The 50,842-nt window shown below is 37.4% G+C and overlaps 1 long non-coding RNA gene across 2 annotated transcripts; it reads right to left on the bottom strand.

The window, feature by feature from the left end:
- Nucleotides 1–12,474: 12,474 nt before the first annotated feature.
- Nucleotides 12,475–33,762, bottom strand: LOC130420043 (uncharacterized). Of its 2 annotated transcripts, none has more exons than XR_008906571.1 (3): nt 33,587–33,762; nt 33,087–33,365; nt 12,475–25,492 (listed from the first exon to the last, which is right to left on the bottom strand). It is a non-coding gene; the product is annotated as an uncharacterized LOC130420043 (long non-coding RNA). The 2 variants fall into 2 exon arrangements; XR_008906572.1 differs by having other exon boundaries at nt 33,235–33,365.
- Nucleotides 33,763–50,842: the final 17,080 nt, after the last annotated feature.

Genomic DNA, 50,842 nt, shown 5'->3' with positions numbered 1-50,842 from the left:
TATTGACATTTAGTTTAATTAAATAAAATTTCTGCATTACTTTTTCTTCCGATCAATTTTCTGGATACCTTTGCTTTTTCCACATGCTGCTTCCATTTTCATTTTTTTTTTTTTTAAAGGGGAAACAAAGAATGTTTTTGAGGCCCCATGGTTCTTCAGCTCCGGACTCAGTTAAAATGGGGGAAGGAAGGGACTTCCTACTTTCTGTGGCCCTAGCCTGTAGAACCTATTATTGGATAAACCAGGATAGACAAGCAGTGCATGAATAAAGGTGTGTTAGCTCTTTACCATTTAAACATGTTAACATAAACTAGAAACTTTATGAAAAGCAGTTTGTTTTAAAAGAAAAATTCACCTTCAAAATGAAAATTCTGTCATCAGTTAAGCCCTCTTGTCATTTCAAACCTACATGACTTTCTTCTGCAGAACATAAAATAAATATTTAGAAAAATGTTGGAAACAGAACAGCGTAGGCCCCCGTTCACTTATATTGTAACAAATGCAAGTAAATGGGGAGCTGTTACCAACATTCTCAAAAATATTTTCTTTTGTGTTGTGCAGAAGACAAAAAGTCATACAGGTTTGAAATGACAAGAAGGTGAGTAAATGATTTTCATTTTGAAGGTGAACTATTCCTTTAATAAAACAGACATCTTACTGGCAGATCACACTCTGAAATAATACAGTATGCGATGGTAGAAAACTTTCAATATGAAAACATGGTTGCCACAGTCCCCGAAAAAACCCAAGGGCTAGTTAGTTTCTCTTTTTATATAAAAAACGCAGAATTCTGGAAAATCCAACTGTATTCAAGGCTCTCTGTCTTTTTGGCCTATGATGACCCTTGACCTTTCTCAAAAGACAAACACAAGGTTTCTTTCTGTCCGCTTGCATCAGTGACACAGGACTCACAATGCTCTTCTGTATCTCCACTGAAAGCGAGTCACTGGCTTCTTTAGATACAAGTTTATTGAATCTCTCTTTTTCTCTCCTACATAAAACACATAGCACATATGCAACACATATTAATATGTATCTCTCTTTATGCCCCATTAAATACTAAAAACTTATTTTGAAGATGGTTTAGTTGGAATAAATGACTGAAACTATTACAGCATTTTGGGCTTTGTTAACACTTTCAACCCAACATAGAGTATAGAGAAATTGGAGGCGGCCACCTCCGTCAAATGTCGTGCCGCCTCCGACTCGCCAAAATTCTGTCGGGTGTCTTCACAAGAAATGCTGAGTGCATTTAACAGACTGCCATTTGTAACTGCAGTTGCGGCATTACGCCAGAGTGGTGGCGCTGTATCTTTATCAGCACATTAAGACGCTAAAAAGAGTTGCAGAACAAGACCTAGCTATGTTTCAAGGCTGTTTGTTTTGGATTCAAGTACGTTTAATTACTTGACATTTCTTAAATTAACATGACGTACATGATTGTAATGTCTTTAGCTGTGCAGTTCGATCGTTGAATCAGCTCATACTATACACAGCGAGTTCGCCAGTATGAAAGCACATTGCATTCAGAATGACTCGCACACGAATTACACATTTCAACCGATTAATTTAAACTATTGAACTTTTCATTCTCTGGTGAAGATAAGAGATCATTGAGTCATTTAAAGTGAACCACAGAGAATGCAAGATGTGAATGATTTTTGCTCATTTAGTAAGACTGGTTAATTCAGTTGACTATTGGGGGCTGCCTGAAAAGTTAGTTGAAAATTATAAAAAAGTTTTATTTTATAAAAAAAACATTTCTGTTTGGTTGAATAAAATAAATTTTTTATATAACGTAATAATTGTCATTTTCATCCAATTTTAAATAAGAACTTTTAATATGTCAAAGTCTTGTTAGTTAAGCCATTTAAACTATGGTAGGCCTTCGTGTGTGTGTACAAGATCAGGATGGGACCACCTTCGCATCATTTTGAGCCAGGAAAGACCCTGACAATATGCTGAAGATGTTCTTTTTGATACAGCTTATTATTATTTTCAAGACTTTTCATCTTTTAGTAGTTAGTTGAACGATCCAACCAACCAATCAATCAGAGAAGCCTGTTACGATGGCAAGCGCCAACATTCAAATATAGCTTAAATATTTAGCAATAAATCCTGTATTAGAATAGGATAAGTTGGTTGTTGTTATTTGTGAAGATGTAACACAATCCTGTGTGCTCAACAATCCAGTGACTGATTTTCTCACCCCTGGGATGATAGTCAATAACACTATACCACTATACTATATTAAACCTCCATTTTATTTTTTTGAGAAGGTTTTAAAATGTAAAAGCCTTTGATGGTTCAGTGAAACCCATGGAGAGAAATAAGGTGTTAGAATCCATTCAACACTGCACTTATGTGCCATGACACTAATATGCAAGCTGGAGGCAACAGTCTCGTTCCAAAGATTTCAAGGTAATATAGAAATGTTAAAGTTTAGGGAATAGCACCAACAGTGTTCAGTGTAGTGAAATTGTATCCCCCTAATTCTATCCAGCCTACAGCTTTAAGAAATCTTCTTTATGTGTACATGAACTGATACGAGTCCTAATATAATTGAGCTAAACCTTCGTAAATAAGCTATTATTTAAACTTATTTGCAGATCAATGCCGATATCTCACTATTTTATTGATTAAGATATTGTGAGCCCTATTTTACAGTTTGTAATGGAAAGACATCTTTCACATAGTCTGCAATGTTTTCTACAAATCAATACTATTCACTTACGTGCTAAGTCATCCTAATCACATGTGTGATTTTAAGTGATGAAGAATGATAAATTATAAAGGTGAATTTATCATGGCATTTAAGAATATCGAAATTATGCAATACTATGACATTGCTATCTGATACCATCACAGTATCATGGTATAAAACATGATTATTTTTGCTTAGGGTAGCTGAAAGAAAAAAACAAAGTCAGATTCTTCACATTGTACTTCCTTTGACCTCAGCTGCTGTGCTCTTGGGCTATGCACAACCCCATCTGCCAGCATTGAGATGCCCGTGTTTGTTCTTATGTTCTGGACCCCGCTGCCTATGTCAGATAAGGAGAATTTGCCAGTTAAACAAACCTTATATGCTAATTTGGAGTGACTGGTAATGTAAGAACTGAAACATTTATAATGTGTTAATACATTTGGACACATTTACATACTAAAAATGTATGAATGTTGCTGGATTAGATATAATTTTAGTGTGTTACATTGGTGCGCAAAGTTAACCTTTTTAATATAAATATTAAAATCTTGCAAAGAAAAACAAACATAGTGAGTTGCAGCTGGAGTGTCCAAATACTTTTTGGGATGCCGGTATAGTATTATTGCACACCATTTTTCAAACTTTGTCCCAAACTAGAATAAACTGTAAATTATATGTGAGTGACACTAACCGATACAGCTACAGAACGATATCTCAATATAGAAACTGTACACACACACACGCACATAGTCCCAATGTGTTTGGAAGTGAGGAGAGGAAACAGGAGACCACAGCTGAAGGAGCTCTAGTTTCAAATCCTGTGGCAGGAAACTCTGCCGGAGACTCAGCCCTCCCTCTCACCCTGTGTGTATGTGTGTGTTTTTGAGTATAGGCTATATAAAAATATAAAGCATCCTGTTTAACCAATATCTTCAATTTTTTAACTGCTCACATACAATCAGTACATGTTATGTTTTACTATTAGTTTCTACGTGCATCAGTGTTTGTGTGTAAAATTAAGTTTGGAAATGAAGAGTTTGGTTCCAAAATGAGACAATTCTCTGTATTTAATATTTTTTTGAAAATCATGTTTTTTTATTATGCATTCCAATTAATGTCAATCAAACTGCAGTTGGTTTGTTTTGATTGAAGCTGTACTCAAACACAGCTAACTAACAAGTTTTATATACTTAATATACTCTTTCTTTAATATGTGTGTGTGTGTGTTTATGGTCACGTCTGAATATTTTCTGTTTATAAGCCTTCGTGTTCTTCTGTTTCTGACTATTGCTGAGACTATTTTTACAGTGTTTACATAGTTAGTCACACTGCGTTTGCGTCAGTCTTCCTCAATGCCCGACTCAGTGTAGTGCTGGAAATACACGCACACGTACACAACACACAAATGAGTTGAGGACAAGTTGAGTTTCATCCTCTGTTTTGTCTACAGTTGCTTTTGCTCAATATTCTTCTGCACTCGGACAAAAGAAACTGCTACTCTATCTGCTATATCTAACCTGAGAACTTACAAAAAAGTTATAACACTTTCAAAGAGTGTACAATGGTACATTTACTTGGTTTTCCAACATTTACATAGTACATTTGCAAAACCCATGATAGTAGCATAATATTCCTTGAAGAATTATATTAGAGTAAAAAATACATGAATTTCATGGTATTTATCAAAGTGCCAGAGTATTACCATCTTCTACCATCACTGGACCATAGTCCTGTCTACATAAATACAAAATGTTCAGCGAAAATACATGCAACCATGCATAATAATAATAATAATACACAGGGGCGTTGCAAGACCTGAAGCTCTACTTGGGCACAGACCCCCGTTACTTTTTCTATCACTTGCAACACAACAGACTATACAGTCTTCTCTTGCTTAAACCATTAGTCCTACAGTATAACAATACTAGGGAAGGTAAACATTTATGTATTTAAAAATATGTAAGTATCTTCAACATACTTAACATAAACTTAATTAACATGGTTGCATCCACTGTATGGAAATAATGAAAGCAGAGAGATTTTTTTCCTGCACATCTGCATCCATTACACATTGAATAATTAATTATTTAAAAAATATAAATATTTCAAGAATTTACAATTACAATAACAATAACTAATATAAAGAACATACTGTTTATTATCTTTATAAAACAAATTTTCTGGTTTAACAACCAAGTCCAAACAAAGCTGGTTAATTTTTTGAACCAACAACTGCATTAAACTTTACTGCCTATAACAGCACCAGGGACAATGGGGGGGCACAGGGGGGACCAAGAACCAGTCAGGGGTGCCGTGGGAAAAGTCATGTGCCTCAACACAAGTAGTATGACATAAAATTGACACTGCACAAGTCCCTGGACAAGACATCTTTCTTTTCATAAATAAAAAAACATTAAGCAGACAATAATTTTTCTCACTTTCTTTTCAATTCTCATTTGTAAATAGTTAATGTATGATTATAAAGTGAGTAGTTGGGTTCTACTTCAATCCGCGCTGCAGATCTACATCAGTACAGCGGGTGAGCTTTTAAATGCACCCGAATTGCTCGTGCAGATGTTATGCTCTCATCAGTCTGTGCTGTTGGCACAAGGGGGACAAAGTATATTTTGTGGGGGGCTGGTGTTACTCTGTGCCACCTTTTTAGGTACGACCCTGAACAGCACAATGTCGGGGACCTGACTGGCTCGGGATGTACAGTAGCCTAGTTCGTTCATCAAGTCTTACCTTCCTCAAACTCATCATCACTCCTTTTTGTTGGAAACTTACTTTAGTTTTGTCATGTTTTCATAGCCTACCTTAGTCATGTGTCGTAACCTTTGTGTGCCTGCAATCGCACTGCGCAGCTGCAGATGTGCGCTGACACTGATTTTTCTGCGTTATTGTCACTTTTACAATCGTAAATTAGGATTAGGTTAATCGAATTAGGTTACTACAATGTATATAGATCCCTTTTTTCCCACAATTATCAATGTAAACGATTACACTGACAAATAAACAAAATCGTTAAAACTTATGAAAAATTGAAAACATCTTATCTAAACAAACAAGTTTAAAAGTGGTCAAACAGTCACTTTCCTACATAGATCTCGTTGTGGAGGAGGAGAGGCCCAGATAAATGCTCTAGACCCCATGGTGACTAAAAGTACATAAGGTGTGGTAAGAATTAGATGAAGACGATCTAAGAGTACGTTGTGAGGTGTAATATGTAGTAAATCAGAAAGATATGAGATATGACCAATTGAAGTTTATGAAGAAGTTTGTGCGGCAACCCAAACAGAAGAGAGTTACAATAATCAATATGTGAAGTAATTAAGGCATGTACGAGAGTAGCTCTGGAGCATTATACACAAATGCTTACACATGCGCACAGGCACGCACACACGCTCTCTGAGGTTAGGCTGGAATGCGTGTGATGTGTGAGCGTGGAGGTTGGAGGTGCTGGTGCAAGTTCAGTTTGACAGAGTGGAGCAGGGCCTCTCTTATTACAATCTAAACCAGCTCCCACTGCATTTTTCTTTCCTCTTTTCTCCCTTCCAGTCCCTCTCTGCTCTCTCTGCCTGCAGTTCTCTTATGCTTGCTATTTCGAACCTTATTTTTTATACTTCTTTCTCACTACTTGCTCTATCGGTCCCATATTCTCCCTCCCTTGCTATTTCTCCCAGCTCTCTCTTTAAATATCACTCACTCTCTCTCTTTCACCAGCTCTCTCTCTCTCATTCTGCCACTTTCCTTACTCTATCTTTGTCTCTCCCACATTCTGTCTCGCCCTTGCCTCTCTCTCTTTCTCTCTCTCGCTGTCTTCTCTTGGGCTGCAGAGTGCATTGCAGCGACAGCTGCTGTTATAGCGATCAACTGCAGCCTCCACGGCAACCGTTTCTGTGGAGGAGAGAACACAGCGACAGCGCTTCATACTGCAGACTCTACATTTGTTGCACCATTTAATAAAATTACAAAGTCTATATTACTTTAGATTACTTTAAAGCCATTATGCCAAAGGTTTATAGTCAAATCCAACTTTTATAGACTTTTGAGTAAGATTCTTGCCTAAACATTTTAATAATTTAGTCATGCAATATTTCCGTTGGAACCAAAAACACCCATGTTCTTGAGAATGAATGTACACTTGTTGTTATAGTGTTCGACTTATTTCAGTCTTTACATGTAAGAACTACATACTACATATACATATTCTTTTTTAGTTGATATCTTTTAAATGGTAACTGTGTATTGATACTTTGATAATGTATTGATAATGATACTTTTTTCAAATTATATACATGTTACAAATATTACATACGAGAGTAAAACGACATCTTTCTTTTGGAGGATCTTTGCCACCTTTTACATCCCAGGACAGTTGCTATTGAAGGAGGTGCGCATTCTTGAAGTGATGTCAGCTTATTTTGCTTCAGCCGAACAACCTTCATAGTGATGAATGAGAATTTTAACAGGCTGCATTGTCCTGTTATTACTGACCACCTTTGAGCCTGCTAATATCCCTATTATTATAATTTAAGGGCTTTATTGCTTATTTCATTCTCGCCCCCAAAAAAACTGTGAGTTTTCCATCATGCTGCTTTTTATTAAAAGTCCACCAACTGAAAGCTGTTGTTAAAATAAAAATGATGAAATTAAAAGCAACTTAATGTTTAATTTGCTCCCATTTAATATTTTGAGAACTAATTTTGAGAAGTTCTGTTTGATTTTGAATTCTGCTTCATGGTCACATCTCTGTCCCCTAGCAGCCAAGCTAGGTAAGTGGCCTGAGACTTGACCCCAAATCCTTTCCACCAGTGAGACACTTACTTTTGCCTCAAGCCCAAATGTCTATGTTCTTCATTACATCACTGCATTGTTATTCCCTCTCAGAACAGAAATAACAGCATAACCATGGTGCAGCATCTTACATTCACTACCGCACTGGCCTGAGAGCATGCCTTTCAGTATATGCTGTGGTCATCAGTGATGTTTATTTTGTGAAGATTCTGCTTATCTTTCACAGTGCTATCTTTAAAAGTGCCATTATTCTACCAGACCTTACTTACTGCCCAGGCTGAGAGGACCAGCAAGCTTGCCATTAAAGAGATGCAGATTTATGCGCAAGCAAAGGCGGGGCCCTGTGTGTTTTGATGAAAGAGATCTATGAGAAAGGCTCACTCATATGCTGCTAGTCATTCCCTTTCTCTCTCTCCCTCTCTCTCGCTTCACCCCCCCCCAACCCGTTTCAATCTTTTGCCTTCTCCCTCTTTTCTCTTCTATAACGGTCTCACTTTAATATGTATGCAAATACACCCGTCCTCCATCCCTTTAATTGTCTGGCTTCCAGCAGTCAGTGTGTGTGTGTGTGTGTGTGTGTGTGTGTGTGTGTGTGCTGTTTATGTTTTACAGTGCTTTAGCTCTCCTCACTAGCCTCTGCTGGCAGAATCACCATCCCTGCACCTGAACCTTAAAAGCAGTGGCAGTGTTATGCCATTCTGTCACTTTGATAAGCGTACACAGTTAAAGCTGAAAATGGCATTTAAAGTGCATTTACTGCGATATAGCACATATATCGGCCAGTATCAAAGCTCTTTAGTAATATGTTTTGAATAAATTGCATAGCACTCCAGAAATGAGATTTGCGATAAAATTCTGGTTGTGAACGTGAGTAATTTGTATTCAGTTAGACCAGTTGACCATTTTGTGTGAGTGTGTGTGTATATACCACACAAATCAGCTGTAGCCTATCCCTTTTCAACAACTGGTGGGCTTGCTGTTTTTTTCTATGGTCCACCTCGAAACAAAACACCACCATGTGAACTGTTGATCTCACGTGATTCACTGCTGCAACATTGCAAGCCCTTGAAACACACAACCTTGAGAGCATGTTTAAGGCACTTTTCTAGAAAATGAGGTTCTTGACACCTGCTTGATAATCCAGCGCTGATTCCACCAGCTACATATGTCTATCGCTAACCATTTCCCTTGAAAGAGGTGAGAGAAAATGTTCTAAATTAAACTACATCTTTGAAAATAAAATACTTTTTTATCAATAAAATTTTCTCAGAAGCTGGGGGAAGTAATTTCCTAAACTATCATCCGTACATAACATAGTTGCAAATGTACACTCACCTAAAGGATTATTAGGAACACCTGTTCAATTTTTTCATTAATGCAATTATGGTGGTGGTGTAATGGTGTGGGGGATGTTTTCTTGGCACACTTTAGGCCCCTTAGTGCCAATTGGACATCTTTTAATGCCACGGCCTACCTGAGCATTGTTTCTGACCATGTCCATCCCTTTATGACCACCATGTACCCATCCTCTGATGGCTACTTCCAGCAGGATAATGCACCATGTCACAAAGCTCGAATCATTTCAAATTGGTTTCTTGAACATGACAATGAGTTCACTGTACTAAAATGTATGTCATAATATAGAAAAACCCCACTGCAACTTTCGTTTCATACTTTAAATGGAAATGACGAGGCTTTATGTTTTGATTCTCATGTTCTATTGTGGACAGAAAGCAAGACATATTCTGAGTGTTGTGGCAATGGTAATGCAGAATAATACTTCTTCACACAAAACCAAAGTCTACAACCTGAGCTTACTTAAAACTTTTCCTGTGATGCTGCCTTGCAAGCAGTATTTCCTTCATTACGTTATATTTCCCATTATCACATGAACCTCACAACACAGATAAGACAATGCAAGTTGAAGTTTGTCAATAGAAATGATGTCTCTGCTTCACAGACAACTAACAACATCAAACTTCAACATAACAGAATAGCACTGAAGAAGACTTGCTACCTCACTCTATCAGACATGCAATAAATCACTCTGATATAAATATTTTTTGTTAAATTGGAAAGAGTCTTCACTGGGGCTGAAGTTTTCTCTCTTTAAAAAAATCTCTCAACAAACTCTTTTCCACAGGACAAACTCTCTGAAATTGATGCTCTCAGCCTATAATACAGATGACTGTATGTTCATGCTTGTCATTATCTATATAATAAGAACCAGATTAAATGTCCAAAGTGTTCTAGCTTGTCTCTTGGTAAGCTGTTAAGGAGCTAAATATTTTGTTTTATTTACTTTGTTTTCGGGTCACCTTAATATGTTTTTGTACTGGCAGATACATCCAATTACAAGGCTGTTAAACAACAACTGCTCACGAAGGGTTAACTTGAAATTTCTGCTATTCCATTTTAAGCGGCACCTTTTAAGCAGCCCATTTACTAAGATAATTTAAGAACATCCGGACTTATGTTAAAAACCAGCATTCGGTTCTGCCTTCACTCTACCAAACTGCTGTATTCCGGGAATGAGAGGGAACATCAAGAAAGAGAGAAATCTATGAAAAGCCTCCCAAGGGTAGAGGTTGTTTCCTAGGCAACGTTTCATTGATTGGTTGCGCTGGAAAAGAGGCTCTAGGTTCTATGTGTGTGCGTGGTTATGAACAACATTGATGTGCTCTAAGAAATATGTTGTTGAGCATGTACTGCCATTGCAACGTCTTGGTTATCATTTCTCACTCCATTAGGAGCTGCCTATAGATTTTAAAATCAAAGTGTTAGTTTAGCTGTTAAGTGCCAAATGTACCCTTTGAATTGAACACTAAAAGTACCTTTGAATTTTTAAGGTAGCAACTAATGTAGCAAATTTTTTAAAGTAGCAACCTATGCTAAAAAATTTGTTTTCATCATATCAGTACTTGCTGACAGAAGCTGATTTTATGTAATGCATGTATGAAATTAACATTTCTTACTTTTTCTTACCCTTACTTTTAATACTTTTATTTCTATTATAGGGAAAAAATGAAAGTTTTGTCATCATTTACCTGTATACATTTATGTTTTCTGTTTGGAAGAATGTTAGAAATTTTCAGTTTGGGGAAATCATTGACTACCACAGTAGGAGAAATTAAATGGTAGTTAAAGGTCCTCCAGAACTGTTTGTTTTACTAAATTCTTCAAAATATCGAATTTTGTGTTTAACAGAACCAAAAAATACATAATTATTTCCTACTATGGTACTGGATGAAAATCTTTCCCTGTTTTCATCAGAACAAAGTAATCTATACAGGTATGAAATAACACGAGGGTGAGTAAATGACGACATCATTTTCTGTTTTGGGTGACCTGTCCCTTGAAGTGTTATATTAAAGGGATACTTTATTAGCAAATAAAAATGACCCCATGTTTTACTCACCCTCAAGGCATCCTAACTGAATATGGTTTTATTCTCATGAATGTGCAGGAGCGTTCGACACCATCATCTGCCCGTAAAACAAGCCTCTGGTTCGAGAGATGACGGAAGCTAGATATCAACATTAATAGCGATATCAATATGGATATTTCTCTCAAACAAACGCATCGATTTGATGCAGAAGACCTTTGTTATGATCAGGGACTCGTGTCGAGACGTTAGTTCATCGATGGATGTACTTTCTGGAGCTTTAAAAAGTTGAATATCCGAATCTACCGCTTGGAAGTAAAATGATACGTGGTATTATTAGTCCAATTATTCTTGTTAGTTTTAAGAATGGGTACAGAAATATTACAACCAATGTTCTCTTTGAGCTGTGCACATGCGTGACCGCGTGGGCTCATTAAAGTTCCCGCACATTGCAATTTTAACCTCTAACCACATTTATAAAAGGTAGATACGTCTTTACAATTGTTTCCAAAAACATAAGGCGTGTGTGGGGGGGGGAGGGGTAGGCTGAACCAAAGCACATGCGCACCTAGTGTCAACAAAACACAGACATCAGTTCATCATCTCCAGCACCTTTTAGCACTGGGACGGCTCCATATATCAGTTTCAAACGATCTCCAAATCCAGCATTATATCCAGAGTTTATGTAACATTCATCAACCAAATGCAGTAAAGAAACAAACACCTGAACTTTGCGAGCGTATGCTCTCTCTCTCTCTCTGTCTCCTGCCTACAAGTGAGAGTGACGTCTGCATATGCTCCTTCTCCTGCTCTCCTGTGGCCGTGCCGCGCGCTTTTCCGGGAGAATTGTCCAATAAGGGACTAAGAAAGTTGTTAGGAAACAGTTTTATATGAGAAAAAAAAATCCGAAACCTGTGCCATTGCTGGGGGAGTGTATCGAGCACAGAAATACTACGTAAAACGCCCAACTCGTTTTTTGACAAGTTGACCATGTTAAGCATGAGAAAACAGCACTTTAACCTTGTAAAGAAGTCAGAATGCATGACACATCGTTGCAGGGCCGCTTTAAAGCTGTAAAGCGCTTATCTCACAGGCAAATGCCACCACATCCCTTCTGCCTTGTAAACTCTGACAAAACTATTGTACGTGCTTAAAATTCAATTAATCAAATAAGTTGCCGCAAAAATAACGCTAACTCGTTGCATGTTGCTCTACATATGATGCTCTGCAGACACAACTTGTGATATTTCCTGCACCAGACGTCACAATGCTGATCCGCGAGAAAGACAACATAACTTAGAATAAAAAAAATTGTGGTGTGTTCTGCAACAGGAATTAAACTTAATAAAACGGTCTACTTTTACAACTGAAAGCAGACCATCTGCACTGATTTCTTTCGCATCCACAGACAACCTCCACTAGAATCTTCTTTGTGCCACTAACCAGGGTCAGTTATTTCATAAAAGCCTTAATTAAAAAAAGGTTCAGGATAAGTAAATTAACGTTAACGGTCCATCTCACAGTTAAATGAAAATGTATGTGTAATAAGATTCATTAAAAGGAAGAAAGGAGGCGGGAACCGGCAAACATTTAAACATTTAATAAAGTAATATAACAGCCGGCGGCCCCTCACGGATGACCGCCGGCGAACAAAACATAAATACAAAACACAACAACATAAATATAAACTTAACATAAGTTCGGGCCCGGTCCTCTCTCTTCGACGGTCCGGTCGCTCGTTCCTTTTATATGCTCCCAATCTCCTACGTGATTCGAGCCCGGTGTGCGCACAGCTGGCGCTAATTCACAATTACTCACCGGACTCGAACCACGGTCTCGCCCCGCCTACTCTACTACAGTATGATGCTGCAAATCCCTTAAAATAATCAAACAATCTATATTAACAACAAAAATAATACACAGAAAAGCATGTATGTGCAGCAATAACATCCACAATAGGGCTAATGTGATGTCTTGACATAATATTGCCGTAACAATTGTTGTTATTTTTATTTAAATAGCTCTGTTTACACATTTAGTATAAGGGGGTCCTTGCTCCATGCATCTCTCATCTAAGGGGTCCTTGTCCCGATAAAATGTTGAAGACCCCTGCTTTAAAGGCATAATGACGATGGCTCATGGATCCCTGGCAAAATTTGTAACCACAATTCCACACCGGTTGTCAGGTCTGTCTTCTGTCTTAGTCAATGAATTTGTTTCAATTATCTGATGTCAGACCCATTATAATCCTCTCTTGACTGCAGTTAAAATACTGCATAAAACACATAGCTTTTAGCATGTGCTATGCATGTAATGCTGCTGGTCTTCAAAGCTTAGTTTCAACTATGGTGTTTAGCCTGTTCATTCTAAAGTAAGAATACTCAAATGTTTTTCAAAAACTTTTTGAAGTTTCCATCACTCAATTTCTCTTTCTTTTTGTACTGTTGCTCATATCGGTTAAAGGGTAGTTGTTCTAAATCCTCTCATCAGAGAAGACAGTATTAAGATATATAATCCCTCCAAATTTAAAAATGTCACTTCCACATTTCTGGCTGAATGCATGATGCATATAGTACACAAAACTGGAATCACTTAACAGTTTCGAAGTGGTCATCTGTTTTTTTTTACAAATAAACCAATTTCTTTTTAACATCATTTAACAAATAAAGCAAAGCCATCTGATGGAAGAAGAAAGCTTAAATCAAGATCAGCTAATCAGCGGATTTTCTTAAGTATGCAAGATTCATAGCAGGTCTAGTGTTATGTGCCATTGTAAACACTGTAAACAAGCGGTGTGGCACAGCGGTCTGTTCTTGTATATATATTGATATATCAATATGTTAACGCCTCTTAACATGACGGCAAATCCCTTTATTACTAGAATAATTATTTTAATGCACTTCAGTTTTTATATTATTATTTCCTGTTTGATATATTTGCAAATATATACGTGTTTTGCTTGGAAATAGACTAAAATGAAATATTAGAAATGTCACAGTCTAAGAAAGGCTATACATTGCCAACAGAAGACATCTCCCTGATTAGCTTTACCACCGATCCTTCAGTGCTTTCATTGCATTCAAATGAGTTCCTCTGCACATTTAAAGCCCAAGCATCCCCACAAGCTTTACAGATCTCTGCTCATCTGTTCTCCTGAAGCCAAAGCCACTGGCTCCACCAAGTGCCATGTGTAGACTTCTCTGTCTCTCTGGAATCACTAATTGGAAAACACTGCATGTCAAGTCCAATCGGCGAACTGTCATTGCACAAACAGAGGAAAAAATTAGAGTTTCACTGATAAACAAAAAACAGCAGAATACTTTGTAGCTTTTACATTTGTCCCTGTCTTCTTGTTAGTTAGGCGTGGTGGAAAATTACAAAATGTGTCAATCCACCGATTTGAATCTCCTAGAAGACAAAGAACTGGTGCTGCCAGAGGGATTGATATGGTAAAGGAGAATCAAGTCAAGAATCTTTTGTGAACTGGTTTGGTGATGTCTGGCAGGCATCCTTTGTAAGGCAACCCAGTATCTGCGTGTCTGTGCATGTGTATATATAACGGAGTGTGAAAGGAGAAAAGGCAGACATCAATTTGTGTCCACTTGACTGCAGATCCCTGCCATCATAAAAAACGGTTATGGAGCACCACCTGCACACATTAAAACAGCAAAACCAATAGCAGCACTTTGCAGCTTATAGTGGAATGAAACATTGTAATAACAGAGCCATTTTGGGGATCATCGTTTGTAGTGTAGAGACCTTCAATTCCGGAAGTTTGGTTTGATTCTAAGAGGGAAGTGAGGTGAAATTGTTCATATTCTCTTTTCTTTTCACAAACATGCACGGTTATTTAACGTGTGCATACTGTTAAGAATAGGTGGTTTGACTGCAGATGCAGGCAGGGTTGTATAAAGCTTCAACACTATTGAAACACCATTACAGAGAGTAGGATTCCATAATGTTGCATGCTCATAATATCAATTTAGACATCTTCTGAAACCATTAAATTCAATACTAAACACTATATAAAAGAACATCATATTTAAATGGAACTGTGCTACTCAAAATGCTCTGATGGTGAGCATGTAATCAAAAATACAATCTGTAAAATGTAAAGGTGTTAGCACTCATGTTCCTGATCATACATGGATGTATGTGTTTTAAAGTATGTTGCATTACAGCTTTCCATGGCAACACCACACTCCTCTCCCATTAGATGCAGTGGGAAGATACAGGTTGTGTGGCAAACCCATTTACCTCCACGGCATGAGAACCCTTTCACCCTGACGATGACTCTCCTCTGTGACACCATTGCTCTCAGCCTGGCCTCGGATCAGTGAAGTGTCAGCAGGCAGCACCATAAACTATTACAAACTATGGCTAACATTCGCTTTGAGTGAGAATTTCCTTTTTGTGAGACGTAATCTACATCCTTTCAGAAACTTGAAAATCTTATTAAATATAAAAAAAGGAATCTAATTTTCACAGGAATCTAATACTAAGACCCTTACAATACATGCATTAAGTCAACATTTAGGAAAAATAAACAGACACAAAAATATTTTGAACATGCTCATACTTTATATGTCATCAACAATGCTAATTGACAACAGTTGGTAATTAAAAGGTTACTCAGCCGTGTAATCTCTCTGAGAAAATCAACCGACTATGATTTATGGTAATTCAATGTCTACTTGTGATAAATTTAGTCCTGTGAAAAAAATGGAGATGAAGCATTTTTTATGATCCACTTTTGTTGTATGAAGATTTGAATGGCAACTTTGAAAGTGCTGAGCAAGAAAAAACAAATTGGTTGTTCTTCATCTAGTCGAGTTCTCGCATATTTGTCAACGTATAATGAGATGTTTCTCCTAAAATTCTTAAAGAGGAAATTAAAGAGAAACAAATAAAAGATCTGTAAAAGAAAGTTATATAAAATTGACCAGATAATTTGGTCGCTGTGAAAAGTAAAACCCAAAATGACTAATAAAATCTGCTATTTGCTGTACTTAAATAACACTTAAAATCACCACTAATGGCACACTACATAGCACACTACATAATGACTAAACGTAGGCTATATGTGTACAGTAAAAATAATAGTTTCAGATGGCACAACCATAGATTGCTCATAACCTGTTGAGTAATCATTACATATTTTACACAGATCTAAAAAATTTGATGAAAAGTGTGATGAGATGCTATTGATTGCTTTGCATGTCTGACGATGCTACTTGTAGAAGTTGCTCCATTTGACCTTGACAAAAAGCAGTTTTCATTTTGGTATTTAAAAAAAATCCTTTTGCCTAGAATGGAGTGGTGCAGAGATGACGTATTTTTGTAGTCCATCATGGAAGTTAGCCTCACTGGATCTCAGAACTGAAAGCCTTTGCATTTTCCCATAGACTTTTGGAAGATTACAAAAAATAGGATCTGTGATTAACAAAGGTTTATAATGTTTACATTAAGATGATCAAGATAATCTTAACAAATTTACACAACATTTGTCACTTTTGAGGCCTAAATACAATTGCCAGAAGAAAAAAACATGAGGCTATAAACAGACTACACTTCAGTCGCTCGATATATACAGTAAACGTCACCACCACCAAGCCTCTGACAGCTTTTCAAACGTTACTAAAAAGTGTTTCTTGGTCAGTAATTACTGCATGAATGAATCCCTAGCCATGTTTTTTTTATTTGTGCCCATGTTGCATTATTTGTGAGATTTACTATATATGAGCGATTACATCTAACATTCCCCCCAAAGGATGTAGTCACTTTTAGCAGCTTGTTAGCAACCGCCATTTTTAAGACAAAATTAAGTTTAATTATCAGTGGGGAATAACTGGTGTGTTCTATGTCAAAGATTAAAACGTGAAAATATTAAGATGTGCTGTTAGCTACAGATTTTATTTCAGGGGATTTACCCAAAACCCATTGTTTTTAAACATACACTCTTCAGAAAAAGGGTTCTAAATAGTGGCAATAGCAGAACCCTTTTTGGTGCTATACAGAACAATTTTAATAAGGTTCCTCAAAAGAAACGCCTTGAAAAGGGCTATATCATGATTCTGCTTTTTCTGGTCATCGTTTCTGAGTAGTGTGGCAGAATCATGACAGATCCACAGTTTAGAGTGAGAGAGACCTGGTATTACTTGATATGGCATACTGCGCGCTCTCTTGAGTCTCGTCTATGTCCCCGCCCTCTCGTTTCCTTATTATTGATTTTTAATTAGTTTATGCCCCAAACCTGTTCTCTTGATTTGGTCCCTATATAATGCCCTTGTGTTTTCCGTACTGTGGTGGTTCGTTTTGCCTGTTCTTGGGTAAAATAATTTGTCTAGAGTCATTGTCTTAGTTTATCTGAATTTGCCGTGTTTGTGCATTGGATTACCATCGTTTTGTCATAAATTTAGCCAGTCTAGTTTTAAAAACCATTTCTTTATCAGAAGAACGGAGTGGTTTTAATTGAGGATTTTTTATTAATTAATTAATTTTATATATATTTATCATTTTCTATTTCCTTTTAAAAACAATAAGCAAGTAATACTTTTATTTCCTAGTGGTAGCATCCTTAAATGTCAAGCAACATTAAATATATTTTGTATATATTAATACCTTTCACAATTTTGCATTGTTGCAAAGCAGCTCTACAGAAAAGAAACATATGAGCCCTATACAGGGACAATGGAAAAAGTAAAGAAATAAGTTTTAGCACAAAAGTTTTTGGTCACTCTCATGTGTAAAAATATATGTCATTACAGAAGTTTGGATGAGCTGACTCCTGCGATATGAAAATTTAATAAATATAATGTTTTGCTAAAGACTATTCAACAATTTTGATTACTTACCTTTGAATGGGTCACTGAATTGGGCTCAAGCATTTAGTCAAAGTCAGACCTGCAGTGGTTTAGAGCTTTGCTTACACATGTCTCTGTGAATCATAAGTACTATAAGAACACATACTACTTCCATTTCCAACATGATTTTAACTGTACATTAAATTGCAATAATTTTACTGTGGAAAATATCAACTTTAAAAAGAAACATGAATATATAACCTTTAAAATATTAATTAGGACTCGGTTGTGTGACTTTCTCAGCTCAACTGATGCTTGTTTAACACCACAAGAAATACCTGTCTCTTCCAGGGAAGACTTTGAGAACCCTTGAAGACTTGGAGTACTCAGGAAAATACACAATATTATTGATAAGTGCTGACCAATCCTTATTATATTTTTAAACAAATTATCTTGTATCTACAGGTGTTGAAGTCCACATCCTACTACCATCTCGCAGCTGACCACCGTCGCGATCATTTATTTGCCGTTTTTACCTTTATTGGACAGACAGTTATTTCAGAGAGGACAGGAAGGGAAGTGGATGACAGAGAGGGGTTGGGGTCTGGGAAAGGACCACGAGCCAGGACTCGAACTCGGGTCGCCAGGGACCCACCGGCGCCATATATCGGAGCACAAACCACTCGTCCATTGGATCCGACCCTACGTGACTTTAACGAGTTTGCTCATCTGTCCCTGTAACAGTCAAACAAGATTCAAGTTACTTCTGTGATTTGTGCTCAATACTGCATTTAAGTATGGAGGTAGTTGCACATATGTGTACCCGCTGTTTGTTCAACTCAAATTTCCTGAATTCATCAACAGCACTAATGAACAATTGTAATAAATAATAAATTGTTTATTTAATTTACGTATATGTATCTATGCAAGCAGTGAATAATGCTCTGTACCACATATTCACAGACGTAAGCTACGTTACTGTGATGTGTATTTCATGTTGTGTATTTCAGGTTATCGACAAAATGACAGGTCACATGTTACACAGACATTAAAAGCGTCTTTAACATGCGTATGGTTTTAATACATGTAACGTTATGTCTACTTCGAATACACGTGTGTGCGTGGAACGCTCCTTTAAGCTAGACATATTAAATGCCGCATTTTCACAGCAAAATCCCAAATATACTTAACTACGTAGGATCTTACATGTTAACTTTACGCTATAGCACTTTAACCAATTCGACTGCAACGCAAAGAAACACGTTGTTGGATAGTAATACTCACATTTGAAAACACCTGCCTCGCAGTTCTGCGCCATGCTCCTGTATGAACTTATCCTGTCCCGTGGGCTCATGGGATAGACAAGTATCCCAAGTATCTGTTGCTGGGTACTTCAGAATGTGGGAGTAACCAGTAAGCCATCCGGGAATTTCTCACCTACTCTTTTATGAATACTGAGGATTCGGACATACTGCTCTGTTTTCTCATACTAAATAGTAGGTAAGTAGGCGAATTCGGACGAAACCGTAGTATACTCATATCCAAATCTTGTGAGAAAAAGTGCACCAGCCAGGAAATTCTCGCCTACTGTTTTATGTAGACCGAGGTTTCGTACGTACTATTCGTTCGCCTACTGCTTTTTGCCTACTATACAGTATGGCAGTATGCAATTTCGGAATCATTTACATAAACATTTACACACCAACCGAGCCGCCTTTAAAAACACGTCTCCGCCGGCGCGAAGCTGTAGAGGGGCTACTGCTGGAGTTTGCTTCAGTACAAGGCAGCAAGTAATTTCAGTGTCCAAAACAAGGTAAGAAAAGAAAAGAAAACCTCGACATTGAACATACACTGACCTCATAAGTAATGAGCCGCTTGTTGTCATAAGCAACCGTAAAGAATACCGTTCTGAAACGAAAAACTAACAACTGACACTGATTAGCTTTTCTGTTGAACGCGTTTGAAAATGATAGACAGGGAGAAAGCGCCCTGCAAGAGTGTGAGGGAAATGTAACGCCTCTATACTACTATATTCGGATAATCATGTTCCTAAACAATTGTACTAACATGTGATAAAATGTCATCGGAATTTCCTTATATCAATTCGAGCCCAAATCTGATGTGGAAAATGAAGATGATCAAGTCGATACATAATCTTTGCCAGCGCGACTATAAACACACAACCATATACATCATACAGAGTTTGTGTGAGATAGAAACAAGCTCACATAACAGCAGGGAATGGTAACATAATAAATAAGGCGAGCTCTTTAATTGGCCCTGGTGGAACAGTGTTACGCCACGTCTCGTCGCTACACAACAAAGACAATATAACCAAAATAAGACTAAATAAAAATATATTATAAACACGACATTTGTTGACTCTAGTTGGAACATTATTAATGATTATTATGACTTATGTTGTCCTTTTTCACGTTGCGCACGTGTCCACATTTGCAGATCACAAACACACGACAAACTCAACTCACCACCTCACATACATCAGATTTGAGCGGTCTTAGTCAAATGATGTTACGAAGTGACGTACATTCTAGTGATGGGAAGTTCGACTCATTTTTGCGATTCGGATATTTGAATCTCATTCAGCAAAATGAACGAATCTTTTTCCGACTCATTTCATTCATCTGAGCAGAGTTAAATGAATGTTGCATGTTAAAAGCCAAATTACCACATGACGTTTATATATGCTAGTTTTGATCAGATATATAATAATAAATAACTTACATTGTAGTTAGGGACAAGTTATGAGAAACTGTAGCCTAATTTAATTATTTCCTGATATTCATATAAACTCTGAAACCTGTTCAAGAAACAAAACGGATTACAGCTCAACTCTAGAGACGTCATGCACGAGTCATTCGTTATTTTGCCCATAAAGCATGGAGAATTAAAACATACAGGCTGCATTTACAGAAAACATAAATTATTAGTTCACCTACCGAGTCTTCGGGTTTGAGTCGTTCGTTCTTTTGATTAGATTCAACTTTATTTTCATTACACATATACAAGTACAGTGTAACGAAATGTAGTTTAGGCCTAACCAGACGTGCAATTAGCAAGTGCAGGATATACAGTGTGAATAAATACAGAATACAATATTAGGAAAAATACTATACAATAGGCATGTACTATGAAATTAATTTACAGAAGGAATGTTCTATGAAAATATGACAGTCGGTATAGAACAATATATAAAGAAGGCTATATACTGTGAACATTAATGTACAGCTGGTTATGAACAGATAACAATTTAGACTATACAATAGTGCAAGTGACTTAAGTGTGCATTAATTATAGACATAATTTTGTCACGTGATTTGACGCGTGTTTAATGTATTACATACAAAAATAACTTATATCCTGACTTCCCTTATAAATATTCATGCAGTTTTAACTCCTGTTTTTGGTGCATTTCTGTAAAGTAATGTATTTATAATTCATTAACAATTTTGAGTCACTCATGCAATAATATGCTCTTTTTACTAAAAAGTCTCATGCAGTTAGCAAAGTATATATTAATAGGCAACTTAAATGTGCAATTATTTAATAAGAGATCACTTGTGTGATATATGCATTAGACATAAACACTTACTTTACTAGTGTTACTTAAGTTTAAAAGAATATGTTTATTGCACATATCTTTGATCATTTTATAATATTTCTTCCTATAATACAACATATTAGCACATACTGATGATCCGGGAAGCGGTCACGTCGTTAAAGACTCGGACTCGAAGTCTCCGGTACAGGCTGCATGTTTGCCTGCGGAGCTATTTGACAAAAGAACGGAAGGGCTCGAACCCGATGACTCGAGAGACGAAATTACCATTACTGTTTCTGGTACAAAGTTGCACATCCGCGGTCAACACAAAATGAATAAATCACTATCTAAGACACTCGTTACTACCGAGTCATGTTAAAGATTCGTTCAAAAAGAATCACTAGTACATTCGCCGGGGTGTGGTTACATGAGGCGTTTTTTTCAGGCAGGTCTGGGTTCGCATTCTCTTTTAGAAAGAATGCATCTTTTGTTGCATTTTAGCAATTTTAAGTGTGTAATACATGCATGGGCAACACACCAAAGACAAAGAAAAAACATTTATTCGCGCCATATGACCCCAATATGTAATGTAACAGGGGTATACATAAGTCCACTTCGGAAACCGTAAACAACAACGTAGGTAGAACTTCCTATTTCCTTTTTTTAACTCTGCACAAACGTTTGAACTGAATACAACCAACATTTGTCAAAATGTAAAAAAAAGTATCTTTAAGATTTAATTATGTATTTTAGATTAAAACAATTTTACATTTTTCAAAGTGGACGATAGAAACCATGTTTTTTGGTTTTAAAAACCCCAGTAAACAAATTAAACATGTTTTTGCTGGTTTTGCAAAAAACATTGTTAACCACTGCAGTTTGTAGTACAACAAGGTTAGTTCACTTTTACTATAATAAACTAGAACTGAAAAGGGTTTTTCTTTGGGCCATTCTATGAAATCACTTAAAGCGCTGTCTAGCAAAGGTCCAGATGTTAGCCATTTAATCTTGTTATTAGGAGAAATGCTTAAAATAAGTAGCTTTTTACTTATGCCGGTAGGTTAAGTTTTCATAATTTTGGTTTTACACTTAACATTAAATATTATTCAGCATCATAAACATGTTTGTAGAACAGTGGTTTGATGTTTGTGATACATGAATTGTGGGGTCAAGATAAAATTACAGTGATCCACGGTTTGTTTCAGCTAGTGATTCACGATAAATTATCGCCCATGTCAGTAAATGGTCAATTTCAATGTAAACGGTATCTGCCGATAATAAAATTCAGGCCAGTATATTATATCCAATAAATTATTGAATAATTTCCTTTGGTAGGACACACAGTCAGAGTTAAAATCCAGCACAGTACTTTCTTACTGTCATCATTCATTTTCAGCTATTAGCAAATCTTGAGTAAGATGTCAAAGATAGAAACATTTTCAGTCTCTGTAGTGCTCCACATTAGACAGAAAAACATGAGTTAAGAAAAAAGAGCAGATGAAGGTGGAGCAAGTGTGTGTGCGTACGTGCATGATGTGGGAAGCATTTTTTGTGGCATCTGCTTTTGTCCAGTTCTCTCACTAGATGCTGCTAGCTTGCCCCTTTTCCTCTGCTTGGTGAGCTGAATTCTTTCAAACCATAAATGCAGAATGTGAACAGTATTGCATCGTCAGAAACACTTTGCTTGTCTTCTATATTATCAATATAAACCTCTTAACGTATTCTGTCTAAAGCTCTTACTTTCAAACTATGTTGTACATTGTTCTTCAGTGTCATGTTGCAATGAGCATGGAGAAATAAAACAGCTCACCTGTAAAGGCGTAAAATAAAACTCACATATGTTATACATTTATGCTGGTTTTGTGACAAAAGATTTACACTCATTCGATGTACAGCAGCTCAATTGTCTACACATGTAGATAAAAAGGTCCTCCTCATTCTTAGGTTATTTAAGAACTTCCTCAGTACTTTTCCACGTTTCACCATGAAGGCTGTTCTAAGTATTTTGCTCATTCTTTTCTACCGGTCATTAATACGATGGAAACACCTCCCTCTGTTTAAAGGCATAACATGTGACAGTACACATATTGTAAAGAACATGGTAAATAACATTGCAGCTAAATAACACGTAAGATTGTATTTTATGTTGAGATCTATAGTTTTTACCTTTTAATTTATTTGTCCTAAATGCCCTTAAGGGATTTTTTATAGGTCTTGCAATAGTATTTTGAATTCATAGTCCCAGTTTGAAGATAATATAAAATAGGCTATTTAGGCAGTTTACTGCAATTAACTACACTGGGGCACAGATATTTAAAGAACGGGTAAAGTGAATTTTGAGAATTGTTTCTAAACACATTATTAATGTTAGAGATGTTTTGCTGATACACATTACAAAGACTCAAAATCATGTAGTACTGAATTATGGAGTTAAACCGTTAAACAGTTGTTCACCGATTCTCTGTTCAAGAGTTTTTGGCGGGGCTAAAACGGTGGATCGATGACGCAATGGAGTGTTCGAGCATGCATGGCCCCTCCCCTTTCACTAGAGAGCCTAGCTTCAGGTGTCTGCTCAATCACAAGTTCAGGGTTGTAAGCTTTTCGCAAACGCTTTTAGGCTCTCACTCTGCCCAACTAAACAATTCTCACGCCAAATAACAAGCAAATGTTAATGCAGACAAGAATGGACGGAGGATAGTAACGCAAACGAAGATGGATCACTGCACGTTATCGTGACATGCTTTAGTGAATGAATTATAATGAACAAATTTCGAGACGAGCACGAGTAGATAATCCACCTGGCTGGTTCGCAATCTCAGCATCTACTTTATCCACTCAAGAGAGAACCACTACAAATAGACAAAGCTGTCTGTGTTCACACCTGACTTCTTTTTTTGAAGCTGCTAGCGTACACATGCGCAGTACAAATTAGTATGTCTGCTGTACCAGACCGTCAGAGGGCAGCGGTGAGTTGCAACATTCACAGACCCACTGCAAATTAATGATAAGGAAGTCATTCGCCATTGCAAACAGCAAGGCAAAAAAGAACAACAACGAAACAGTATGGAGAAGGATTTGCTTCCTAGTTTATTGTTCTTGATTTGAGCGGCACACTGCACACATTCTATGTGTGTATGGACCCCAGTGGACTAGTAAACTTTTTCACGCACGTGCGGTTGGGCTGTACGCAGACGGAGTGTGCGGACAACCGCGGACCCTTCTAATGACAAAAAATTGCATCATGCGGAAAGCGCGCAAAGCTGACGTACGGACCATACTTCGGCCTTAAAGCAACAACGAGCCGTTTTGGTGGATGGTTCCCCCATGAAGCACAATTGTCTGTTATCAATTTTGTAAATACTTTCGCTGTATAAGCTTCCACTTGGGCAGCGCAATATACGTATATACGCCGAACAGAAACTGTGCATGTACTAAAGCAGGGGCAGAATACAGGGTTAGGCTAGGGTCACTGCGCTACCGGAATCGAGTACAGCATGTACGGCCTTCCCCTTGATGTGTACTACCATGTCTGGTGCTCCCGCAGGGGTCTCAAGATGGACTATACACCCCGCCATCCACGCATGCCGTAGAGATGTGGGAGTCTCCGTGGGCATGGGTTCGTCTTGATGTGAGATGGCCACCGGGCGGCTAACTGATCATGAGGTGCCCTCCGGAGGTCGCCATGGTGGTGCCATCCTTCGGGGTGGTGCCGCGGCTCTCTCTCCTGTATCCCACGTCCAGGATGCCTCGGCCAGCTCAACGGCCTTGACGAGATCGCTAAGGGTGTCCAGGCCGCTCATCCCCACGGGTCCCCTGAGTTGATTAGGCAGGGAGCGGAGCAGCCGGTCCACGACGACTCGTTCCGCCACCAGCGTGGCTGTTGGATTCCCCGCCATCAGCCACAACTGATCCAGGCGTGACATTTTTGCGGCCTGAATTCGGATAGGGGCATTCTCTTCGTATCGCCACTGCTGGAACCGCTGGGCAGCACAAACTGGGGAAATTCCTACGCGGGCCAGAATTTCGTGCTTCATATGGTCATAGTCGCTGCCGTCTAACGAGGACAGGGAGTAGTACGCCTGCTGCGCTTCACCCGTCAGGTAGGAAAATAGAAGAATGGATAAGTGAAAAGTGCAGTTTCGTGTCTCTGGTATTCACCTTAAGAGGGTGCAGTCGTCATGGATTTCGGTGCGGGGTATCCGGTCTTCCCCTCGGAGCTGAAAGGCTTAGGCGCTGGTCTTTGCGAGGGACAGAAAGAACATACATTAGTTCCTACAATTCAGAGGTATGACTCCTCAAGTTTTCTCCGTGAGACGCTTTAAAGGGTATCGCTGTATGGTTTCCATGGCGACGTTCTCCTGTACAAATATAATATATTATCGTATAAAACTGTTTCGTAACAATTTTTCTTAGCCCCTTATTCGACAATTCTCCCAGAAAAAACATGCGGCACACCCACGCGGCATCAAGGAGGGCAGGAGAAGGAGCATGCGCAGACCTCACTCAGGTGTTTGTTTCTGATATGTGGAGTTGTCCCAAGACTAAAAGGTGCTGGACATGAACCGCATGCAGTGAGTGAAACTGATGTCTGTTTTGTTGGCAATAGGTGCACACGTGCTTTAGTTCAGCCTACCCCTCCACCCGCAGTGGCCGTATGGTTTCAGAAACAATCGTACAGCTGTATCTATCTTTTATAAATGTGATCAAACTAAATACTCTTCAAAGATACGAAGTATGCAATATTACTCTATGGGTACTCAAGATTAATTTGAGATTGGCAGAAACCGCATGTTTTGCCTGCTTTAAAAAAATCCCATTAAGATATGATTGTGGCTCTTCAGGTGAATATTCTTTTGCATTAAGATTCACTCCAGTTCCTTTAAAAGGCTTCCTATATTAATGTCACATCCAATTAGCGTAATGTTTATTGATAGTTTTTCAAACCTAGGCTCATAGAATCAGTACTTTAAGAATTGAGTTCATGAGGATACTGGTGCGAACTGCGAACCACCATTTGATTATTACAGCAGGGTTTTCCTGCCTTGAAAATTAGCGGTAACCCAGGTTGATTTTCAGACCGCCAAAACAAAGTTATTCAAACACAATAAATTTCATTGAGCAGAAGTTTCACCAAAATGCATTTAAGTGCAGATGCTGCTATGCCCAACGGAAAAATATAAACAGAGTACTAATATGAATTTGGCCATTTTTAGCGTTAATTTACTTAAGGCGGGACTTCTTTGAGTGTTTAATTTCCCCCCATTCATAGTAAAAAAAATTTTAAAATTTTTTAAATAACTTTGCTCCTTTTTATTTGTAAATGAACACGTTAGCTATTATTTTGTATTTATTTAAATCTTTGTTATCGTTGTTATTTTCTTTTTAGAACTAAATTATTCAAATAAATTGCTTGTATAAAATGTATTCACAGACAAACATACTCTCATTACTATGAGATAAAACCAGGAAAAACATTATGGCAGTAACTTCTTAGCCCTTTATTTAACCAGGTCAAAAGAACATTAGAGATAAAAATGGTTTTATAGAAAAACAGAGGTGGTCAGGCAAATATCCATGAGCGAAACAAAACATGGGAGTTATTCCATCCCATGTTAATCCAGTAGATTGACTAAATCTCCCAGCCATCTGGACCCCTGAGTGCATTCACGATAGTCTTTTTTATTCTTTTTCTCTCTCTGTATGATGTAATATTTTCAGATAAGCTGAGCTCACATCACTTCCTCTTTTGCAGCTGCCCTCATGACAGTAATTCTCTAATAGTAATGACGAGATTATAATGGCCGTTGCTTTAGAAAAGATGTGCTTCAGATCTTTTATTTGGGGCCCATGATTCTACATTGCTATGTGTTGATCATGGCTCTATTACGGTTCTGCTGTATGTAATATGACCACTTCAGTACTACTGCAGTAAAAACCAGCATGGCTGATCTAGTGGCTTAGTGGGGTGTGGTTTCAATAAAGAAACTCCCCTTTAAACAAAAATGCACCCTAACCTGGTCACATTATAAATAAACTATGGAATAACCTATTTAAAAAGGCAGTGTGTTTGTTTCAGAGGCCCGTTCATAATAATATATGTACAATGAGTGGCATGAATTTGGAGACACTAGGGGCACTGTTTAAAATCTAAATTTATTCCTACAGTTTAATAAATAATGTTTATGGTAAATTCAACACATTGGACTGCTGTTATGATGTTAAAAATGATAAGGGAAAATGTATTACCACAATATATTAATACTACTGTTAAATTATTTATCGCTATGTAAAACTTAGCGGTAGTTTTGCAGCAGGTTTAACAGTAATTTACCAATTTATAATTATGTTTTAAACATAAACTTACCTAGTTCTATACTTTCTTTTATAAAACAAGAGTCTAAATATCTACGATCACTTTTCTTGTTGTGTAAATGTATTGTTATTTAATAAGTTTAAATTTACTAGAGAACAAGACAAAAATGCTTATGAAGAATGCATTTTTTTGCAGTGTTGCCGTGCTAAATCAAAAAATTAGACCAGTATCTTCTTGCTCATTTTAAAGTGTTTTAAATTTAATTAAAAGTAAAGTTTAACTAAAAATTTACCTGAAAATAATAATAATAAGAAAGTAGTTATTAATTAAATCTACAGTAAGTAACTGGCAGACCTGCTGCAAAACTACAGCAAAGTTGTGGGTATTTGGACTACTCTTTGTAAATGTTTGCTTTGTTTAGAGTTGCTTAACAGATTTTTTGGGGAAATAAAACTGTGTGTATATGAAATTTGAAACTATGATACATATTACATTTCATTACAGTTACTATACCACTAGTCCAAATACCTACATATATAAAGTGCAGTCTAGCACAGGTTTTTTTTTTTACTTCATGATGCCCTCAAATAAGATTAATATTTTGTTAGGACCCCCTTTCTACAATATGATTATTTTTATTATTTCTTAAAGAATGGATAAATAGCTAATGTGATTTTATAAAGACAAATTGTTTCCAAACTTAAATAGTTTGCTACATCGTAGATATAGAGACATTCAGTTCAAATGTTTGTGTACTGCAACTCTCACTTTGAGTGTGAAAAAGAAACTATATGAGAAAAGACTACTAGATAGGTACAAATATAAACAATTATTGAAACTATACATGTATAAAACTGAAAAAAATTAGACTTACAATTATGCTTTATCTTTTTCCCTTAAAACATTCTGGGGACCCCCTGCAGCCTCCTGAGGCCCCCAGTTTTAAAACCCAAGATCTAACAAATAAAATCACATGTATAGTAAACAGTCAATTTTAATGATACAATTTGTTGACCTACTTAAATAACAGCCCATCAGACAGTGAAGGTTATGTCTGTCAGGTTCACAGTAAGAAGCGAAGACTTAATAATTCATGATTTGGGATATGCCTTTTCTCTTTTCTGTTTGGGGTCGGTGGGCTGGGAGTAAATATCTGTGTTATCAATGTTTCATGAGCACTCTATTGCTCTACTTCAGCTTCTTTGAGTAGAAGACTTACTACAAGCTCTGTGTACTATAATGCCTTAAAAACAACCGAGATTGACACATTTATTTTTTGTTGTTGTTGTTTTCTATTCACCTTCTATTTTACACTACTTAATTCCAGATTTTTTCAGATTATAGTTTTTGCTTCAGTTTCTTCCTAGCTTTGTGGTATTTTCTCTCTTTAACCTTATTCATCATTCAGCACCCCCCCCCCCCCACTGTAACCGTAAACTTAACTTCAAAATAACTCCAGTTCTTATCAGAAGGCACATGCCTGAGACGCTGCAGAACATCAGCAGCTCCATTCCACAGTTTAACAGAATGATGACACACTCCACTTGATGGGAATAAGGCTGTGCAACGATGGTGAGGTCATTCTCACATGGGTGCTTGGATGACCAAACATGTGATCATCACGCTGCTAGATGGGTTCAAGAGGCAAGCTCTTGTGCCTAGGTCAGAACTGTGCCAGATATTTTTATTTTCAGATGCTCATACTCATCCTATTTCTCATATGGTTATAAGAATAACTGTTTACATCATTTTTCCATGCAAATTCATGACCAGGGATGCAAACTAAATTTGTGCTTATATAATTCGTTTTTGTTTTAAGGGATGTGGGGGGGTTTATAACTTTGTTTTGGGGATGTTCAATTATGTTAAATATATTTAAAAAATATCTAATATCTTCTCTAATGAGTTTATGTTAATATAGGCTTATGTAAAGGTCAATCTTAGGTTTACAGTGAGGTGTGTTTCTGTAGTAATATAGAGGAGGCTCTGGTTCAAAACATAAATATTATTGAGTGTGCTTTAAAACAAAATGAGATGAGAAACCTGATGGTATAAAATCACCATGCAACGCATATGACACAGAATATGATAAGTACAGAAGTTTATGCTACTGCATGATGTTGTTTTGGGTAATCATTTGAATTAGATATCATTTGAAATGCCGTTTTTTACTTTAATTAAAGCTGCACATTTTTTACATGTTTTCCTTTTTGTAAGAACCTTCAGAAACATAAAGAAAATTAATTGTAATAGATACAAAATTATCAAATGTTTTTTGTAGCATGTCTTGCTTAGTGCTTTGTTATCCTAGTCTCCTTTGAAGATTTTTTCCCTTTATGGTTTTATAAAGAAATTCACGATAAGCGCCTGTGACTTTCTTACACAGTGTAACGGTGCAAGTAAAATTGTGAGTTTCTGTAGGATCCAGTCTTTGCCCGATTTGGTAGTTAGCATTCGGATTTCACAGTTGCTCCATCTATGTTCACTCAAATGGTTTATATATGGACTGCAGGGCCCCAAGCGTATGTTTCTGTATGTTCCCTGAACAACACACTTGGGTTGCATCTTGCATCCTGGGACTGTTTGACTGATCTGATTCCTATCCAGCTCTATCCTATCTTGGAAAGTATGTACACTTGTTTCTTCGTGATTAGATGGCTTTCTGATCAGTAAAAATTCACAACATGGCATGAAGTGTAAATATTCCTTGGACTCCTTGCCAACAATGTTTAAGCTAGGCAAGTCACTGTTTACCTTGTGTTGGGGTTAGCGATATTTAGACAAGCCTTTTTAGCTTTGTTTTAACATGACACCAAATCTAGAACTTTTCAGTCTTGCAGTATGGCTAATGGCAGGAACTTCTTGTGGTTCCACCCTTTACATTGATGTACATCTGAGCAGGTAAAAAACAATCAGCATGTTCGATCTGACAACTTACTTGATCCTGCAATTACCAGTGGTGCTGCTTGGCACTGTACAATAATAAATTAAGTTTAAGCATTTGTTTACTTAAGCATTCACCTTTTTCACTCACTCTATGTTTAATCATAGATAAAAATAAAACACTAACACTTTCACGCAAAGTGGAGCTGTGTGGGAGTGCAGCTAGACAGTTCATTCTTGGGTGAGAAACGCAGCTGTAGCAAAACCGAGAAGTAGTGAGAGTGGGAACCCTAAACTAAATGCATTACGCAATGAGTTCAGATCGGTTTTTTTATGCTTGAAATCGGTGAGCTCAACAGGGCCCCCATCACACAAATTCAGTAAGATGTCTAAGGCCACGTTATTTTACTTAAATTAAAAAGCTGCTTAAGCTTTAAGTTAAGTAATTTAAATTTAAATGATATTGAACTGAACAAAAAAATCTGGTTGTACTCTATATTACAACTCAAAAGGAGTCAAAAGTTGACTCAGAGAGCTCATTTGGGCTGATTCAGGCTGTTTCACTGTATTTTAAACCGCAGCAGACGACGATAAATTATCCTCCTTTCTCTATTCAAAAAACCTTTTCATATAGTATATAAAATAGACTTATAGGGTGAATGATATATGTAGGTGTGCAATCACAGACGGCAGCATTTTACATGCACAAGCTATACATCATCCTGGGCATATCCAGTTATTTCCCCTATTCCTGACTTACGTGGAAGGAATGAATATGGAAAAACATGTAGATTTTGTGATATTCCTCTCATTTGGCTTAGAATACAATCCGGATCTGCATATAAGCATAAAAATAATGGAGAATGCTGTGGGGTGCAAAATGAACCAGAGGAGGGAGAGAAAGAGCGACGGTTGCGGGGATAACGGAGACAGAGGGAAAGCGCGAGAGAGAGAGAGAGAAACATAGCGAGGGAGGGAAGAAAGCAATGAAGGGATCTTGAAATTGTGCGCTAATAAAATTCGAGGTCATTTACATCTGAGATGGGATTGAGTGGCAGGCGTTACCATGGCAACATTCCCACGGGTCTTCAAGCGTTCGGCACTCCCTGACAGCGGCAGAGAGAAAGGCAGAGAGAAAGAGAATGAAGGGAAGGAGGGTGCCCGTTATAAGGAGAGACAGCAAAGGAGAGGCATCGCGCAAAGGGGTACTGTGGGGTTCAGGCGAGATAGGAAGAAATAGGCAGCAGAGGACGTGGCACAGGCACACACAGAGAGAGAGACTGACTGCATGGCAAAGCCTTCAATTTTTAATCAGCATGCACCAGGAGGCAGACACACTGAAGGAGTGACTTAATAATGCACAATTAAATTAGAATCTAGGCCCAGAATACAGTCTGAACCTTTTAGTATGTGACTCTCACTCATTTGTTCTCATTCTTGTTCTCAAATTCCTGCTCATTCTTGCCCTTAATCACCTCTTAAGTTTCTTATTCACTCATCTCGTTACTTTGTCACTCCTTTATTTCCCCCTTTCTTGACCCTGTACACTTTTTCCTTAGCTCATTTTTTGCCACACACTCCCTCGCTCACTCACTCACTCACTCCATTTCATTAGCACGGCAATGTTTGAAAATGTTAACTTTAAAAAGTTCTTTTTTAAATCTTTTATACAAAGCGACTAACAAATGAGGCGTAACAATGGAAGTTTCAAGAACAAATGGTTTCAAAGCCTAAACGGTGACGTCGAAGCAAAAACGGTGGATTACAAGACTGTGTTTGTACTACTCAACATACTTATTAACATTTCCTCAGAAAACTCTAGATATTACTGCACCACTATGACCAGCAGAGGAGACACATTATTTACATACGACAAATTCTTACACAGATAGGCTGACAATAGATAGTTACAGTAGATTTTCAGACTTTCAGGGGTAAAACTAGGGTATGTTGGTATGCAGGTGCGTTGAGTTACTTTACAAAATGACGTCGCCTGCTACTGTCCTGGCATGCATAATAAAGATCCATGTGAATGCAGATGGTCTTTACAATGTTGTTGTGTAATTTTAATAAATAAGGGTATGATACAATAAAATGATTTGCCTATAACAAAAAAATCAAATATTGTTGAAGACAACTAATCAGTAAGTAATAAAATAAGATCAAGTAATCAAAGATTGTGGATTTGCATAGACAAATGTAATTAGTTCATTTCAGGTATTTTAGATTGGTCTAATAATAGTAGTTATCATCAGGTACAGAAATGAAATAATGTAAATACTTCATAGTCTTTACTATATTAAATATAATATTGATTTAACCTTACTAAAGTTATCATTTAATCAGTGAAGAGCAGTGAGTGTTTTTTGTCTTCGTTCTTTGAAAGAGAACTCAAATCAGTATTTTGTGCGTTGTTTAATGCGACATTGCGGCCTCGCGTATCTTAAACAGCACGTGAGACACAGCTGTATGATTATTTCTGGAAAAACACGAGATACTAGAGATGGGACTAGTGGGGAGAGTGGGATGGGACTACAGCACGAGCAAGAAACTCATTATCCCTTCGTGTTTAGTACATTATGCACGTAAACAATGATTACCAACAAAACACAGACGTATGACTTAGTTTGACTTACCGCATGCAGTTCATGTCGATCTTTTAGCATTGGAACCGCGCCATCTATCAGATTCAAATGATCTCCAAATCCAGCGTTATACCCACCCTTTAAATAACATCCATCACTGAAATGCCGTGAAGAAACAGACACACCTAAACTTCACTACCTCAAGAGTTACGAGCTGCAGTGCAGCGCAGCCCATCTTGACGCAGCGCAGATAATCTTGATGGTAAGCGGATGTTTCTCATCGGTTGGCTGGTGGGTGGGCTCTTTCACCTCGCCCTGCCATGCTATTGGCTAATAAAAGGAAAAGGACGACACAGGGATCCAGAATAAGATAAAACTTTCTGATACAAGTTGGTGTGCTGTTGGAGTGTATCAAGCACAGAAATACTACGTCATACGTCCAACTCGTTTTTTAACAAGTTGACCATGTTACGTGTAACAGTGTAAAGAAGTCAGAATGCATGACATAGCATGATAGCTCCGCTTTAAATAGGCAAGTCTTAAAATCTTACCAAATATCATTTTCAATGACGATACATCACTGGCCAGATCGGGCAAGTGACAGTCCTCTCAACTGGCCCGAGGATTTCCCATAGTGGCCCTGTTGCAATCAGGCTGTCCTTAATGTCGAGCCCTGCAATGGAACCCATTATAATTTTACATTTTGTCCACACTGGACGTGGCACAGTGCGACATGTCAAAGCCATTAAGAGATATTTATCTGGTGTAGACATGCTGTTATTGAACTGTCTGTCCTTTTAGGACTAACTTGAATCAGATCTGGGTTCAAAATTAACAATTGGTTAATGGGTTACTGGCTAAATTACTTTTTCAAAAATTTAACCGAAGTTGACTTTTAACATAATACCTTTTAACTTTAATACATAGATATGTTACAGAAGGTGATTGTTTAACTGTTTGACCTCAAGAATTCTTCTCATTTGAACAAATTGAAATATAAACAACATTCTCTTTTGAAATATGTATGGGTGACTCAATGACACATCTTTTTTTAATATAAATTCACTAGGAGAAACCACCAAACTGACTCCCACAATCTACTCATCAGCACTGCACTTTATCTCCCACTAGCATGCACAAACAATAAGAAATCTAAAACGGTCAGACGATTTTATACACTGTCTTACTGTAATACCACAATACATACAAATCACTGTACACTATCACATTGTGTGTACATTTGCTACTGTGTAGATATATGTAAATGATTTGTCATCATTATCTGTACACTATGCACATTGTGTACATTTGCTGCTGTGTAGTTATATGTAAATATGTTTATTTAATTATACTAATTTTCAGTTCAGGACCCACCTAGACAGCTATAATCTATCTATCCAAAATATTTTTAAAGTAGAGTAGATTTATTTTCCCTAAATAGAATAAATTGAATATGAGCTGCAATACCAAACTATCTAATAGTAAAAGATCAAAGCTATTGTCATTGCTACTCATTAACTGGACAAAACTGTTTATTTGTGTGTAATTCAACAGCCAAGTGCCTTTTCACGACCCACCTCATGCCACTGTGCGACCCACAAGTGGGTCCAGAACCACAGTTTGAAAACCCCTGCGTTATACTATGGTCAAACACTTGTACATAAATGTTTATTATGTAAATGTCTACAGGAAAATGTCTATTGTAAAGTATTGTAATTCTTTTTTACTTGTAATCTACAATTCTGTCTCAATTCTGTCATACTGGCATGTTGGTCGGAACTGCACACAAGTTTTTCACCTACTGTTGCCCTTGTGTATATTGTTGAGTGACAATAAAGGGCTTAGATTTGAAATTTTCCTTGTCAAAAAACAACAACAATCGTTAATGTCTAAGAGGAGGTTCACACCAAACGCGAATTAAGCATTTTGCTTGAGTAAATTACATACAAAGTCGATGCAAAGACGCAAACAGACGCGAACTAATGGCCGGCAGTGCGAATGATGCAAATCGGGCAGCGCAATTGCTGTGAACACACGTCAATCTCTTCTTTCGCAAAGGTTGAAAACATTTGTCAGATCGCGTCACTCACGCGATAATGACAAACTTTTCCCTCGAGTAATAAAAAGCATGAAACCTGATTGTTCACGTTTAGTGTGAACCCAGCATAAGTATCTATATCTTTCAAATATCTATTCTAATGTAAAAAAAAGCAGAAATATTTATAGTAGAGGCAGATGTTGTCTGGAAAAGTTGATTAAAGACTCTGCACGAGATTCATTAGCAAAGAAAGAAGATAGTTATACTGTGGACGGGTAGCATATAGATATTGATATTCACTCTCACATAAAACCTGTAAAACTGGACATGTTTTTCTCATTACTGAAACAGTAATCTATATGACTTGCATGCTGGCTAATTAAAGTAGTGGATGAGAGTGGCGAGTAAGAGTGGATGGATCGATCAGCAGTCCTGCTCTCATGTGTCTGTGAATATTAGGGCCCTGATTCCTCCACAGTCTAGGGGGCCTCAGTGATGTGTGGAGCTGCTTCACTTTGTCCCTTCCTTAATGGCTGCCCTGCACGCACACAAATAGCCATCAGACAACAATGAGAGCCATGATCCTTTGACGCCATCTGTCACTGGAGGGTGTGTACGCACAGGCTACCGAAACCAGATAAAAAAACACACACACACACACATACATACAGGCTGGAGGGAAGGCAGACAAGTTGTTATGGTTAGAATATGTAGGGCAGGAGGACCAGTATAATTTCTGATCTTTTTAGTGTAACTGCATTTCCAGGCCTGAATTTCTTATTTTGTGGTTTCAAAAGTAAGTACATACAGTACTAAAAAGACAGTTCACCCAAAAATAAAATCTGTCATCAAATCTCTGTACATTTCTTTGTTCTGATGAAGACAGAGAAATATATTTGAAATAATGCTTGCAACAGTTCTTGGCCACCATTGACTACCGTAGTAGGAAAAACGACAATGGTAGTCAGAAGTGCCCCAGTTTGCTTTTCCCACATTCTTCAAAATATCTTCTTTTGTGTTCAACAGAACAAAGACATTTATAAAGCATTTATTTCTACTATATTAGTCAATGGTGGACAAGAACTGTTTGGTTTCAAGCAATCTTTCAAATATCTTTCTCTGTGTTCATCAAAATTTATACAGGTTGATTCATTACAAAATCTTTTTTTGTGAAGAGTATCCCCTTAAAATGAAAGCTCTTGAAATGCTGTCATTTTACACAAATAATAAATTTTAAGCAAAGAATGAATGTCTATTCTTTTCCATTTAAAATTCACTTTCAGTTTGAACATATTGGCTTTTCCTAGTTCTCAAAGTCTTCAAAAAATGTCAGCAGCTTTGTTGAAGTGCTCAAAATCGGTTAGCGCAAAACAGTCTTGATTTGAAGTTTTTTTCTACTAAGCACTTTGTCGTTGTGCATGTGGTTTGACATGCCACTGTATAAGCGGCAGTGCCTTATTTCTGTAGCTGTAGTATGATTAGAATGTGATCAAATATGTGATTTTTTTATCACAGGAAAGCTTCAGCTGAACTTTGGTGAGAAATCTGTACTCTGGAATGAATATGGATAGATAATTGTACAGTGGTAAGTGCTTTTGTACTCACTGCTGATTTTGGTGCAGAGAATGCTGTGATGTATCTGGCAGCGCAGTAAATTCATCTAAAACAATTGGATGGGCACATTAAAATGATTTACGGGCTGGACTTTGCCTGCGGGCTGGTAGTTGACGAGCTCTGATCTAACATATCTCCTCATCTTTTGAAAAAAGCAGAACTAAATTTATTGTTATATAGCAGACACTTGTTATTCAAGTTATTTACAGTACATTAATTGCAGGTACAGCTCCCCTTGGTGCAGTCTGGGGTTACAGACCAAGATTACAATTATGATAGATGTCTCAGGCTCTCCAGGTTATGGGATGCATGTTTATAGAATCAAACTTTTTTTTTTAATTCTTAAAGGGGTCATATGACACGTCTAAAAAGCATATTATTATTTGTCTTTGATGTAATGCAATGTATATACACAATTTAAGATAAAAAAAACGCTGTATATCTTCCACATACCGTGCGTGTTTGTATCTCCTCTTTGCTCCGCCTCACTGAAACGTACAGATTTTTCTTACAAAGAAAAAAAATGTAGCTCTGAAAAGTGGGGTGTGCTATGGTTGGCAAGTTAACCAGTGCATAGTGATTGGACGAATATTGCAAGCGCGTGACGGAAATGTAGCGATTGTGCTGACACCTTACTTACGTATACATTTGGGCGGTCTAAGTCAACTCATATCACGAACAGACGTAGATTTGTGGGTGTGTGGTTACACGAGGTGTTTCAGGCATGTCTTGGTGAGCATTCGCTTTTAGACAGAATGCATCTTTTGTTCCAACACTTTAGGATTTACGTGTCTAATACAAGCATTGTCAACTTTTGACACACCAAAGACACAGAAAAACACGCATTTGCGCCATTTGACCCCTTAAAAGGAGGCATGCAACGGTGTTTCATGCATTCTGACTTATTTACAATGTTAAACATGCAGGCTTCTCATGCTTAAAATGGTCAACTTGTCAAATAATGAGTTGGACGTATGGCGTAGTATTTCTGTGCTTGAAACACTCCCCCAGCACTCCAACTTGTTTTGTAACAGGGTTCGTATTCCTTTTATTGGGCAATTTTCCCCGGAAAAGCACAACAAGGCGAAAGAAAGAGCCCACCAACGCGTCAACCGACGAGCGAGCCACGCTTACCATCAACACTATCTGCGGTGCATCAGGATTGGCTGCGCTGTGGGCCTGGAGCTCGTTACTCTTGCGATGGTGAAGTTTATGTATTTCTGTTGGTTCACGGCATTTCAGTGATGGATGTTATATTAACGGTAGATATACCGCTGGATTTGCAGATCATTTGAAATTGATAGATGGAACGGTCCCAGCACTTAAAGATGCTGGACATGAACAAGTGAAACTAAGTCATATGTCTGTCTTTTGTGCATAATGTAAACAGCACAAACTTTTAGTTAATTAATAGTTATGCAGGGATAATGAGATGAGGTAGGCTATTGTGTGCTTGTGATTTAGTTCCTCCCCCCGCACACCCCCAGGACATCATATTTTTCCGAAAATAATCGTACAGCTATAAATATCTTTTATAAATGTGATCAAACCAAATACTTTTTGAAGATATGAAGTATGCAGTACAACTCTATAGGTACCTAAGATTAATATTAGATTAACAGAAAGTGCGTGTGATGTGGCAGCTTTAACCATTAAACTATGCCTACACTAGAAAGCTAACTAGCCATGGAGAAAATTACTAAAAACCTTAACCAGGCACTTTGCTATACAAAGCACCTAAAGACATCTGCCAGATTATCAATTAGGAAATGTATCTTTAAAATTGCAAAAACAATCATGTATTCTTTTTCCATATAAAAAATATTAATAAAATAAAATAATCTACAGCACAGGAATTAATATTAGAGGAATGGGTCAGTCGGGAGGAATTGAATAACCTAATGTACTAAATGAAAGCATGTAAAGCAATGTAAATCATTTAAAAAAAGAGCCTTTAAGGTTATTTTTATGTGACTTTCTCACACGCAAGTTTAAAAAATAGTAGCCAGTAAATTACAGCCTTTTTTTTCATATTCACAAAACTTCAATGGCTCCCAGATAATTGTATACATTAAAATTATTGTATGAATATGTAAGTTTCATACAAAATGGCATTTGTAACAAAAAAGCTGAGAAAACTTTATTTTTGTCCAAAACTTCTTCCTGACTGGATTTAGAATAATGCTTAAAAACAGATGGTTCACTTGTGGATCACTTTTTGGATCCATAGATTATATAGTGTTTCAGAAGATGCAGAACTGTGCCCCCCCCCTGCATATAACAGTGAAAACATGTAACGCTGAACTCTTAAATGTAGAGCAAACGTCTCAAAAAGGACAGAAAATCTCAAAGGCAGGGAAGGAGTTAATAAGTAGCATGTAAACATATAAAAACTATAAGATTGGTTGTTTTTTATACTTTAATGTAATTGCTCTTCCATTTTTAAACTGCAAACAGTTTCCAGAATAATCTGGAACATGAATTAATATTGAACACAGTAAGGATGCCTTGGGGCCACCTATCTTTAATGTTATAGAGGTGACAATATTCTGTCCTTCCACTGTCTCTTTCCTTCCACGTGAAACTGGACAGTGTGCATGAGTGTGTATGTGTGTGTGCCCTTCGGTGTTAACGGGAGTTCCCCTCTCACTTCTTCCATCTCCCTGTGCTGGGAGGAGATGTTAATGGCTCTCTGGATGTGTTAATTAGCTAGAACACTGGTTAATGAGGAAGGGTGAAATAGAGAAGGAACGAGAGAGAGTCTGTCTGAATGTTTGCGTGAGTGTATGTACGTGTGCATGAGCAGAAGGGCGTGTGTGTATTCAAGTGGCACATTGGAGCGGTGGGAGGATTACTCTGTGGGTCATCGCACTCTGAAGGCAATAATGAAGGTCATATGAGGGCATGCATAACCACAGAGCTAGAAAGAAGGGAAACAGTAAGTTTAGAATTAAATCACAGTGTCAACTAGAGGCGTGGAGGTGTCTGTTGCTTTGTTTTAAAATCAAAAAAAATAATGATATGGATGCACAAACATTTATCGACCATATCGGTATCGGCCGATAAATGGTCATTTTTAATGTTATCGGTATCGGCCAATAATACAATTTAGGCCGATATGTTATAGCCGATAAATAATAAATAATTTTTTCTAGTTAAACTTCTTCAGCTACACGCTGCTCACAGTTAAAATACAGCACAGTACTGTCTATCTGTCGTGATCCTTCACTTAGTGCTATTAGCAAAACATTGTTGAAGTTGGTACAGGATATAGATACAGTATTTATGAATGTGTAAATTGAGACCTGTAAGACATGTGGCTATTAAGATTTTTTTTGTGGTTGCCCTGGAAGAACATCTATAATTTGTTTAAAAATAAAGAATATACCAGAAAAGTTTGGAGGTTAAAGAATCGCTAGGTAAATGATTTTAAGGGTAAAGAATGGAACTAATGGTGACCTTGTTTTCTGCAGTTTATGTTTTCAAATAAAAGCAGTTGTTCACTTTTTGGCTTATGTCTCTAATTTTATATTAATATTTAGATAATGTATATCGGACAATATATCGGTTATCGGCTTGCAATGTTAAAGACGTATCGGTTATCGTTATCAGCCTAAATTGACATATTGGTGCATCCCTAATATTAACGACTGTTTTCACATAATGCAGATGTATGTTTGCCTTCCGCTAAAAAGGTTGTATGTATCTTAATAAAGAATTGAATTCGAATTCCCTCTCTTTAGACAACCTCTGTATCTATGTTCTGACATTATAGGTTATATAGGTATTGCCAAACACACAACCTCTGCAAGACAGTGAAAGAGTGAAATAAGAAAGAATAAAGCGAGTGATAGAAAAAAGTGTGTGTGAGAGATAGAGGGAGAGAGAGACGTACGGGTGTGAGCGCATAAGGGAGAGAGAGTGAGTGAGCCTTTATTCTGAGTGGAATAGCTAATGAGGGCCCTGCGGAGCCTAGCTTTGCTGTGCGCGGTCGTAATGAACAGTGGCAGCCTGGCACGCCGCGCCCATGAGCTTTATTATTCACACGCATACATCAGAATACGGCAGAGAAATTATGCAAATACTGTCGAGAGAGAGAGAGAAAGCAGGAGCAAGAGAGGGAGATGATGGAGAGAAGCTGAAGGGTGGGGGGATTATTGGGGGAGAGAACTGCAGAGTCTTTACAGCAGGTTGGAATTTGTTTTTTAATACTGATATAAAAAGAGGCTCTGCTTCAGAAAGAAGTTCTGTTTCAGAGAAGGCTGATTTAATATGTATAGCTGCCACGCGTATATACTTATGCAAGTATTTGTGCTTCTCCTTCACAGGAAAGGTGTGGGGCGATGGCGCTGTATAGAAAATCCATTAAAATGTGTTTGAGATGCAGATATCCTTTGTGTTTCTGTGTAGGTGAGTGTATGTGCATGTATTTGCATAGAGGCAGAACTAATTTATGTGAGCTTACTTTGAATTAGTGACCACTGCATATATGTTAGTGATGTGCATCTCCATACTGAGGACAATGGGATACGCATCTCGATGCTTAGCCAACAATACGATACATTGAAGAAACATGTGAAGCAGCTACCGATGCAACTCGATATGATTCATCCCTGTTACGATGCAGTGCGATTCGATTTGATACAACACAATCCGATTCAATGCAATAGGATGCAATGAAAAAAAATATGATTCCATGCAACTCAATATGGTACCCCTGCTGAAAAAAACAATAGAACTTTGCCCTTAAGGAGCCGGGGCGGGGAAGGTTACTTTAAAAATGTATTTCCCTACAGATTACAAAATACATGGCCTTTAAAGTAATTTGTTATGTATTTCATTAGATTACACAAGTTCTGTAATTTTTCCGAAATACTTTAGCATACTTTGGAATACTAATAAGCTACGTTACACAAAGGGACCACCAAACATAGGACTTGATTTTCCTCTGCATATTATTTCAGTTTTCCACAATATATCTTAAAGCAAAAAAGCACACAATCTAAGAAAAAGAAAAGGAAAAAATGCTGATGCTCAAGAAGGAAACCATGCATTAAAGGGGGCATGAATTAAAATCACAATTTTAACCCGAGCTTTTGTTATTTAAAAGGGACTCGTATTCACGCGAACATCATGAAAGTGTCAGAACTGAAAACGCCCTTATTACTGAGATTACATCTGTTATTGATACCAGGCCCAGCGAGTGCCAGGTTCTGGAATGCTCCTATCTATGACGACATTGATAGGTTGAACACCACCTCTACAGAAAATATCAACGGCTACTTCTCTAACCCTGCCCTGCCCTCTAGAACTGAAGTACCACAAGTCGGGCGGCACCAGATAGAGCAAGCAAGCAATAAACAAACATGCCGTTAAAGATAGGTAAATATTGTGCCATCCTGGTTGTGGAAGAATAGTCCCTTCATATGAATTTGTGGAGAGTTTAAAATTAAAAAGCAGTGCTGTGCCTTCAATATTGGATCCGATAGGAATGGCGCAGCAATCTTATATGAGTAAAACATTTTTGTACTTTGTGTCACTATGCTTTGTTAGAGATCGCTTGATGTGCGCTGAGCACTATTCACACGAGATTAGGTTTACCTGGGGACCTCTAATCATTTGTATTAATTGCAGAGTTTGTCTCTGATCTTAAACCAGTGTGAATCGGGATCTCTGTGATTTGGCGGGTACAAATATACATTTTCAAGGTTTTATCCACCGTTTTTTTATTTATCATGGAAATCTCGTAACATTTTAGACCCGCGTTCGCGGTGATCTTTTGTCACGGGTCTCCAATGCTGACAGGTACAGTCATATATAATCAAACGCAATACAAGTATAGGCTTCAATATTATATACAAACTATATGCAAAGCCTTGCTATCACATCCAGGAAATAAGTAAGTTAATTTGCGTCACATGAAATACTGATGTGGGGAGGTCATTTATAAATCACGGGAGGTCTCCAGATAATACTAATGCCATGCGAAAACTGTGAATGGAGCTAATGTGTAACCTAATGTTACGTCTCTAACCAATTCACTGAAGGTTCCATCTAAGTTTACTATGCAAACAGCTATCCAATCAAAACGGTGGGCGTTTACTTGTAAAGTCTTCAATGTGTCACGCCCATTAAAACTGAGCGTTTGGAGAGCTGGCCTCAAAACCTGAGTAGAAAATAGCCTATTACTTATTGATTTTGATGTTTTTGGATGTAAAAATAATGCGAACGACATAAGTAGACCCCATACAACAGTATAAACCAATAAACAAGCTCAGTTCATCAGACCTTTAAGAGCTGGGGTGTGTTAACTTATTGAATTGGAGGCTACATTGTACTTATTTTGTCTTCTGGGAAACATGTGGTTATACATGTGAAGGACAGAAATAAATTAAAAAATATTATCTATAAAAAAATATAAAATCTTTACACATCATCCTGTTTAAACATTTTCACACCCTTCCCTGAATGCATTGTGTTTCATGGAAACTTCTTTCCATCACTAAATAAAAAAATAAATAGGTAATTTGTTCAAAATTGCAAGATTTAAACTCACCGTTGCAAGTTATGCTTTCCTGTAGCTCAGTGGTAAGAGCAAGGTTGTGGGTTTGATCCCAGGGGATTGCAAATACCTATGTAAAAATGTATAGGATAAAGCAATGTAAGTCGCTTTGGATAAAAGCGTCTGTCAAATGCATAAATGTAAATTAAAATGAAATCAGGATTGCTGAAAATTCTCAATTGCCAGATCTCGCAATTTTTTATAGTGAGTTTATTTCATGCAATTCAACTTTACTCAGAACTCAACTCGCGTTAGTCCGTAACAAAGTGTTTTACAATGAAAATATACTAATAGGCTGCGAATCTGAAGCGCCAGCGAAGTTTTAATGGTTGGAATGGCCCCACTTTTTTACCAAAGCTTTCGCGCATAGCCGGTCTTAATCTCTCTCCCAGGTTCATGAAGCAATCGTCGGTGAAATGCGCTAGGCAAACTTGAACATACGGATTGTCTTTTTCTGGAACAGTGTGGTAAACAAAATGAAACCATTCGTTTTTAGTTGTCTCATCTTTTGGCAGGGCAAACACAGAGGCTTTCTTTTCGCAACGAAACCAACAGCGTCTCCGCGACATGGCTACGGCGGTGACGATACAATGAGATTAACAAGTACGCCCACCTCACTTGCATTAAGATTTAGGCAGTCTTAGTCAAATCATGTTACAATGACGTCAAAATGACGTACAAAATGACGTACATTCACCGGGGTGTGGTAACAAATGGCATTTCATGCAGGTCTGGGCTTGCATTCCCTTTTAGATAAAATGCATCTTTTGTTTCGACACTTTAATTTGAGCAATTGTACGTGTCTAATACATGCATGGGCAATTTATAACACACCAAAGACACAGAAAAACACGTATTCACGCCATATGACACCTTTAACAAATGTTTAGCAATGGCCTGGCAACCACTCACAACAGTTTAACATTATTGTGGGAGAGGCCTATTCATGCATCTTATTTAAGTGCATCTTATTTTGCACAATGTATCAATGAGCTGTTGGGAACAGTTGGAAATGTTTGTCCTTCCAAAGGATTGGAGGTCATAAACTCCTGCTTACGTTCCTGAGACCACTCTCCTCCTTCAGACTGGCCTTATATGGACTGACTGGGTCTGCTTCTACTTTACACCTCTTGCACACACTTTACTCCTTTTTCTCTTTCCATTTAATGTACTTAAATTTATCCTTGGTAGTTTTAAATGAGATATTTTTTACTTTGCTGACTGCATTTTTTTCTACTGCAGGACATTTTACAGTTATGTATTGATGTATTGAAATTTGCTCTGACCGTTTTTCAATTCATAATGAAATATATTTTGAGCTTTTATTTTAAAATGTAGAATTGTTTTAAACCATCTTAATGGGAAAATTACAAGCAAGTTAAACTGCATCTAAATAGTATCTGAAGCATATTTTAATGAACTATTGAAGAAAGTGGACTGTGCTACCTTAAGCACTTTTGTACCAGCATGGGAACACTACGGAAAGCCTGTTATACCAAAGGTCAGAGTGGGAAAGCCCATTTGCTCATGGAAAAAAACAACGAAAACCATTTCCGGGAATTTAGTAATCCTTACATGGTTTCAAGTTAGGACTTTTCTTGTGAATATTTTACATGAATTTGTCTCAAGGCAGTTTGATTATTAGCAAGGTTTGGATTTTTAACAGGGATGTAGAGATCCTGTTAATGTTTGCTGCTTCAGTGTTAGGATGAATGTTTTTAAAGCGGTTTGGATCTTTTGTTAGGAATATCCTTTATAATCAAGATCTTAGATATTCATTATTAATCAATCAAAGAGTATTCTTTTAGAATATTCCTATGCTCATCCTGGTCAGTCACAGAAGTCAATTTTTTAGATATATTTTCTATTCAGTCATATTCCATTTCATATATTCATTATCACTACATAGAAAATTCTTCTGAGAACGGTGATTATTTTATTCAATGATTAAATTTGCATATGCCCCTGAAAGCCATGTTAAGGCAAGCTTTAATGTTTTTAGTCTAACCGCAAAAATAATAAAGCTTATAAAACAGAGCTTATAAAAAGCAATATTGTGGTACTGTGAGTAAATAACATGAACCTCTGTTTTCACGGCTCCTTTATATGCTTTGAAGCTTCTCTTTTATGTGTGTTTTGCATTATATGGGTTGGGTGCGACTGAACTCATGTTGAACTGAGGGAGGCCAGAGACTGTCTAGAAGCAAACAACGTTCTTATACTGTCAGGGTGAAGGACGGCAAACCTCTCAGTCCGTTTGAAATCTTCATGTAGCGATTGCTCATGAATAAATAATCCCAATACAGCATCTCATGCAAATCCATGCAAATGAGGACTTGGGGCCATAGAGTTCTCTGTGTGTTTGTGTGTGAAGATGAGAGTAAAGGAGTGGGTGTGTTTGTGTACATGTATGCAGGAGGCTTTTTCAAAGTCTGTCTCAATGACAAAACCATTGATATCCAAGCTGAATGACTGCAGTTACAAGGGTATTGACATGCCTCCCCCAAAAAAGAAGTGTTATGTGTCATGGTTATGGTGCTGTATGTTGTATGCATGACACAAATCCTTTAGGGTTTTATGAAAGGTATGGTAACAGATTTGTAAGAAGTAGCGGCTATGGAATATCCTCTACCTTTCCATGATATTATCTAGAGTTCAAATGCAAACTCAGACAACTTTTTGTTTAAATTAGCATATTTCATCAGGCTCCAACATATTTTCAGCAATACTAAATATTTTAGACCGGGCAGAGTGGGTTTCGAAGCAAAATTATATAAGTAATGTATGTCTGTGCTCAACATGGTGTGGGAGCTCAACATCGTAATCTCATTTTTGACAGAGGTAGCTTTTAGGGTTTTTTGCATCTGAACTCTAATATTATTATCTTTGTTTTATTCTATGAAGTAATGACGACAATCGTCTCAAATTATCTAGTACCAAACAATGCCATGTTGTAGATCTTGAATACTTCCAAACAGGGCTGGACCAAAATATTGGATTATTTGAATATTTGTTTGGTGGGTTGATATTCGATTTTCAATTATGAGATTTAAACACCTGACATCCCTCACAAAGAGTTTGTATAAATTGCATAAATTGGTGTTTGATTTATGCATATTAAGACTAAGGAATATGCAAAATAAAGAAACTGAAAGAATTTAGTTTATTTAACTTAAAAATGCAATTTTGGTGTATTTATTTGTTTAAATTCTGTCTACTTAAATATTTAATTTATCCTTTTGATGAAATTAAGTCACACTTGCTAAGATTAGGTAAGAACTTTAACTTAACAGTAATCAAAATTTGAAAGTTCTACTTACTGAAACCAAGGACCTCTAAATCTCAAAAAACAAAAGGAAGGTGGTGCAATTCACTACTATTGTAGCTCTGCGACATCCAGCGACACGGGCAACAGTTACAGTTGGCGATAGGAAGTGGCCATCTCCAGTGACTTGACAAGTTCAGAGTCGCTGAGAGACAGAATCGCGCCAACTCCTTTGACTCCAATAGAACAGTTTTTCACAACAATGGCGGTTCATGGAGCCTCTCATTAGTTCCTGGAAGTTACAAGTAATGCATGGAGCCGCGGCTAAACAGACCAACTGAAGTCAAGGGGTCATATAGGTAGGCTAAAACAAACATTATTGTGTGTAGATGATGTAATACAGTGTGTTTATGTGGTTTACGGTAAAAAAAAACACATAAGTTTTCACATACCCTGCATTACTGTTATTCCTCTGTGCCCCGCCTTTCTGACAAAGCTCATCGTTGTGAAAAGTGCTGGGTGCTCGGATTGACCAGTTACACAGTGAGTTGTGATTGGTTGAATATCTCAAGCATGTGGCGGAAATGTAACGGCTCTTACCATAGTAGGAACATCAGCCTTTAAAGGATATTGACAGCGGATATTGTCACTTACGCTTGAATAGTCAGCTGCAAATTAAATTTCTTTAATAATGAAAACGTACTTGCAGCCTGTGAGTGAGAAGCGGCAGACTGTCCTTACAAAGTTGGATTTGCCCAACTTTTAGAAACAGCCTTCGCGCAAAACCAGTTGTTAATGTGCTGCAAACACTCAGATTTGTGGTGTTTTGGAACAGTGTTGTAAATAAAACTAGACCTCTGTTTTCTAATTGTGTCCTCATTCGGAAGACCCAACAAAGTAGTTTTTATTTAGTAATAAAACACTCAGTGGCAGCAACAACTACACTACAGCGGGAATAGCCTTCTTTCTTTGCGTACACATTTTGGGCGGTGTTCTTCAACGCTTCTTACGAACTGATGTAGAAATGTAAGGATGAGCCTCCACTTTTAAATAAAAACATCTCCTTCGGTTTGAGACTTCAGTTTTTGCCATTTTTCTTGTTTAATATATGCATGAACAACTTGTTAAACACCAAACAGGAAAACACGAAATTGCGTCATATAACTCCTTTAACCCATTTAAGTCATTTAATGAATAAAATAATAAAATAATAAAGAATTTAAAGAAAAAACATAACTTCTGGAACTATCTGAAGGCTCCATTAATCACGTGTCTAGGTATAAAATTTTCCTACCGATTAATAGACGTTTAAAAAAACGGTAGTACTGTTGACACCGGGGGTGGGGGTTTGGTCTGTGATGCGGCCGTGTGCAAGGCGCATATTACTTGTTGTTTTGAATTAGCGGCATGTCAGTAATCACTGCACACACTGTGCAAAAATATAAATAAGAAATAAATGAGAAAGGCGTTCAAAACGAAAAATGTTTGAGTTAAATAAATACTTTTCTTATTTTTTTATAAACATAAACGTTTTTCGTTTCATATTCCTTTCTCATTCGTTTAGCAAATAAGTTTATTTATGTTAAAAAACTGTCAAAGCACCGGCTTTATAATAAAGGGAAATTCAAACTTAACTTGGTCTTGGTGACAGTGCTTACATATTCTACTGCTTGTTCTTTGACAGCAAATATCCTCCACCATCTTCTTGAAAGTCATCACTACACTCTCAGCACATAATGAATAAAATCAAACTTCTGCTGCTAACGTTTGCAGCGACACTCGTTTCGCATACGCTTATTACAGCAGACAATATAGTCTTATATAATTAAGGCAATATATATATATATATATATATAAAATCATCAAAATCAAAACTAGATGCTGCATCCAAGCTCTCCAGGCACATAGACGCGTCCACCATCTTGGAACGGTCCACAGACGTCACTCACAGTTTGCTAGAATGGCACAATTTTTAATTCCCGAAAATTTGGAAACTATTTTGTTGTTGTCAGGTGTTTTTGTTGGAAATATAATGTTTGAATTTACACAACAACAAATATGTTTTCATAATCATACACAGTCAGCTTGTTCTTGATCTTCTTATATGATGAATACCTGAAAACTTGATCAAAATGAACCATCAAACAATAAAAAAATTCAACCACATAATTTATCCATGCCACTGTGCATGCTGGGAACATAAGCACCAGCACCACAATATGGACAACAACACACTATTACAGTAAATATACAAAATAAAGAACTGGGTATGAAGTTAATCAGCTTTTCCACAGTTTATCACAAGGCTGGGTGGTATGAAGGCGTATACAACAACAAATGGAATAAAATGTTGAAAATCATAGTAGGTTATAAGTGGACATGGTTTACTCATATGCAGATCTTCTGCATAGAAAGAAAGAGTTCAACAATAAACAAATCCAGAGCCGGAGGAGGAGCTTACTATCAAAAATGTGTGTCAGTTATGGTGTTGATGTAGTCATGGTTTACACATAACTAATAGTTTATGTTAATTTTTAGTGTTCTGTTTATGTATATATTTAGTTATTGTTTAATGTTTTGTATGTCCTGTGCATATAACCAAATTATCTAAAGTTTTAACTTACTTTAACCAAGTTGACTACTTATCACAATTTTTTTACAAATCTTCTTGTTAGTGTTTAGTGTTGTTGTATGTATTTCTTGCTGCAATGGTTCAGTATAGAGCTTTGTGTGTGTGTTGCTGTGGATGTGGCCTCTGCCTGGATCAGGCCTGTGTCTGATGCTGTCTTGCTGTTGAACATAGACAGTGAGCAGAGTAATTAGCCTTCTGGCCAGTGTGTGTGCGTGTGTGTGTGTGTGTGTACACCAGAGGAAGTGCTATAGAGAAGCACTAAAATATTTTCATTTCACACACACACTCCCTCTCTGCTTCGGTCTTTCACTCTTTCCCTGAAGCTGCATGTTTAACATGAGCTGAAGCCCATTTTACATGATGTCTGCCTCTCATACAGACATGCGAAGGCTTCCACACATCAGCCAGTCAAGCGTGCGTGTGTGTGTGTGTGTGTGTGTGTGTGTGTATGGAAGCAGAAGTGTGAGTGATTGTGGCAGCAGCAGTCTTATTATCCCTCTGTCCACTGTCCTTTCATCCAATACTTGTTCCACTGATACACACAACCACTCTCTCTCCCTCTCTGTCTCTATCTCTCTCTTGTGTCGGTTTTCAGATTCATATAAAGGGTTCTACAGTATAAATAAGGTAATAATAGAAAGAACATTGCAAAAAGACAATTTTTAACCACAAACCACTCAAAGTACCCATAAAGCCGCCATTTAAAATTCCTCATTTTATTGATGGTATTACTGTTGCTCAGATACCGTGGGGTCCAGGACTATTGGAAATGTGAAATTTTAAATGAGGATGCTCATATTAAGGCAAAAGCGGAACATGTGAGATTCTACAAAATGCAAATTCATGTTAGTTTAAATTTGTAACAATTTAACTTGTTAGAATGATAATATAATTTGTCATGTGAAATGTTAGTAATATAATTTCAATAGTGGTCTCAAAATATTGGACCTCGCTCACTGTGTGTTTACCTAAACTATATTTCTTACACAAAAAGCCATTCATAATTTCTTAAGCAGGTCCAAATATAGAAAGTTACATTGTATTTCAAAGAGGTTTGCTGTTCCCAATGTTAAAGTCTTTGTTTGGGGTTGTAGCTGTGAGGATCCTTGTCGTGCACCCCCATCTTTCAAAAGACCGTCCCTGAATCAATGATTATATGTCTGCTGAATCGATCCAGAAATCCTGGATGGAGGAACCACTGTCAGACCCTCCAGTGTCAGACAATCTCTCTCTCTCGTCCCCCACATCCCTCACCTCATAAATTAGATAGAAAGCATTGGGTTTTCAGCCCCCATCACTCACGCACAACAGGCACGCTCACACATACATATTTCTAATCGTCATTACCAGTAGATTCCACTTACACCAGTGCATGGCCTCCATTGGAGACACTGGCTACAAGTGCCAGACAGCCTAACTGAATGTGTTTATATATTTGTGTGTGTTCACATGCATATGTGTAAACGCTCTTGTGCCCCCACCTGCTACCAATTCACTCAGCCAAAGAGTACGAGAGTGAGACAGACACAGAAAAAAGAGGGTCTGTTCCCCTGCCTGGGTCATAGGGTCCTGTGGAAGGACAGCCGTCCTCTCTCATTCATATTCATTCATTCACCCTTTTCCCCGTCCCCATCAGCTGCCATCTCTCCTGCAACACCCCCAACAACAACCAAGAACCCGACCACCCCCACCCTGA

The sequence above is a fragment of the Triplophysa dalaica genome, chromosome 4, assembly GCF_015846415.1.
Source record: "Triplophysa dalaica isolate WHDGS20190420 chromosome 4, ASM1584641v1, whole genome shotgun sequence".
Taxonomy (NCBI): domain Eukaryota; kingdom Metazoa; phylum Chordata; class Actinopteri; order Cypriniformes; family Nemacheilidae; genus Triplophysa; species Triplophysa dalaica.
This window is presented reverse-complemented; position numbering and strand designations above follow the sequence as displayed.